We start from the raw sequence: 60,948 nt of genomic DNA on the forward strand, positions 1-60,948 counted from the left end.
TTTTAGTCCATCTTTTAATGATATATTTGTCAGGGATACTAGAAACACAATGTACATGAAGAATGCGTAAATAATGACAACATAGAATTCCCAACTCAGAAATCAACTTGCAACTCCAAGAAATGGCCAAGTTGGTTGGGTTAAAACTAACCTCATGCCTTATAATGTCTATATCTGGCCGCCACACGTGATACTTCTGTTGACGGCCATCATTCAACACCATTTCTTGATGACAAGCACTGCCTTTCATAAATTGTTCCTCAAACAAAAAATATATCTCAATAGTGTATACCTCTCTAGCATGTGAAAGAAGTTTCACATGCTCCATCATCATAGCGGGTACCCCTTGAGCACAACGAAAATCTTCACCATTCTCTTTACTTCTCCATTCAGAAATTACGCTTACAAACGATGAATAGAAATCACAAAGACCATCTGTCTTAGACAACCTTCTAGAAATCGATTGATTTGTAGTTTCACTCCTTTGTGACGATAAAATGCCCCCAGAAAAATAATCCTTGTTAAATGCTGGACACCACTTCTCCCTGCAGTCATATAGCTTTTCTAACCAAGTATTCTTGTGACATTTATAGTCAGTCACCAACCTGAAAATGGTAAGACAAAATCACTAATGTTTATGAAGCAGAATAACAAACAACACCACCACATCTCTAACACATGCTCATAACTTTCTACTGCTATATATACATAATTGGAATACTATATATCCATAATTGCTAGACTATATATCCATAATCCATATACTACATTTCCAGGCACCACCAGTCAGTTCAACTTCTATATATGCATAATTGAAATACTATATATCCATAATTGATAGACTATACATCCATAATCCATAAACTACATTTCCAGGGACCACCAGTTAGTTCAACTGCTATACATCCATAATTACTATACTATACATCCATAATTGTTAAACTATACATCCATAATTCATATACATCCGTAATAAATATACTAAATGATCAGAAAACCTAATACTATATACATATGAAATATAATCCAATAATACTATACATATGCAATATATTTCAATAAAAACGATTAATTACTAACATACCTTGTCCAATAAAATTGAAATTCAGCTTCGGTCTCTGTGTATTTCAACACGTAGTTAAACATATCCAAGAAATCCTTATTATTCCTTAACGTCTTGATATGCTTCTTTGAATTCTCACCAATATGCCATATGCAAAGACGGTGACGTTATGTTGGAAACACTTTAGATATAGCAGCAGCCATAGCAGCACATTGATCTATCATGATAGACTGTCGACACTTGCCACCCATAGATCTTAAAAACGCTTTAAACAACCACACAAACAATTCTATCCTCTCGTTCATCAAAAACCCGCATCCAAATATTACATTCATGCAAAGATGATTCATCCCTACGAAAGAGCCACAAATCATATCATATTTGTTGGTACGATATGTCGTATCATGCACTAACAAATCCCCAAACACCTCATAATCTCGTCTCATTTGACCATCCCTCCAAAAAAAACTTCACAATCTTGCATCCAAATCAAGTTCAAAATCAAAGAAAAAATCAGACTCGGTAGACTGCCTCCTCCGAAAAAATTCAATTAAAGAGTTAGAATCAGTTCCATCCAATCGCTTGACTGTATCAGCAGGCATTGAATTATAAGCATCTCTATTGGTGAAACCAACTAATGGAGACCCCCCTGATTGGTGTTTTAGGAACCTAATACCATCCGCCAGTGCAACTCCACTGTCCTTCAAACCTTGTAAATATAAGAGTTGATTATCTCTGACACTTCTATGTGAACGAAGTAGATGACTCTTGTTGAACACATATAACTCATTGTGCACTTTCTCATGTTTTGTAATTGTCCACAACCCATCATCACCCACGTCAAACTGAACAAATGCTTCACACCCTGTCCTTGTGTCAATTTTGGAATAAGCCTTAACCCCACAGTTTGCCTTATAACCAGCCTTAGAACAACAAAAGTTCTTCATTTGAATTGTGTTAGTAGATCCCTTGTAGCATTGGTGACCCTTCCTCACACTAAAACCAAGTCTATATGCATAATTGTTATACAAATCAAAAGCCTCATCAACATTACTTACTACCAAACCAACCAAATCTTGATCAACTGCAAATATAACACAATAATAACCAATACCATTAAAATATAATTCCTAACCAGAATTTGCTAATTAAAAGGTAAACCACTATGAATAAACCTGGAATTGATGAAGATCCATCAATGTCTACATCTTCTTGATCTGAACTCACTGCACCATCCATAATGCTTTCACTAACTACATTATATAGACAGGGTGAACATTATTTCAAATAGTTCATCAAACAGCAAAAACAGAGTACCTACAAATTCTGGATATATAGGTATGTTATTATGGATATATAGTTATACTATTCTGTATGCACAAACGCAACAAACTGCCAAAACAGAGTACCCGCGAATTCTGAATATATAGATATGCAATTCTAGAAATATAGTTATGAAATTATGGAATTATTGTTTTGAAATTCTGGAATTGTTGTTATACAATTATGGATATATACTTATGTGATTTTGTATAACTATTTACAAAACGAAATGGTAGATTCTAGACACAAACATCACTGCTAAAAACAATTGTATCGCAATGAATCACAAAATCATACAAAAACGCAAAAGGAACAAATGCAAAAACAATAGCAAAATGCAAAGCACCTTGAATCGAATGCCCAGCACCAACTGCAGAATTTGTTTGCTCTGTTCCATCCTCCATCTAACAATCAATACGTATTCCGATACCGATTGCGATTGTGATTGCGATTGCGATTACGAATGTGACGATCTCGATTGCCAATTCCACAGTGAATAGCTGCCAACGATCGAATTGAAAACTTGGAAACGAAACCAAAAGGAAACAAACGCCATTAACGGATTTTTTTTTAAATAAGATACCGCGTCCTTACTCTAAAACGACGTCGTGTGCATCCGTATGCACCATGCATGGTGCATACGGATCCACAACATAATTTTCCCTGGTCAAATATTGTACATGAAAACTAAAGGATATGATCATGGTCCCTGTATTTTTAACAAATAACATTATAGTCAATGTTCCTATTATATTAAAAGAAGAAAAATGAAGTTAAAAAAAATTATAATTCACTTTTTAATCAATCAGAACATAATGGTTGCATGGGTTTTGTGTGGGTTGTTCGGGGCTAATGATTATATTGCATGGGTTTTAGTTGAGTTTTTCGATCAGTTTTTCTAGAAAGTTATTTTGCATGTAATCAGTTATCAGCTAACCGCTAATTTATTAAATATTTTTCTACAATCAATTAATGCTATTAACTACTCAAACATACTAACTCAATCAGCTAACATCTAATAGCTATTTACCAAACACCTCGTTCTGATTATAAAATTAGTCAAATCTAAAAAAAGGTTTAGTGAGTTTCGTTGATGTTTCTTAAACGGAGAGAGTCTACACTCAACACCTACTCATTCTTCAAGCAAATATTACTATAGTGTACGGAGGAGTTATATGTCCTTTTCCCATTTATTATATAGGACTTTTTTGTACTTAACAATGAAAGAGTCTCTTTTCTCATAAATATACTCATACTTTTTTTCCCTTTTCTTACCCCAATAGGCTGAATCTTCAACCCTAGGGACCCTCCACACTCCGACCTGTCAGAACATGTGGGAGGATGTAAATCGCGATGACTCAATGAGTTAGTAGACACTTTTTTCCCTTTTCTTAAATTTAAGATTGAGATGTGGTAAGAAGATTTCTTAAATTTTAGGATTTTTAAAAAATATTTTATATTTTCTCAGATAAAAAATCAATGCCTCCACTCAGTGGCGGAGCCACAGTAGGGACAGTGGGGATGCTGGCCCCACTCACCCACCCCCTAAATATACTTATATATATTAAATATACCAAACATTTACCAAAGGTAGCTTTGGCTTAGATGGTAAACCAACTATTTAAATATAATGTGTAGTGGTCCATTGTTTGATCCCTATAACATTTAATTTATTTTTGAATTTTAAAATATCAAAAGTGGGAATTCTAATTAGATTTTTATTTGTAACATTGTGGCTTTTTTTTCTTTCATTCTTTAATATTAATAGTGAGATGAGTGAACTTTTGTTTTTGGCATTTTTTTAATATTAATAGTGAGAATTCTATTTGGATTTTTTATTTGTAACATTGTGACTTCTTTTTTTGTTTTTTTAAATATTAATAGTTAGATTTAATAAAAAAAAATATTAATAGTTAGATGAGTGATTTATAATGTGTTTTCCATTCAAACTATTTTATCTAATTAATTATGTTTTAAGTTTTAAATATTTTTTTATCTTGATGTATTTTGATTTTTCATCTCTAGTCAACAATATTTATGACCTTGTCTCTAAGTGTTTCATTTTTTTTAAATATATATATATATATATATATATATATATATATATATATATATATATATCTCGTTAGTTTTAATATTTTGCCTCCATTGGAGAAGATTTCTAGATTTGTTACTGCCTCCACTACCAATGTTTGATCGTGTGACCACCGATTTGGAATGGTAATAGAGGTATCATCGAGGGACGGAGTCAGGATTTGTTGGTGCGGGGGGTCATTCACACTACGAGAGAGAATAATTAAATACATTAATATTCATTTAACATAGTCCAAAATACATCATTACATTCACAATTTGAGAGAGCATAATTAAATACATTAATATTCATTTAACATAGTCCAAAATACATCATTATATTACAAAGTCTCGAGGGTAAAACTTCTCTACCAACTTGCAAACGTCATCAATTCTAAATGATCAAGAGCCGTGAGCCGTCAGTCCACAAGGAATCACCATTCACCAAAGAACAAACATTTCTTAAATATGGATAGTTCACATATAAACATTGTCAAAACCCTTTAAACAAATTCAAATCAAAAGTGTGGATCAATAAGAAAAAAATTCATTAATTTTAAAAAAATGAATCTGAAAAAAAAATAAAATATGGAGCCTGTTAGACAATATGTGATTGTGTATGTTCAAGAAGAAGAAATCATATTTTAGACAAGGCCAGTTGCGAATCAAATGGCAAATTATGTTGTGGGACCGTGTCGTTCTAAAACTATTCATAATTATGAATATATAGTTCAAAAATTATGAACATATAATATATAGTTCTATAATGAACATAAAGTTGTGAACATAATTATGAATATATAATTCTGTAATTATGAATATAGAGATTCAATAATTGTGAATATAAAGTTCAAAATTTATGAAATTATAGCTTTATATTTATGAACATATAGTTTTGTAATTATGAACATTGAATTCTGTAATTGTGAATATAAAATTTAATAATTATAAATATGAAGTTAAAAAATTATAAATATATAGCTTTATAATTATGAATATATACTTCAGTAATTATGAACATAGAACCGTGTCTATAGCATAATGATTGAAATCAAATAAGATTTTGAAATCTTAATCTGAAAGTTTTTGTTTGGAGAGTAAAAATACTTTAGTGAGAGGCTACAAAAAATAATAATGTATTACTAATAATTTTTGTTTGAAGGGGGGAGGGGGGCCAAGGGCCCAAAGTCCCAATTACCATGTTCCTCTAAATCCTCTCCACTCCTAGTGTTAATTAAAAAAAAAAATTCTTTGGGGGGGGGGGGGGGGGGGGGCAAGGCCCCCTGTATTTCCCACGTCCCTCCGTCCCTGGTATCATCACACGACAAAGTAGTTGGTAATTTTTTTTTTAAATCAAATTTATATATGTATGAAGTTTGCTAGTTGCACAAAATTTTTATAGTGCAGTTTATCTCTCTTGCCTAGTTTGTGGGTTATTACATAAAGAGTGGAGTTTAGTCACTGCACAAATTTAAGTAGTGCTGCAAACTTCTTTCGTCAATTGCCACCCCAAAAAAAATGAATATACTTATTAATCAAATATGAAAAAACAATCATATATAATCACATAAAGAATGAGATAAATATTAAAAAGTGGAATTACAAGGAGAATTTTGTAGCTAGCATCATTCTTAAACTTGATGTTTAGATTTTTTTTATTAAAAAAAAAAAATCAAATTGACGTATGTAAGAAAATTGCATTGTTGACTTGTAAATTAAGTTTGATTAATTGTCAAATTATTGGGAGCCAAATTATAATCACATCAGAAAAGTGATATCACACATACATCAGTGATGGTTGGGTTTTAGATTAAAAAATATTAGAGATTAGCACATCAAAAATATTGAGGAAAATAACTTGTTAGAGAGTGCTCATCCAATGAACTCGTGGAGTAGTGACACGAAGTGAATCTCTTAAATAGGAGGTAATGGGTTTGATCTCAGCAATTATATTGTGGATCGCGGTGTACAATGTATTGTGCACTACAGTCCAAAAACGACATCATTTCTTTAAGTAAAGAAACGGCGCACCGTTACAGATAACGGAGTGCGCATGTTTGGTGTATTACTTACCAATTGAACCTACAATATATCTAAACTGACACTGCCTCACGTATTATTTTTATATTAGCAAGTGAAATTGCAATTGAAATGAAATGAAACTGTAATTGTGTTGAAATGAAACTGCAGTATATACAAAATGAAACTGCTGTGTATACAAAATGAAACTGAATAACCATTTCACACATTTGAGCGTATATTACCAAATGAAATTGTAGTTATATCAAAATGATACTGTAGTTGTGTTGAAATGAAACTGCAGTGTATATAAAATGAAAATGAATAACATTTCACACATTTGAGTGTATATTGTGCAATGAAGCTGTAGTTATATCGAAATGATCATGTAGTTGTGTTTTAATGAAACTATAGTGTATATAAAATAAAATTAAATAACATTTTCACATATTTGAGTGTATAAATATCGAATGAAACTGTAGTTATATCGAAATGAAACTGTAGTTGTATTGAACTGATACAAAATAAAACTGAATAACAGAGTTACTTTTTGCGGAACGACGCGAAACGGGCGCCATTTCTTTTCATTAAACAAAACGACGTCGTTTAGAAGCTCGGCGCATAATCCAGTATACACCGCGGTGCATGATATAATTTGCCGATTTGATCCTCAGTGGGGACGGTATTGATTCTTTGTGTTTCAATAGGTTGAGATACTAAAAAAAAAAAAAAAAGTTGGGGCTCACAATTTATACAGTTCAAAGTGCTTGTTGTCTAATCTAATTGAAATAAAGCTTGTGGCTTGTTCCTCAAAAAAAAAAAAAAAAAAAAAAAAAAAAAACTTGTGGCTTGATCGCGCGTCGCCTTCTTTGATTTGAACCAATATTCTCGTTGTGCTGGCTATTTGGTTGTAGGACATGCACACCCCAAGCAATCTTATCTTGTCTTATAGTTATATATAGGTTAGACTGATATGTATTTGCGATATGCATCATCATCATCATTATTATTATTACTAGTTTTTTACGCGTTGAGATAATGCCTAATTTTATTTTATTTTTAAATAAGTATTTTAAAGTATATCAAGGCAAAATTATATTGGAATTGTTCATGCATAAATAATTGAATGTTAAATTTGTGTATTCAAATATGCAATTCTAAGTTTACAAATGCAAGATAATATAGTCAAGATTAATTATAATTGTCAATAAAATAATTGTATAGGTATGATTGAAATCAAATACGGGACATAAGAGAGAGCAAATAAAAATTAGGGCATAAAATATTAAATATATACAAATATTGAAAAGCTAACTGCTGATTGCCAAACAAGGACATTGTGAGATAGTTTTTCACTTCAATTTGTGGTGTGATTTGAATACTCTTTTTTGTCAATAAATTCACCAAGTAGTTAATATGATTGACTTAATTATATTTTTTATTTTTTAACTTTTAAAACAATTATTATTATTATTATTATTATTATTATTATTATTATTATTATTATTATTATTATTAAATATATGTATACCCTTAGGTCATTTTACATGTTAATCTAAACAGCTAATTTTTTTCAAATATCTTTTACCAACCATTGATACAATTCGCTAGTCAAATTCGCTAATATAATCCGCTAACTGCTGATTGTCAAACAAGGACATTGCGAGGTAGTTCTCACTTCAATTTGTTGTGTGATTTGAATACGCTCTTTGTCAACAAATCTCTCAAGTAGTTAATATGATGGGCTTCGCTGGGCCAAGACTTACATGGATTAAAAATAGCACGGATCTGACCTTTAAAGGAGCCGGCTGGATCGGGCCTTATGTAATGTGGATTGGCGCACCGGGTTCCAAGGTGCGTGCGTTACCCACTTAGCACGTTTAGCATCTGATCATGCACCTTTGTTAATTCGGGAAGAGGGCGCGCAGCAATCAACGCAAGCAACACCCTTTTATTTTCCAGGTAGCCTGGACCACTAATCCGGAGATGCATGAAGTGTTAAAGAGGCACTGGAGAACCGATCAAGATATCATTGAAAATACTCGGAACATGGCAAAGGAACTGTCGATTTGGAACAGAAATTCCTTTGGGAACGTGTTCAATCGTAAGAAGGCCATTCTGGCTCGGCTACAAGGCATCCAGGCAAAACTAGCTACTAACTATCATAGAGGGCTCGCTAAACTGGATCTGAAGCTCCGGAAGAAACTGGAAGAGATCATGCACCAGGAGGAACTTTTCTGGTTCCAGAAATCTAAAGAGGATTGGATATGTTCAGGGGATAGAAACACCACTTTTTACCATGCAGCTGCAACGGTGCTCAAATTTATCTTGCCTAGGCTAGTAGGACCTTATCAAAGTTCTTTTGTACCTGGGCGCCAGATATTTGACAACGTCATAATCTTCCAGGAAGTAATGCATTCAATGCGAGAAAAGAAAGGAAAAAAAGGTTACATGGCTATCAAATTGGATTTGGAAAAAGCTTATGACGGCTGTCCTGGGAATTCATCCAGGATACGCTGGAACAAGCAGGCTTCACTGATACGTTGAGAAGTCTCATTATGACATGCATCAGGACCCCCAGGTTATCCGTGATTTGGAATGGGGAGCGACATGAACCCTTCACCCCATCTTGGGGGATCAGGCAGGGCGATGCCATGTCGCCGGCAATCTTTGTGCTCTGTTTGGAAAGGCTTAGCCAGCTCATAACCTCGGAGACCGACAAAAATGTTTGGAAAGGTATCAAATTAGCTAGTAATGGGCCTATACTAACTCACCTTTGTTTTGCAGATGATATGGTCCTCTTCACGGAAGCGTCGGTGGACCAAGCCATGGTGGTGCAACGTTGCCTGGACCGGTTTTGCGGTATGGCGGGGCAGAAAATCAGCTTAAGCAAATCACAAGTATATTTTTCGAAAAACACCAACCCGGGACTTGCAGAGGCAATAACGAACCACTTACATATAGAAAGCACCAAAGACCTGTAGGTAGTAAACAACAAGCTCTACTCGCTGATTCTCTAGGCATCCTACCACGTCGAACAACTTGTCGAACATGCGGATCCAACTCTCAAAAACTTCCGGATCCTCTTGACCCAAGAAACACGGTGGATTACGTCCCGTGATCTTTCAGGATACATCCCCGCCTCCGTTGTTCCTATTGAGTACGGTAGCTCCTATGGTCTGGGTCAACTGAGTGAGTTGGCGTAGACTCTCCGTCAAATCTGTGGATGACGACATTCCAGATCCTGAGGAGCGAGGAGATTCTTCTCTAACTCTTCGCGGCGACATCGTGAAACTCTTTGAACATGATCAGGATAGATCATTCTCGTTAGCACGACTATAAGTTAGCTGATTCTAACTTCTCAAGTTTAAGATAAACTTGCAACAAGCAAATTATACTAAGCAACAAAGTCATCTCTTCTACTTTAACAACTTAGCAAGAGCAACTTCTCTTCTAAGCTTAAACTTTCAAACTCTTGGTTTTTCTCGTTCAACTACTCTCTTTACTTCTCTACTTTACTCAAAGCAGTTATCAAAGCATAATAAAGCACATTGATAAATCATATAGACTATGCACAAGTATAAACTCGTATACTTTCACATTAGCACTTTACAAAACTTCTACTTTCAAACTTTAACTTTCACAAATCTCAACTTTTAACTTTCACTTTAGCTTCTCACTAAAAAACTTCTTTGTTTCACTTTCAAAAGATAGAAACAATTACTTTAAACACATTGATAAAACACAAACATATAAGCAAACATAAAGGAAATCACGATCTCTCTGTGTTCCTAACTGATACTTAGAGTTTCTCTTAACTCCGATTCTCATACTTGGTCACTGGACTTAGAGTCCTTCTCATCTCAGTTTTCATAACTTAGGGCTCTTTCCCTAATCTTATCCTTCTTAGGATTTCACTTAGAGTTCTCATCTTAACTTGTCTTTCTTAAGACTTCAACTTAAAGGTCTTTCCTTAACTTGTCATTCCTAGGACTTTTACTTAGAGTTTCTATACTCAATCTTAAGGGTCAAACTTCCTAAGTTTCCTGCGGTTTGTACCGCTCTGATACCAATTTGTAACACCCCACTTTTCCAACTCTTAATTATCTCTCTAAACAGTCATTAACATAATCTAAGCAGCGGAAAACTAGATAAAAGTAGTGAGGGTGTCACCGCCACAACCACCACTCTTGGTGATTGTACAGGCTAAAGGGGTAAAACTATAACATACGATTAAGTCTGGGTACTATAGTAAATACTGAAAAGTAAAGGGGGAAATACGTCACCCCCAAAACAGTCTACAAACATCATCATAAAGTATAAGGCCATAAGTCTAAATCCATAAAGACATCATAAATGGAACTAGAGTTTAGACAGCTCAGACTAAGAGACTAATCTAACTCGATCTCTTCTCACTGATGGGCCCACCTGAAAGGGGTTTTGCAAGCAACACATAGACAAATAGGAAAACACCCGTTAGCACGAAGCTAAGTATAACCACACTCAACCCTGTAAGACATTCTAGCATACGCTTTGAAAAAAATTTTGTTATCTTTATAGCAATAAGCTAATCTAAAAACATCTTTAGTTTATCATATTCTTTCTAAATGCTTGCACCTTATAATATCAGTTGGCGTGCTTATATATGAATACGACTGATCATGTATATTCATAATCATATATACTTCTCAAATAGCTTATAAAGCAATTCATGTTTACAGATAGGATCATGATTAAAGATCATATAACAAGTGTTCACATGCTATCACGCTCTTATCACATAACTTATTGGGTAGAACTTCTACTACATCACAATAATCAAGCTCAAGGAACATCTCAAGTTAAACTTCTCATTAAGCAATCTTTTACGATGTTCTATTCGCAAACAATCATGTATAACATTATGATCATACTTCTCATGCAAACTAGTGCCACAATATAATCATACTCTTATGCAATCTAGCGCAACATTATACTCATGTTCATATGCAATCTCGTGCAATAATATAATCATACTCTTATGCAGTCTAGTGCAACAATACACTAATACTCTTATGCAGTCTCGTGCAACAATATAATAATACTTTTATGCAATCTAGTGTAATAATACACTCATACTCTTATGCAATCTAGTGCAACAATATACTCATATTCATATGCAATCTCGTGCAATAATATAATCATACTTTTATGCAATCTAGTGTAATAATATAATCATACTCTTATGCAATCTAGTGCAACAATATACTCATATTCATATGCAATCTAGTGTAATAATACACTCGTACTCTTATGCAATCTAGTGCAACAATATACTCATATTCATATGCAATCTCGTGCAATAATATAATCATACTCATATGCAATCTAGTGCAAAAATATAATCATACACTCATATATAAAATAGAGTACTTTCTGTGGAGGTTTCTTTGTTACATTCTCGAGTCTCTCTTGACTCTCTTTCTTTCTATCGAGTCTATATTGACTCTCATAATCGAGTCTCTGTTGACTCTCTTTCTTGAGTCTCTGTTGACTCGATCTATTTCTTTCTCTTATACTCGTAGACGACTTAGGGTTTCACAGAAGTGTGACCTACCCCATCGGGAACGGCAAGATTCCGACCCATTATCTCCTACCGTCTACGGAACCAATCTCGTGGTTCAAACTCTTTGGAATCAGGTATCGAACTATTAGTGTGCAGACCCCCTAACAAGGATTCCAAGCCCGATGGGAAGTTTCCAACCTCGTAACGTGAGAATACGCCGCGTTACATACTCTGGGACCGCAATGTCCATAAATATCTCCCGAGAGGAACATAGTCCAAACGGTATCCTCCAAAACCTCACCGATATTGATAATACATAATTATATCTCTCATGCATCAATCTCAAGCATGCAAAGAATGATATACCACATGCTTATGGTTTTTTAAAGTATTCTTGGACTCACGTTGGTCCTTTATGCATTTTTTAAATATGACTCATGTGAAATGTCAAAATGCTCTATAACATGCTTCTAAATCATGTATACATTAACATGAAGTATTCAAGGATATATCATCATGCTCGGTTTGCAAAATAGCAATTTCTATACATTTCACTCAACAAGTATGCTTCTATTCTCATGGAACAAATAATACAATTTAATCATGCTTTCATAATAAATCATATTCTCAAAGAATCATGCTTCTTTACTTAATATGCACTGTGTAACATTTCTCCACAAAATCCTTCTTAACATACTTGTTTTTAATCCAAATTCAACGAAATCAAAGTCAAAACGTGCGTCAAGACTATCCCGAAGAGCCGAGCCACATGGCCCATAACACTCGGTCCGAAATGACACGTAGCTGAGCCACAAGGGCCCGCCCACTGCACAAAAATAATCTCATCAGATCAATACTCAGGGACCTGGGGCGGGACTCTTCATGATCCGCCGCTAGAGTCCCGTTACTACACCGGGACTAGGCTACGGCCCTCTTCTAGGGACGTGCCCTAGTCCCGTGGTGGCACGGCTCTAGCCGGCGGCCCTTCTGATGGGCCGCGGCTAAAGCCGCCACTCTGGTCTGGTGCACACTGTGTTGTGCACTAGATAGCTTTTCACCTGCAAAAACTTGTCCAAACATGTCCAAAGCAATCTCAACAACTCATAAACATATACCAAAGTATTTCTAAGCATAAACACATAAAAAGCTCATAGTTTCTACTCATTTCTACTCAAAACTAGGCTTCATAGAGCCAAATCTAAAGAGGAATCCATGGGGTTATACCTCTTGTAGTCTAGACTTCTTGCTTAGATCTCTTCTTCCTCTTGGTCTAGCTTGAGCCTCCTTCACCACTAGGTTGATGTTTCTCTCCTTTGGTGTTGGTAGACAAATGTGAGGAAGAGGCAATGAAAATGAGATCCGGAAAATGTGATGGAAGGAAGGGTTTATATAGGGTTCAAAACCCTAGGATGATTCACAATGATTGGTTGAGGGAAAAGGGGTAATTTCCCCAAGCTAAAAGATGACTTTATAAGGGATTTTTGGATGTCTTGTGGTCCACCATGTATTATGAACCGTAGGCTAGAAATGATATTTCTTTATTACTTTGGGGTGGAAAGTGAATTTTCCCAAACTCTATATGGATGATCACTTGTTCAAAATTCCCTTTTTAAAAAAATAAATAAATAAATACTATACGACGTCGGTTTTACCATAAAAGCCGACGTCATATGTTAATTATTTAAAATAAATAAATAAATAAATAAATATTATACGACGTCGGCTTTAACCTAAAAGCTGACGTCATATGTTAATTATTTTAAAAAATAAATAAATAAATACTATACGACGTCGGCTTTACCCTAAAAGCCGACGTCGTATGTTAACTAATTTAATTTAAAAAAAATATACGACGTCGGTTGTTTAACCGACGTCGTATCATTTACTTACTACGTCTCTAAAGTCGATGTCGAAAGATAACCGACGTTAAATGGGGTATTTTAAGACGAGGGGTGCCACTCGTATGCAAAAACTCATTCTGCAGCGTTCTACTTTGGGGAAACACCACATTGAGCTTGATGGATTGGAGCCTATCTACGGGCCAGAAGGCAGTGCATTTAAAAGTTATGTTGCATTAGTGGGACGAATACATACTCCTATCACAATAGATGAATGGTCGAATGTCCCAGCAACTATTAAGAGCAGTAGAGCACTATTTGGAAACAAATCATGGTAACTTTTAATTTTTTAAGATTTTGATTTATTCATAAAGTTTCTATAATTACATTTCTAACTAATAAATAATTTTGTTTTGCAGAATACTTATGATATTCCCGACACAATTGATATGAGGAAAGAATGAATAAAATATGTGGGTGATCGGTGGAAAGATTTTAAAGCGAAATTGGTGAACAAGTTTATATACGGTCGTTTTGCAGGTATGAACCCTTGTAAACAATACGACTTCATTGAACAAGAGACATGGGATAAGTCTGTAAAGTCGCATACAAGTCCAGAATATGAGGTATCAATATTATTCTATCAATATTTCGAACATAAACTCTATCAATATGAAAAGAGTTTGATTAATATTTTGTATTTATATAAGCAAAAATAAAAAAATATCAAGACGTACAAGTTAAGAATATTCATCCACATCTTTTAGCTCGATGAGGTTATAAAAGGTTGGAGAAGATGATGATGGACGAGAAGTTGAAAGAAAAACAATCATGTGCTGATGCAGATCCGTTGTATACAATAAGTCCTCCAAGTCCTCCACGTAGAGCCGAAAAGTTGAAGAAAGCAAGAATTGACAAGTCAGAAAATTATCGCACTGAACCAACAAGATTGGTGGCGGAAAAAATTGTAAGTAAATATGTTGTCATTTACTAAAGTAATAGTAATTATTATTGAATAATTTTTATATATGTTAGGATGCTCTTGAGTTCCAAATTTCTCAAGGAGAATTTGTTGAGGATGGAAAACAAGATTCATTGACTATTGCATTGGGTACAGATGAGCATTATGGACGTGTTAGAGCCATGGGAAGAGGACATGGCATCAAAAGTGTATTTGGTCATGCAAAACGTCGCCAAAAGACTCCTGAAGATGTTCAACGATTGGTTGATGTTGTTGTTGATGCACGTCTTGATGATGCTGTTGCACTAGCGCTAGAAAAACAAAATCAGAAAAATATTGCTCAGCAGGAGGAATTGAGTCAACGATTAACTGGTCAATTTGAGGCACGCATGGCTCAGATGATGCTACAATTTAGTTGTCTGCAGACTCTTGTTCACCAATCTCTACAATCAAAGCAGGGGAATGACGTGGATGCCGAGCTACCATCTCGAAGTGACAAAGCTAGTTCCCCGAACCCTTTTAGTAATTTACCGGCTATAAGTATTCGTTTATAGTTAATCTTATTATTAGTTTTCAATAAAATTTTATATGAATCTTAATTAAAAATTAATGCAGTTAGGGGCACGATGTCAATTGTTCTTAGAAGATCCAATTAGACGGACAGTGGCATATGGGATAGCTTACAGTGGTGGACAGGTTCATGTGGTTGTACTGGATATAAATCATGTGAAGGTGAGCGTAAATGAAGTTAGTGATCCAAGTGTACATGTACCAAATCCCCACCAGTGAGGTTCAGCTTGTAGGTGATGCAATTCAACACTTTATTGCTTAGCCAAAGAAGCTGCTAGAGTTATGTACTGAAGCTGATGCGGTATGTACACTGAAAATATTTCTATTTTAAAATAGTAAGTAATTTACTTTTTAAAATAATAATTCTTACTTGAATTATAATTCACAGTCAAAAGAAAAGACCAAATTGACTTTTCAATCGGGTGTGCAATCCGTACATCAACAATTCACTATAGCTGATCCAGATTCTTTGACTGATGGATGCAAAAAGGCCTTTTCAATAGCTCGCCGTTTTGAACACCATCTTGTGGTCCATGTGGCTCGTGGTATTATGGGCAACATTGACTATGACTTGTACCTTGCAAGTGATGAGATAATGTCTTTCTTAAAAATGGAGACCATCGATGTTTCTCTAGTTCAGTTCTTTGAGGTAATAAGTTCTTTAGTATTATTTATTCATAATGGTTTTATATTTATAGAGTTGGTAATCTATATATAATTGGTTGTGTTTGTGAATAGGGGTATTTACATTAGTTTTGAGTTGGCATCAAAAGACATGTATGACTTCCTAGATCCATATTAAATTCAACCACAAATGAATAATATGGAGGACAGGAAATCATATATAAATGCCACGATGCAGTCTGGGAAGAAATTTGTATACATAGCCCCATATGTTCTCAAGTTAGTATTAATTACGTAGTAAATAAAAATACTTATATATAATATATTTTTATTAAATATTATATTCACTTAAAACTAATAAATATTTATTTGTAGTGAGCATTGGATGTTGATGGCGATTTGTCCTCGACTAAATGAATTTTTTTGGTTTGATTCACTTGGTCATGGGTCACGTGAATACATTAAACATATATTGGAAACGTATGTAAATTTATATAATTAATTAATAGTTATCATTAAACTAGTGATGCAAAGTATTTATATATATTTTTTGTCTTATATTAATAGGTGTATGACTGCAACAAACATGATGAGTGGAAAGAAACAAAATCGTTCACCAAAATGGACTATATGTTCGGTAAGTACTTCATTCACTTTGTAAAACATGCAAACTTATTGCTGTTTATTAATTTATTTTAATTTTATTGTAATTCAAATGTAGTGTGCTATACAAAAATGAACCACCGAATGTGGTTATTATGTGATGAAGTTCATGTTGGAAATTGTTTCCAACAACCTAAGCAAAGGGATGGATAAGGCAAGTAATTTAATAATATATCTTTTTTCTTCAAATGTTTAAAAATACTTGCTTATTTATTATTTTTATTTCTTTTGAACTTTGTAGGCTTTGGAAAGACAATGAAGATTGCCCTACAACAAACAACAGATTGATGAAGTTAGAGACAAATGGTCTAAGTTTCTTATTGATGAATGAGTTAATAAAACGCTTCTTAGTTGATACTTTACGTTTAAAATTAGTTTATGTTTATTGGCTTGATGTTTAGTAGTTTTGTTGAATTGTGTTACTTATATTAGTTTTATGTTTAGTAGCTTGAATTCGTTTAACGAATTGTGTTCTTTATATTAGTTTCATGTTTAATAGTTTGAATTAGGTTAATAAATTAGTTGATGTTGAATGTTAAATTGCTAGCTGCGCAGGATCTGAAAATTGATACAGGTTGGGGTAGAAATCATAAAACAATTATAATATTAAAAAAATAATGTATATATACGGCGTCGAATATTTACTAAATATCTGACGTCGTATTATTTAAAAAAATAATAATAACATACGACGTCAGCTTTTAGGGTAAAACCGACATCGTATAGTTTTTAAAAATTAAATTAATTAACATACGACGGTCGGCTTTTCCGACGTCGTATGTTAATTATTTTAAATAAATAAATAAATAAATACTATACGACGTCGGCTTTAACCTAAAGCCGACGTCGCATGTTAATTATTTTAAAAAAAAAATAAATAAATACTATACGACGTCGGCTTTACCCTAAAAGTCGACATCGTATGTTAACTAATTTAATTTAAAAAAAAAAATTACGACGTCAGTTGTTTAACCGACGTCGTATCATTTACTTACTACGTCTCTAAAGTCGACGTCGAAAGATAACCGACGTTAAATGGGGTATTTTAATCGACGTTAAAGCCGTTTTCTGTAGTAATGCGTCATCCCACCATTTTGCCAAAATTTTTTTTTATCTCCAATGTGCAACCTCAAAATGCCATCTCGCCATTTTTTTTGGCGATAATGAACAGTGTCATGCCATATATGGCGCAACACTGTTCATCTGCGGCAAATATAAAAGGGAGGGGAAAGTTACAATTTTGCCCTTGCTTTTTTTGATAATTCCAAATATATCATTTATTTGTTTTATATGTAATTTTTTGTTTTGTTAAATGCTTATATTTAAAGTTTGTATTATTAAATATAAATTATACCATTTGAAAGATCTCATTGAGACGATCAAAAGAAGACTAATATTGAATATATATTAATTAAAATTTCAAATACATTAAACATAACTAAAACATAATAATAAAAATTAAATTTTATGCTATATTATTATTGTGGAATAAATTAAATTTTCAAAAATATTATTAAATTCGATTTTTTAAAATAATTAATGTTATAAAAAAAAATTAATGTGAATACAAATTATTATTTACATCACAAGTTATATTTTATATTAAACATTTAAACTAATTAAGTTCGAACTAAATTATATTGAACTAATTAAATTTGTACTAATAATTGAGAAATGAAATTATTTTAGTGTAGAAATTTGGTGTTTTGGTATAAATGAGTTGGAGATTTAATAAAATTTGGTGTGAGAATATTCATTCTGATGTGACATTTGGTGGAGAAATTTGATATTTTGGAGTCAATTGGGTTGGAGATGCTCTTAGTACATTACACATAACATTAGTATTATTAATTAATTATATTAATATTTATTTTCAAAAAAAAATTATAAATCAATAATGTACAATTGAAACAAAATCAAATATTGTACCATCAAAATTTTACAAACACTTATGATTGCAGTTTAGAATCAAAACTCAAACTTCTTTTTCTAAACGAAAAATAAATAAATAAATTTTTTTTTCCAGGACTATGTGGTCTAAATGTCTAATGGTACCTGGGTTGGATTTCCATTTGGAAGATTATGAGTTCGAGCCTCAGTGGAGGTTTATTGGTTCATTGTGTTTCAGTAAGTTGAGAAAGTATATGAACAGATACTACAATGTAATAGAGCCATTTTTAATTTTAAACTAATCACCTGCAGGATTCTGGTCAAAATGGCCAACTCGGCTTGGACTCGCGACTGGCCAAAAAATAATGGAAAATGGTCGTTAGCTATTAACTAGGCTACTTGCCGAAAAAAAAAATGAATTAAGTAAAGATTTTAAAGTTGTTTTAGAATTTTAATGAACTCCATTAATTTTTAAAGTCTTGCAAACCCTTAGAAATTACCACGCGCGTGTAACTAGTATTTATGATCTTCCGTTTTTTAGCCTCCAAATGTATAAATCAAAGATATCATACCCGACTTTATATCAAAGATTTTAGCTCCCACTCCCCGGTAGTAAATACTATCCTAGCTCATCATCAATCTTTCCCGCAACATAATCAAGTAATCTCCTCTTTTGTTGAATTGGGGACCCCCTCAGTTGTGGCATTGGAGCTTGGGGCACTTGAGGTTGTGGTGGTGGTCCCGGTGGATATAATAGTATCCATAATGGATAAGGAGGAGGAGGTGGATATGGATAATGATATGGCAGGGGAGCATGAAGTGGAATCCCTTGGGGTGCATCTCCGTGAGGAGGAAGTCCTTGAGGTTGATAGCCTCGTTATGGCATCCTTTGATGTCGAGAAATAGGCACTTGAGGGCGAATAAGCACATGCATTTTCTTCCGTTGACAATTGTTGATAATCATTTTTGACCGGAACCATCCTCATATGACATTGAGGATTAGGAGTACAGTGAAATGTCTTGCATCATGCTCCACGGTATCATGATGAGGATTTTGAACATGATGCTCTCCTTCTTGTTCCGGCATATCACAGGTATGTAACACCTTGGCTTGTGTTCTACATGGCTACCTTTTGTTGTTAGAGAATGGCGCAATTCTCCCTTGTCCTTTGCTTGACACCTTTCTCAATTTCAAGTCAAGTGGTTGCCAGCCTCATAAGTTCAAGAATGCCCATTCAAGCAAAGCAAATGAGAGAAAATGGTAAGAAAAAGAAAACAAAGACAAAAACAAAAACAACAAATGATCTAGTCTCCTAGAATAATCATTCACTAATGTTAACTACCACAATTCAAAATCAAGCCATCCCAAGCAACAACACTGTACCAAATGTGATAGGAGAAGATTTCTACATCTATCAAGTATCAAATTATAGTATAGTGTTAAGATATCGTTTTACTTGAGATCACTTTGATAAGTGTTAAATTGTGTCACTTTTATGAGAGTCATATTTTGCTTAATTACATGTAATCTGTAAATTGTATTCATCTATTCAATACACAACTCTATTAGCTCTCATCTGGTATCAGCTAAGTTACGGTTTTAATTTCTTTCCAATTGTCGACGGATCTGTTAATTCCTTTGAACGGACCGTCTCTAATGCCACTTTCTCTTCCGCTACGTCGGTGGTTAATTCTTTATCCACCGCTCACCAGTTCATAACCATTAAGTTGACCGACAAGCTAAGAACTACCTCTTTGGAGAGCCCAGGTTGTTCCGTTTTTTTATGGTCACGATCTTCTTGGATTTGTTGAAATTTTCAAAAAAAAAAAAAAAAAAAAAAAAATACAAAACGACATCGTTTTGCACCAGGATGCACAATGCAATGTGCGCCCTGGTGCATGATATAGCGGCACCGTCACGTTTAGTGTTAAACTTTCAATTTATCTACCCTTAGTTCTTCAACTTTCAAATTTATATATTGAATGTTCACAATTTACATATTGAATGTTCACAATTTTATATACTAAATGTTTACAATTTACATACTGAACGTTCACAATTTTATATACTAAATGTTTACAATTTACATACTGAATGTTCACAATTTTATGTACTAAATGTTCACAATTTACATATTGAATAATGTTCACAATTTTAAGAAATTATTCAAAGTGGAGTTAAGCACAAGCTAAAACTACCCTTTTAAAAGCTAGGCTAATCATTTATAGGTTAGGTTAATATGATGCAATTAAGCAAATAGCAAATTAGAGAATTGAAGTAAAACAAAGGATCGGGACTTAACTAGTATCGAGTGCATGCCAACAAAGAACCGACTACATTGGATATAACTCACACTCTACAACTTGTTAGGACTCAATCATGTGTCATTGCCTACAATCCACGCCATCCATGCCTTTAATTATTTTCGCTATGCATATTGCTGCTATATACCTCAAAGAAACACTTCCTTGAATTTTAAATGGGAATATACTTATATTATTACTAATTTTTTACGCGCTTTGCACGAATAGGATAATGCCTAATGATTATTTTTAAATAAGTATTTCAAAGTATATCAATGCAATATTATATAGAAGATGTCCGTGCATAGGTAAATAAATGTTGTATTTGTTTATTTAAATCGGTAATTTAAAGCATATACATGCAAGATAATATATCTCATATTGATTATATATAACTATCACAAAAACAAATATTTGAAACTTTATAATAACGCTAGTCTAAGTATTTAGTCTAAAACGATAGTCTAAATAAATACTAATTTTGGTTTAAATTTCTCTAATTCTCTTTTGGGTATCATTGTTATTGTCTTCATCTTCAGTACATCCCTGATGCATTGTTATTCTTTCAATCATTCAAATGTTCTATATTATTTATTTAGGAAATAGGAATATATAATATTAAAAATAAGACTATGGGTAAAGTGTCATCCCGCACCATGAACTATACCGCATTATTCATGCCGCACTATGACCTTTCATAACGTATATTGCGATTCACAAACTATTTTTTTTTTCCGCTTAGAAATTTTACAAGTTCCCCCGTTTCCTTGATGACATGGTGCTGATATTAATCTGACGCGGACATTACTTGTTATATTATAAAAGGCATATGCTAGTCCAAACGAAACCTAAATTCCTAATCCTCTAAATCGACAATCACGAATGAAGAAAAACGAAGAAGAAAGCTTTGAAGACAAAGATTGCGAATACAATAAAGTATATTATAAACTTGTATACTACATTAATTAAATGATCGACTTATAAAAACTAGACTAAAGAGCATTTAATTTGTTAATTAAATGATTCATAAAAAATAGACTAAAAATATTTAATTTATCTTGTGAAGAAATAAAAGAGAGAAGATAATTAAAAGTGGTGCTAATGAGATTTGAACACATGACATAAGCATTTTATAACATAAAATTTAGAGTTCAACCAACTAAGCTACTCAAACTATTAACATTTTCAACATAAATATTGATTTTATATAATATTTCATGCTATATATGTGTACATATACATACATATATATAAAGGGGTGTGGTGGGGTGGGGTGGGGGAGTGGGGGCAGCTGCCCCCACACTGGGTCCGCCACTATCGGGGAGGTAGAAGTTAGTGCGTTTTTTTTTTTTTTTTTGGTTTAAAAAAAAAAAAAAAAAAAACATTTTTACCCCTCAACTGCACAAGTTTGTAATTCACTTTGAGTTAATTACAACTCTGTCACCACCTCTAGCAGATGAGATTGACAACTAAGACCAGATCTTGACCATAGGTAGGATGGATGAATGAAATTACTGCGCATTTTTCACCTTGAAACACCTATGTGAGAATTTGGTCCTAGCTAGTGGAGGCAAATAATATGATGTGCCAATCTAGGTCATGTCTTTGATTTTTGTCCATTTTTTATGAGCTAATAAATGTATACATTTTATTTGACAAAATTATCCATACTGCATTTTTGTTAAATAAAACTATCCTAATACTGTTATTATTATTTTATGGAAGAATGGTCATTTCAATCTAAGTGAATTTGAAGTACTAAACTTGGTTCATTCTAGCTTGTTAGCACTTTTGTTTTAATAACGGTGAAGTATTCGATACACAATCAAAGTATTTCCCCTTTTAGAATTGTATAGAATTTTTTTGATTCGTCATTCATGAATCATTCATTAGAATCCCCAATAGAAGAATTCACTTTTTGCTCCGCTCGTGCGGGCACTCCTTGCTCGCAGAGCGGCATACCGAAATAGAAAAAAGAAACTCTTGTACTGTATCAATTGGTCATCCGTTTAGCTTAGCACATCCCACTTATCTCTCATCTTAGTTTATAGAAAACGTTCTTCATGGCGTTGAATCTCTCTCGGCCTGTTTAGGTTCAAGGGAGGGTGATCGATGGGACCCAACCCGGGTAATTTGGTATTGAGAGTCTCTAGGTACCAAAGGCCTATGAGCCCCACCCCCTTTAATGAAAGACCCTCGTCTCGCTTCCTATTCATTTGTGGGTCTGACCATCGGTTGAATGAAGACACCCGATCGGCCCGACTATTTGCTAAATCACGAGTTGACGGGATAAGTCCCTTCAAATGCAAAAGATAGTATAGTACGCAAGGAAGGACCTATATGAAAGAGGAAGATAAAGGCTGGCACATAGGGATATCATCCTCCTTTTATTTTATGTAGTCGCACTAGGCCTATCTATCCGCCAACTCAACCACTTCTTCAGATTGTGCTGATGAAAATTGACTCAATTTTGGGATGTGAAGTGAAATCAGCTGCTCACAGAGTGCGTTTTTGCTTTGGTTATACATTCCATTCCAACCTAAAAATGTGTGTCTCAGCCTAGCCTAGCCTAGCCTGGGTTGGTTGGTTTACTAAGTACTTACAACATTGATTAATATAATAAAAGCATATATACATATACACCCAGGGCAGGGCGGGGGGAGATGATATCATCAATAGCATTATCGCTCAAATTGTATCTGAAGTCAGAAACACTCACATGCTATTCTTTCCATTTTGAAGGGCTCATTGGGTCCTACCAGAAGTTCACCTTTGGTGTTCCATGATGGTCTGCATAAAAAAGTAACAGGAATAGATGAAGATTTTGTTTCTTCACTTTAGCCACAGATTTCAGCAGAAAAGATCACAAATGAGAGCCCTAAATTCTACGGAACTTAATAATCGCACGATTAAAACACTAAGAACAATCGATTGCATAATCCTCTTCACTGCACCAAAGTTTCATGTTTCATGATGTCTTTCAACTGTTAGTCTTTGCTCTTTAAAGAGCCACATGAACTAGGATCAGAATAAACAGCAAAATGTCAATGAATAGCTCAAGGAGAAACAACACAGGCATCATATTAGAAGACAAACATAATTGGTTAAAATCATCACAAAAACCTAAAAGCATTCCAATTTAAGGAGTGAAGTTATTGTCATGCTTCACACCAATTTTCCCCAGTTTAGTAATCAATAATCATAGAGAAGTATTGAATAGCTAACATTGATTTCACTGAAACTTTAGTAGAATAGACACAACTACACTACTCTCATTCGGTTCTTCTACCCAACTCTCATCATGTGAACCTCTATCAGATGTCCTTGTTCTAACCTCACTCCTTTCAGACTCTTACAAGCCACTATTTGTGATGGATAATTCAGTGAATGGAAAGACATTGCCATGATCATATATATAATTCACAACTAAATCTAATTAGAGTGTCTGAGTGTGATTTCGAAGGTATGTAGTGACTCATTTTAAAATAACACAAGAAAGTTTGTGTGTGTGAGTGTGAGCGAGAGAGCGAGAAGGACCATTACTACACACTCCATAAAAATCAAATATTAGTCTGTATTCATTTCCAGGTGTCTCTTTCCCTTTCTTATTTCATTATCAAATTAAACAGAATGCCATCATATCCAAATCCTCACTAGAAGCTAATTATGGATGCAAACAGATTGGAACATTAAAACACCACTGACAAGATGAATTTATCAGAGTCCAACATATCAATTGCAACACTATCTCTTCAAACTTGTGCCCAAAGAAAAGGACATAAAACAGAACAGACAAGTATTGGCTCAACGGGGTAACAAGCCATAAAACAACCATGTTTTCTGCTAATTCTGGTTGTACTAAGTACATACTAACCTGTTTCAGGCAGTCAATTCGAAGTTCTGAAAATGTTGTTGCTCTTTGCAAGACAACATTCAAGATTAGCAGAGACACATCGCAGATGATCAATGACCGTAACGACAACCCTGCATATGTACTCTCTTGTGTGCTCCACCACACTGCACATAAATAAATAAATATACACAACTTCATACTATTAAATAGGAAGACTTGCAAACTTGTAACCACAAGGTCACGAGTTTGAATCCCAGCCCTCTTGGTTTGAGCCGGTCACTCAGCTATGGGCAACCGAGGCTGGTTTACCTACTTGTGATCCTTAGCCGGCTAGGGTCACAAGGCGGGGTTTATCCGGTGCACACCCTCAGGTAGTGGCCCCGAAGAATTGGAAGACTTGCCTTCTCTTCTGTTCAGAATTCTGGAATGTGTTCTCACAGTAGTCTGCAGCATGATGAAGTTGAGAGCACAAATCCCTGAGTTCCTGCAATCAAGATAATTAAACAAGTTTCAAGAAACAAAACAGAGAAATTTCTTTTTTTTTTAAAAAAAAAAAAAGACTTACTCTTAGAGACTTCTGAAATTTGGTATATCATCATCATCTGTTTCTTCAACTTCTGGTATCATCTTCATCATCTGTTCATTGGCAGGTAACACAGTATCCACCTGCATTGTTTCTTTGAGCAAGAAAGCTTGAAAAGCATATTCCTTTTGCTGTCCCATTGTTATTGGTTTATCTCTGAATGCAATTCATGAAATCACTCTATTAGAGCAAGCAGAACAGTGATAACAGTGATAACAATGCAATTCTTTGGCAGCATTACTATTTACTACCCATGATGATTCATTCAAAGTTCACACCCAACAAAATAACAGCGATAAGCATTCCCAAACTTAAAATGGTTGAAGAATTTACAGTGTAGTGTTTTTTTGTGAATGATCTACAATCGGAAGTGAAAAAAAAAAAAAACTTGCTAAGGAAGAAATGTTCAAAGGGGAAAGCATGTCCATCCTCAAAGCTTACATCAACTTGCACAACCAATCCCTCTGTGAAGCAAAACTGCAAAAAGGCCAGCAGCAGAGGGGCTAGCAGTGACTAACATTGACAAGTGGCTACATTTTAAGCTAAATTGTCAAAACTAGTCAGTCAAGAGAAAACAATAAAATACATAATCCTTAAATAGATTAATCTTCAATAGAGGGGTGAGCTGATTTTTATCTGGTTGAATTCTAATTGTGAGCATTTGAATTGAAGCAAGCAAATTGACTTAGAAACTTATGTGATAAGATAGCTAGCAAATAATTGATGACATATTAAAAACATTCCATTTTTGAGGTTTTCCTACTAATTATTTTGACAGACTTCAAAATTTTCATTGAAATGAATTAAACAAAGCAATAATGCGCTCTAACTCAGATCCCAATGGAACAAAAGCTAACATATTGAACAGAACATGCAGTAGAGAGCCATGGAAAATAATAGATGTAAAAATCCTGTAGTGTCAATTACTTTTCAACCTCATTTCAAAGTCATACACAATGTTTCTGCCAAAAGAAAAACAAAAAGAAGAAAAACAAACTTCATTTCTTCATTTTCTTGGACTTTGTGGTTCTGCTTATCACGAATTCAAAACCCTTGCCAGGACTCTCTCTAACTTCTCCTTGATGCTAGTTGTCAGTGATGGATTGACAGGCATGGTTTTCTCTATAACACGATTGTTCAACATCATAACACCTATCACATCTCGCATAATGGTCTCAGCTTTTATGTCTTCTAGAATCCCATCACCTCCCACGCCATAGAGTCCGGCATCACCTTTAACCATCCTCACCTTGGCATCTTTATACACACTATATAGGTCAACATCAACCTTCACAGCTTCAACAAGAACAGTACCTAATGCAGTATCTACAAAAACACTACCTGCAACATAACCCAGTGTAATATTACCCTTGACATTTCTGATCATAACATCGCCATTGACGCATTTGATAGTGATATCCCCAACCACACCATCAATTTCGACATCCCCCTTCACAGCTTCAATCGATATGTCCCCTTTTACAGTGAACACATCGACTGAGCCCTTCACGGCAATCACACAAACCTTACCTAACAAATATGTCACAGTGACATCCCCGGTAATCCCCTCCAAATCAACGTCGGCACAATATAATCCCCGAATAACATCATCAGCGTGTAACACTCCCACAGCAACACCATCTGCCACACCTTGACGTACAATTTTCTTCTTCACTGCAATTAAGCATTAATTCAGAAATAAAGCAATGAATTACTGTCAAAATATCATTCGAAGGCATACCATCTCTAAATAAAGCAATGAATTACTGTCAAAATATCATTCGAAGACATACCATCTCTGCTGGAGCCAGCTGCTGTCTTTTCGATCCTTCATTTAGGCGAAAAACAAATTAGGCAATTTGATACAAATCAGGCAGGAAAGGAAAGTTATCAAACCATAAAGAATGCAAAGAAATGGTACCATTCCAGTTCTGGAATATCATGCAAGTCTACGTCTTCCATGTTCTTCTCTGTAAATTATCAAATGCAACAATTAGTAAGAGTTACTGCCAAACCAATAACATGTTATATCCCTAAGGACAGTGATATTATAAAATAAAAAAATTAGGCTGAGAAAGGACTACACGTGGCTTTGTGCAGTTTTGTGTCATGGCCTTTGATACAAATCAGGCAAGAAAGGAAAGTTATCAAATCATTCTAGTGGCAGAATTCAAGGAAGCATAGAATAAGGGATTGACTGATTTTATGGAGAGTATAATTAGGGATTGAATAATTATGTAATCAGTAATTGATGCTCCTACCTTATTTTACATATGGTAATAGATTATAAATAGGGACCATCTCTTAGAAGAGGGGGCATCAAGTAGAATTGGAACAATTAGCTCTAAGTAGCTGTGGGCAAGAATTTATTCTTGTTGGAGGGATATTCTTTGAATTCCCTTGTTTTTCTTTCCTTTGGTTTTACTTTCGATATCATAATCTCCTAGATTTCTTGATCCTGTCTCTTTACTCTTATCAATTGGTCCGACCTGCCAACCAACATGACACAATTGGACTCAAGAGTTGACGCATTAGAGAAGAGTCAGGGAACAGGACACACTGAATTGTGTCAAGGACTCACCAAGTTGGAGGAATCTGTCGCTAAACTAACCAAGATGGTTACCTTGTGGCTGCAAAGTAATGGGCATGACGTATCCAGTCTTGTCACCAAGCCTGGCTCCAAGATTGAATCCCCGATAGAAAAATCCCACACCACCAAACCATCTCTCTACCCAGCCACCACAACTGGCCCCCAACTCACTACCATGAGGATTCAAGTTCCTAACTCACTATCCAGTCTTGTCACCAAGCCTGGCTCCAAGATTGAATCCCCGATAGAAAAATCCCACACCACCAAACCATCTCTCTACCCAGCCACCACAACTGGCCCCCAACTCACTACCATGAGGATTCAAGTTCCTAACTTCTATGGGATTGATCTGAGTGACTACCTTGCTCAAGAAGAACATCCCTTTGCTATACAACAGATTCGTGAAGAATTGAAGGGCACAACAGCCTTTGTTAGTAAGGAAGGATCAACATTCCATGTGTCACAACAACAAACCCCAACACTGAACTTTAAAGTGGATCTCATGGACAAAATCAATAGTGATCTCTCCACCCCTCTCGTTGAACAACCAATTGTTCTTCATCAAGTCAGCACTATGGATGAATTTGCTAATGAATACCAAGCACATGTCTATGTCAACCATTCACCACCAAGGTTCTTGCCAATCTTTTTTGCCAAGCAACACCTGTTCAATCTAGATCACGCTCAACATCGTAGGGACAAGATGGCCCAAGCCAAAAGGTGTGACTTAGTGTTTGCTAAGGGTAATAATGTGCTGCTTAAGCTCCAGCCTCATTGCCACTCTACGGTCCAACGTCGTATTAACGCAATGCTAGCTCCATGGTATTATGGGCCTTTTAGAATTTTGCAAAAATTAAGTGCACTCGCTAACAAACGTATGCTGCCACCCACATTTAGAGCACACCATGTTTTTCATGGGTCACAACTCGGGCATGTTAAACAACACCATGCTTTGCACTCCAGCCTTGAGGACAAGGCTGTTTCATTAGCGGTCGGTAATGATACAAATCAGGCAAGAAAGGAAAGTTATCAAATCATTCTAGTGGCAGAATTCAAGGAAGCACAGAATAAGGGATTGACTGATTTTATGGAGAGTATAATTAGGGATTGAATAATTATGTAATCAGTAATTGATGCTCCTACCTTATTTTACATATGGTAATAGATTATAAATAGGGACCATCTCTTAGAAGAGGGGGCATCAAGTAGAATTGGAACAATTAGCTCTAAGTAGCTGTGGGCAAGAATTTATTCTTGTTGGAGGGATATTCTTTGAATTCCCTTGTTTTTCTTTCCTTTGGTTTTACTTTCGATATCATAATCTCCTAGATTTCTTGATCCTGTCTCTTTACTCTTATCAGCCTTGACCCTTAAAGAGGTAGACTAGACTACTGGTTTGGATTGCAAGAAGGGAGAAGAGATTGGTGCAGAATCTAAGTGATGAAAGTCGGAGGACCAAAACGGTGCCGTTTGAGTTAGTTCTAATAATTCTGTTCCACTTAACCAAACGACATCGTTGGAAGACTAGCCGTTGGAGGGAGTTTGAGTGAAGCTGAGAACGACGTCCTATGAAGCTAACGGTTGGCCGTTGATGAGCTGGGCAGAATGAGCTTCCAGAAGCGAAGAATGCGGAGTTTGTTGGGCTTTTTTGGATGTATTAGCTAGGATAGCTTTAAATTATTGTTTTTCCTTTTTGTTATGTATTCTGGATGTTTTGGATATTGAAGAATCAACCCTAATTCCTTTTCTTCCCCAAATTCTCTCTTAAACCTAACTCCATTTCTCTTCTTCTTCACCTCTGCTTTCTGTTTTTTCTTTACTGTGAGCCTAAGTGTGTGACATTTTGTTTATTCAAAAAGGTTGCAGAAGCATAACATAACAATGAATAAGAAGATATACCTTTATCTTTGGAGCTTCCACCTGAAGTGTTTTCTGGGCTGTTCTTGTCCCTTCATTTAGGGTTAGGCAAAGGAAGAAATTAGGCAAAAAAAACGGCAAAAAAAAAAAACATAAAACAAAATACAAGCAAATACAGCATAAATATCCAACCTTAAGTTCGAGCTTTCGTCGTCAATGGAAGACATATCTGAGTTGTGGCTTCGACGCAGGGACGAATGGACGATGGTCTGCCGGTGACGAGTGAACTAGTAGGACTGTAGGAGACAGTTAGGAAAGCGGTACCCGCAGTTGAAATTAAAGCCGAGGAGTTGACTTTTGTTTTTAATAAATTAAAGAGTCTCAAAATTAATAACAATCATTTTGGTGCAACTGTGTGCACCATGCATGATGCACACGGTTGTGAACGACGTCGTTTCACTATGGAGCAACGCTATCATTAGTGGCACTGTTTAACTCCATCGATCAATTTTTTTTTATTTATTAAAACTCCAGGATTTTTACCATTTTCGCGTTTACGTCTCCTAGATATATAGTTCATTAATTCTGAACATATAATTCATTAATTTTGGATAGAGTTAATTCCTAAAAGAGGAAATTTCAATTTTGGTCATATGACGATAGGAGTCTTTGTTAATTTCAGTCACTAACTTTTAAAAGTGTCAATTTAGTATCTTAACTATGCAATTTTTGTCAATTTTAGTCACTCCGGCCAAATTTCGCCGGAAAATTTTAATAGTTAAAATAATGGTGGTATTTTGGTCGTTTCACACCTCTTTTATTCTTCTCCGGCGAGTCCATCTCTTTCTCTCCCGTTTCCGGCGTTCTTTCTCCCTCTAAACCCTATCTTTAATATCATCAAGCCTCCTTTCGCCATCATCTTAGTTCATTGCAATCACCGGAAACGGGAGAGGAAGGGATGGACTCGCCTAGGAAGAAGAAAAGAGAAGTGAAATGATCAAAATATCCTCATTATTTTAACAATTAAAATTTTCCGACGCAATTTGGCTGGAGTGACCAAAATTGACAAAAAATGTATAGTTAAGGTACTAAATTGACACTTTTAAAAGTCAAGGACTGAAATTAACATGACCCCTTTAGTCATATGACCAAAATTGAAATTTCCTCATTCTTAAAATGTTCCTCCAATTATGACATTTTCTCAAATTGGTTCCTTGACTTTTAATTGCACCCAAAGTAGTCCTCCAACTATTGAATGTTAAGCCAAAATGGTTCTTTGTTAGTTTTGGTGTTATGTGGATGTTTAAATGAGGGGTAAAACTGGCAATTCAGTGTTTTACTATAGTCAGGGGACTAGTTTGGGTGCAATTAAAAGTGAAATGACCAATTTGAATTATTTAGTTAATATTTTATAAGAAAACTTCATTTTTATGAACTATCTAGTTAATATAATCTAAAAGTTTCAATTGTGTATTATTGTATTTAAATTAATATAAAATACTTAGAGTTGATATAATTAAATTAAAAAGTATTTATGAATATAATATTAATAGGGATAATATACAATTTGTTCCAACGATTTCATATTTTATTATAAATATTCTTTTATCACGTTTTGAAGTTTTTTTTTTTTTTTCGCCTCCACTGACCAATATTTTTTGTTCTGCCCCTATAAACCAATATTGTATTTTTGTAATCAGGGACAGAGCCAAAGGCCTCACCCCACCTCCACCCCATATATAGTCTTTGTATGTATATATGTTATATAGTACGAGTTTCAGTATTAGTATAACAAAACTACTAAATGTCAACAAGAAATGAGTTTAATTAGTTGGTAGAGCACATATTTAGTAATGTTAAAGGTCTAAGGTCAAGTGTTCAAATTATTGTATTAACATAGTTCTAATATTTTTTACTCTTTTCCCTATGACTTCAACACTGTCACGTTTTTAATAACTTTTTTTATATTTAACACACACACACACACACACACATATATATATATATATAACATTCTTTTATTTATATTAATAATGAGATGTGTAATTTATAATGTGTTTTTTGTTCAAATTATTTTATCAAATTAATTATGTTTCATATTGAAAGTTAGTAACATTTGTTATGTTGTATTAAAAATCATGCAAAAAAGTAAATGAGACAATCAATTAAGGACGGATGAAGTATTACATAAGGACATTTTAGTCATTGTATCACTTATTCCTTTTCAATTTCCTATAATCCTATTTATGCATATCAAACATTGTAATTTGAATTCCTACTTTATTCTCACCTTATTCTTTTTCCACCGAATTACAATTCATTTCCCCCTTAATTCATTCCTTCCAACCAAACGTCATGTTTTAATGTTTATTTTCAAATATAACAATTCATATATTTTTGGAATATTTTATTTTTATTTGTCATAGACATATGCCTTTATTTTTTTTTTTGAAAGTTACTGACTCTATTACATTGTAGTATCTGTTCATATACTTTCTCAACCTACTGAAACACAAAGAACCAATAACGCCTACTGAGAAATTATAGTTAGTGGAGACATATGCCTTTATAGTTATAGTGGATTTAATTATATTGAGAAATTATTTGATACCAGTTATAATTGATCAACTAAAATGTTATGTATTGGTTTTTTATGTATTTATTTATTTTTGTTTCTCTCTCACATATGCCAGAGAAAGCCATTCTTGAATTGCTTGGATGTGAGACGATGACTTATAACACGAATTGTGAAATTGATCAAAGTGGATCAGATAGCGTTATTTGCGACTGCAGTCTCGATAACGATGTTTGCCGGGTGATACAAATGTAGTATATTAATTTTATTTTAATAGTTCAAATAATTCTTACGATTTTCTTGTTTACGTGCATTTGGCCGCAACCTCGAATTTTATCATAAGATTACAAGTTTGACTTCTAACGAGAACTACTTATTGGCCGCACCCTTGGGTATGAAAAATATAAAATGAATAAAACATAATAACATTTTCATAATTATCTTCAACTTTGAAGGGCATTTCACAATATTTTTTTTCCCTCTCCTTATTATTAGGAATAGTTTAAATTAGAAGCAACCCTAACTAAATTGGTTAGGTTATTGACTTACAAGTTCAACTCCTAGTAAGAGTTCGTGATTTATTAACTTTTTAGGTTGCTTTATAACCAATACACATTTGAGTTTCCAACTTTTAACTTCAGCTACTAATTTTTTTAAATTTCAACTAGCTATTCAGCTATATTTTCCAAACAGAATCATAATCTCTAACGTTATTATAATTATTTAATTAAAAATAAATTATATTTATTTTTTTTAAATATGAACCATAACTATTCATCGGGAGATCTAGCAAGATTGAGGGTGGTATCAATGCAAAATATTTTCTTCGTGATGAGAAGGTGATTTTAGTGATGCTAGTCAAGGACAAATGTGAATAAATATAGGGAAATGATAGTTTTCCTCTTAAATTATATGTTTATAGTTTCTTTTATTTGATTTATACATGTATTCACAATATTAGTTCCCTCAATTATTTTTAAAGTGGCCAATTTTTCCCTATATGTTAAATGAGTTTTTGGACCGTTAAAAATAAAGACAAAATAGGTATTTCAAGTTACTTTTCTTTTTCCAACAAACTATTGCTTATATATGGGAATCAAAATAAATGCAAAAAAATAACAGACATCATTTACAAATATTATAATTATAATTTTAAGCTAATGATAGTAATATAATTAGGACTTAAATCCCAAAATTAGCATTAAAATAATGCATTATTTGTATTTTAAGTCTTAATCTTGTTACTAACATTAGTTTAGAATTATAATTATAATATTTGTAAATGATATATTTTCTCTTACGCATTTATTTTGATTCACACATATAAGTAATAATTTGTTGAAGAAAAAAATAAATGAAATACCTATTTTACCCTTATTTTTAAGGGTACAAATATACATTTATCAAAAATGAAGAAAATCGTCACTTCTAAAATAATTGAAAGGCTACTGTGAATACATGAATAATTTATGGAAAAAATGCTATAAGCATATAATTTTGGAGAAAAAAATGTCATTTTCTCATTAAAAATAATATATATATATATATATATATATATATATATATATATATATATATATAATTAGAGAAATATTATTAAATAATTAATCCATCTGTCACATTACATATTGTATTTACTATTCATTAGTTATGACACATTTTCTTTCTTTGGTTATTTTCCTTAACAATTTTGTATGCAGTATTAAATATTATAAAAAATTATTCTGTAAATAACTTCAGTGAAATAGTCACATCTTGTTAACTGAACCAGACACATTAAATAAGCCTGAAAAATATATAGTTCTAAGGAATTATTACTTTTTTTTTTGAAGAGAGAATATATAGTTTAGGATTATTACTATTTGTATCTCGTTAATATTTTCTTTAAAAAATAAAAAAACCTCTTTTTCTTATCATAATCTTCAATTTGATTGTACTGTTTTTCCTAACTTTGTATTGAACTATGAACTAATGATCCAATTAGCTATTTAATCCAATTAATAGCTAATTGTGTAAATCTTTGATTATTATTGATTTTCCTGCAAATCTGTTGTAGTGATTTTTCAGATCGGAATTTGGATGGTCAATTACCAGAAATAATCGGAAGCCTTACAAATTTAACATTGATGTAAGTATCATGCATGAAATAATATATGTTGTTATTACGTTTGATTCTTAATAAGTATTACAGAGTAGTTAAGATAAATATGCATATGTTGAGTTGTCTCTATTATATTTGTTATAGAATGTTGCTTTCGAACAAATTTTCTGGCGAGATTCTAACATCATATGCAAATTTAAAAAATCTCGAACATTTGTAAGTACTGTAAAATGTTTTTTTTTTCATGCTTTGACTTGTGACGTGTAGTCACAAAGGCATGTGTTGCCGTTTGTCGTGTCTTTATCCTTGAGTTGTTGTTGTCCGTTGTGGTCTTGGGATGTGTTCTCGTGTTGTTTGTTGATGAGTGATGAGTCTTGAGTTGGTGTTTACTCTTGGTTTTACACTTATATATATATGTATTCTGTTTCGAAATGATTTTTGTATATATCCTACCTATGTATGATACTTAACAGGTATTGGTGGGTTACCAGCATTATCGTTGACTGGGCGTCGTCCCAATGTTTATCTTTGTGTCTTTCAGGTGATGTCTAGACGAGCGCGTTGCTTAGTGGCCGGTAGTCTAGTATCTTTACCTTTGTTTTGTGGCCTGTGTGCCGTTGTAATTTTAGACTGATGTCTTTTGGGATAGATGTATACACTTTGCAGATTGACCGCTGTAATGTTTACCGTGTTTGGTAGACGTGGCATAACACCCCGTTTGGATTCCTTTTATCCAGTTTTCGTTTTATCTTCCGCTGTGCTAGTTTTTGTTGTATGATCTGCAGGTGTTAAGGCCTTTTATATAGGTCGTGTTTGGGGGGTGTTACAGTTGGTATCAAAGACTAGGTTTTGAGCCTAGGAAGAGTTAAGTCTAGACTTTCTAAGTGGTTAAGTGTGTTTTGAGACCTCTAAGAGACCTTAAGAAGCTAAGTATTAGGCTTAGGACTCTAGGTTGCGCGGTGAGCTGTGTGTTGCTTTCTGTTCTTGTTTGTTGCTTTTCTTTTCGTAATCGTGTTGTTGTTGTAGAAGTTGCGGTGCCTCCTCGTCCTCGCGCCCGCACACCGGAGACCCCGACCAACGAGCAGCTCGCTCAGAACCTTCATCAGCTTCAAGCCGAAGTTTCGCCGGAAGTCGTGAACCCGTTCACCTCGTGCAACTGATCTTCTTCTCTTACCCTTGTCTAACCCCTAACTCTCTTTAAGCCGTTTTCGTCTCTTTACCTTGATGGACCCAAAGGCCTTTCTATTGGAAAATTCTTCCTATCTCTTCGAGCTTCGTTCTTGTTTCCTTCTTAATCTGATTCTGTACAAGATGACAACCTCGTTTCCTAAGTTGTAACCTTGACAATCTTGATTTCCTTTCTAATCTATGCTATCCTGGAGCCTAAATCTAGTACCCTTCGTTAGGAAATCCTTTCAATTCTTTCAAACCTCGTTCTCGATCCTTCATTTCAAACGATTCTGTGCAAAGTGGCAACCTTATTTCCTAAGTTGCGACTTTGATTACTTTGACCCTATTCCTAATTGACGTTGTCTCAAGTTTCGAACCCAAACTCTCATCCTCCTTTCCTTTCCAACCGTCGTGTCCTTGAGTTTAATACCTAAACCCTTCACTCTAACCTTTTCCGTTGAACCGAATCTCTTCTTGTGAGCCTCTTTTCCCTGAGTAACCCTTTCTTCGAGTCTATCCTTGTTTTCCCACGAGTGTTGTGTTTTTTGTTGCCTTGAGTGTTACCTTGTGTTTCGTAGTTGTCTGTTGCTTGGTAATCCTTGGCATGTTTTTCCTTGGTAGTATTCTTTTCGAGCTTAGTGTAAACTCTTTTCTTGCTAAGTGACTTCTTTAGTTGACATCTATGTCTTGTGTTTGGACCAATTCTACAATCCCTACACTTGGTTGTTCTTACAACAATTCCTTGTGAATTTCCTAAATATTTCCAAGTATTCTTTAAATTTGGAAATAGCAAAATTCTTGCCAAAATTCTTTCTTGTGCATTCTAAAATCAAGCCTAAAGTCTAATTGTAACCTTTGAGTTTCGAACCCAAAACTATTCTTTTTCAACCTAACTTTTAAACCACTTAAGCTAATTGCCTTTCTTGGAACTTATCCAATTTTAATTCCATCTAAACCATAAATTTCCACTTTACCCAAAATCCCCCAAATTTAATCATCTTTTTCCCCAATTTCTCCCAAATCCCTAAAATCCCAAAATTTTCTCTCCTTTTTTTTTTCTTCTTCTCTACCCGTGAACACCCTAAGCCTCATCCCCAACCCGTAGCTCCACCACCACCAACCCGTCGCCCCACCATCGTCGGACCACCGCCACACCGCCGTCGCTACAGTCGGAGCTGCCGTCGCCGTCGTAGGTCTGCTGTTCGCAGTCGTCAAGAGCGCGAGAGAGAGAGAGAGAGAGAGAGAGAAAGAGCTTGAGAGAGAGAGGGAGAGGTAGCATGAGTGAGAGGAAGAAGTTGTGGGCTTTGTTTGTTGAGCTTTGGATCATCTCCTACCATGCCTAGAAGGTCAATGTTGGCTAGAAAAGCGGAATGGGTGGATACCCACTACCTTGTTCTTGAAGGTAAATCTTTTGAGCCGGAATCTTTTTCTAGTTCCTTGTTGGATATGCTTAGGTATCAAGGTTTGTTGGATGAGTTTCTTGCCATAAGGGTCGAGACATACCCGAGTTTGGTGAAAGAGTTTTACCGTCACATGGTTGTGACGAAGGAGGGTGAAAGGCTTGAAATCACCTCTAAGGTGAGAGGTGTAAAGGTTGTGCTTTCTGAGAAGAGGTTGGCTCAGTTGTTGAGTTTGTCTACTACCGGAGTGGCTCAGTACAGTGGTCATTCTTGGATTAGTACGGATACCATGGGGTACCGTGACTACTTGAGCTACTTGTTAGGCCGTACGAGTGGTTTCACTCAAGCCTCTAGGCCAGAGAAGAAGTGGTTGTCTGCGGAGCAAAGTATCTTGGTGATGTTGGTGTCGGACTGTCTGTTGCCGAACAATAACAAGAGCAAGTTGTTGGGTAAGCTGGAGTGCACTTTTGCTTTCTGTCTGAAGAATATGGTTAAGTTCAACTTGCCTGCTTTGATGTTGCAACACATGGTGTTTTGTCGGGATCACAATCGGAAGAGTTTGCCTTACGGAATGGTGTTGAGCTGGATCTTGGTTAGGAAGGGCGTCAGTGTGGATGGTTGTTCTCCTAAAGCTGTGGGAAAGCTAGTCTTGGATGCCACCAACCTTCGGAGTTGTAACCTGTTTTAGTTGGATGATGGTGAGTACATCACGCTTGAGGAAGTGGCAAGGAAAGCACCTAATGAATGGGCGGAGTTAGCAGCTGAGCTTGGAATCCATGCCGGGAAGTTGAGCCTCGCTGTTCAGAGCTTGGGAGGTGACGAAGAAGCCGAGGATGAAGCCAATCATGAAGAAGAGGTGGGAGCGGCAGAAGCCGTTGAAGCTGAAGAAAGCGACTCTGAGAGTGAAGAGAATCGACGAAGAAGGGAAGCTCGCACCAAGAGGGAGCACGACCTCACGTTGCACGAAGAGCGTGTTGTTGCTTTGCTTCGTCAGCAGAACCGCATGATTGAGGAGGGCTTTGCCTTCATGAGGACGCAGTTCGTTGCTGTGCACCATCGGCTAGATCAGATCGAAGCTGGCTTGAGCCGTAGAGGAGAAGACGAGGAAGAGTCCGAGGAGTCGGAGAGCGAGTCCTTCTAGTAGTTGTGGTTACCTTGTGCGCCTCTTTCCTTGTAGTTGCTTTTCTTTGGCCGTTGTCGCCGTTGTTCAGTTGCTTGTTGTTGCGTTTGTGCTTGCTTTGCTTGTAGCCTTGTGGCTTAGTTAGCTTTGTAGTGGTAGTGGTGTTTTGTGTTGGTTGTCTTGTCCTTAGTGTCTGGGTAGTAGTTGAGGTTGGTGTTAAGAATAGAGTTTGTGATGCTCAATCTACTCCTTGTTAAATTCTTGACAACTCTTGAATTGTTATGCCTTTCTTTTTGTTTGAAATCCTTGTAGAACCTTTGAATTTTGACCAAAGGATTCATTCTTGAACTTCTTGTCACAATGTTGTTTCCTATCAGCGTTTATTTCTAATTCATCGTACCCAAGCTTCGGGGACGAAGCTTCTTTGAAGGGGGAGAGGATGTGACACCCCGAAAATCCACATTCAACCCATTGATTAATTGAGTAATTAATCCTATTTCATTTGAGGAATTAACTCCTAAAATCCTGATTTTTAATACTCAAGGACTAGAATTTGACTAGTCAACCTTAAAGTTGTGTTGTACCTTGAGCTTTGAGGGGAGTTCCCTTGTTCCTTACACTTTTTAAAGGTTAGTAAGGGTATTCTTGACTTTTCACCAAGAGTTAGTATTGTAACCTAACCTAGAAGACTTCTTCATTTCATTCCTTACAATTCCTAGAAATTAGCTCTACCTTCTCTCTAGAAAAGAAGTGTAGCTTATTCTCCAAGCCAAGTTGAGACCCTTGTCAAGATTCCAAGATTTGCTTCCAAGATTCAACCTTTCACCTATTTGGGCATCTAGGAGGGTAAGATCTAAGTCTATCTTGAGTTTTTGGTTCCATCTTAGATGTCTTTTTCTTAAAAGTAGGATCTTTACGATCTTTTGGTTTGATCTTGAAGTGGGTTTGGAAAGTAAGCCTTGTAAGGAGCTTGTTGAGGTGTAAAGTGAAGTCTTTTGGTCTACAAGAGGTAACCCATGCTCTACTAAAACCTATTTTGCTTACCTATATGTAATTTCTTGGATTCTACTTGTGTTTTGCTATGAAATGTGAGGGCTTATGCATTTGCCTTGTGAAAATGCATATCTAGAGCTTGTGTTTAGGGTTCCTTTGTGCCATTGCTTGGAATTTTCCATGATTCAAGTCATTTTGTTGTGTTGGGTGAGATTTGGCATGTTTTGGACTTGAATTTTTGTTTGGAGAAGAAAATCCCCGAAGGGATTAGTTGTGGTACAAGTGTGTACCCGCGGGCGGAACGGCGGGTGGGGCACCACCCGCCGGCCTACCCGCGGGTACATGGCCTTGTGGGAAGGTTTTCCCGCGGGCGGAACCACGGGTGGGGCACTACCCGCGGGTACATGAGTGGTGATGTGATGGGATTTGTTCCCCGTGATTTGTTTGACTCGGTATTTGGTCTTTTGACTTCCCGATGTTCTTTTGTGGAACTATTTGAGTGTCTTCTTGATGTTTCGTATGTCTAGAACTATATGGTAGGTATCCATGTAGGACTTTGGTGTCTTGAATCGTGCTAAGTGTTCAACATTGTGTTTCGTTGGACCGTGAAGTGTCTTGTGTGTTCTTCGGAACTATCTTGAGTTTCCCCGTTGGTAAGCATGCTAGTTTGTCGTCTTAATGCTAGCGTGTGTGTTGTTTGTACCTTCCGTTTGGTTTATGATAACTTGTGTTATTCATCGTTGATGTTGTTGGGCTGTGACCCATTCCTTGATTGATTATGTTTCATACCTTCGTTGTGATCTGTCCGGAAACAGAATTCTCCAGTCCAGATTGCAAGCAGCGCGGTCCAGGCGGGCAGCTTTGAACGATGACAGAGACAAGCCTCTAAACCAAGAGAACTTGGGGCCGGAATACCCAAGATCAATCAATCCTTCCTTGAAGAGCCAATCCTTAAAGCATGCGCACCTATAAGAAGCAAGGTTAGATCAATTAGATACTTCATCCTTGCAAGTAACCGCGTTGAAGTCACTTGCTGAAAGCCATGCGCCCTGCAGATTTAGCGCATCATGTGAGAGGCAAGAAAATAAATCGTTTCTAAGGGAATGGTCAGGGATGCCATAAACCACTGAGAATTTCCACAAAAGTGAGTCTGAATCAACAATATCTAGCAAAATAAACTGAGGGTGGGTGTGCAAGATTGTAACCGAAATGGTACTTTTCCATAACACCCATATACCCCCATAGAAGCCAACGACCTCAACTCTACACCATTCATCAAAGCCTAAATCAAAACAAATGTCGTTAGCACGACTCCCAGAAACTCTGGGTTCTATGAGGCAAGTAATGACTGGCTTGTGTTCACGGAGGTACTGTTTGAGAGTGCGACGAAACGAACGTGACGTTGCTCCCTAGCAGTTCCACACTAGAACATTCATCCTAAACCAATAGGAGATAGAGAGGCCCCAGTGAGCCTAGAGTGATCCAAATTCGTGCTAAGATGACTATCTTTGCCACCCTTCTCGATCATGGCCTCTTTAGGAGTGACACAATCAAAGAAGTCCATCCTTTCATTCATCGGGGTATTCAACAAAGGTGAGTTAAGGGCAGTGGGTGAGAGAATTCCAGGGTTCTTTGGCCGGTGATTCACTGTGGTAGATGTTACCACCCTCTCTCTGGTCGACCCTCTCACCACCGTGTGATCCTCTTCCGCAGCCGCTCTTCGTAGGGTAGCCAATCTACCCCCTCTCCCTCTTGTATTCCTAACGTGGCGAGTCTAGATTTGCTGTGGCCGCTTCAAAGGTGACATGGGGAGTCTGACGTTCTCTAGTGATTTATAGCCAGGAGTTGGCATGGCTAAGGATTCCCCTTGCAGCCTCTCGCAAAAGTTGAAAACCGCAGCTTGGTCCTCAGCCAAACCTTCATCCTCAAGATCCTTCAGGGGACTAAACCGAGAATTAAGCTGGGGGCTATTGAGAAGAGGATGATCATTGTCACCCATGGGAATACTCTGAGTGTCATTCCGAGCAGCCTTCTGGTCGTCCTTCTTTGGTGGCCTTCGATCCCTGCACTTCACGATCATCCAGGGTCCAAACTTCTCTTGCATGTGAGCTCTAGTTGCGGCTGGTTTCTTGGTCTGGATTGGTTCTTGCGGAGGTCCCATAGGCTGGTCTTTATCCTTGTCAAGATCCATCGTGGATGAGACCTCCAAGCTGGTTTTGCACCCTTCTTGCCCGCAGAGACCAGCTCTGTGACCATACAACCCACATTTAAAACAGCTCAAATGGATGCCCTGGTATTCCACAGGGTAGCATTCCTCCTCCGCTTCAAATTTGGCCAGTAATGGCTTGGATAAATCGACTTCCACACAAATCCTAGCGAATTTTCCCGTAGTAGCCAAGCCTGTGGTGATATCAACTTTGATGGCCCGACCAATATTGTTTCCAATTCGCATCAAAATTAGTTCATCAAAGTACTCGATCGGGATCATGGGCAGTCTTACCCATACCAGGATCTTCTCAACAGAGTCGGTGAGCGGGTTGAACTTAGGTCTCCATTCCTGAACAAGAAGATAATGGTCCAGTATCATCCAAGGACCCCAAACCTTACCGCATCATAGTCGTTCTGAGATTCAAACCTTGCTAGGTAGTAGTCTTGGTCAAGATCAATAAGTTCCAAATGCGCATCTGGTTTCCATAAGGTTAGAAGGCGCCAGGATAGGTAGTCGTAGCCCACCGTCCTTCCGAGTAGCTTGATGATAAGCATCCGACGCCATGGCCGCCTAATCCTTTCTTTATCCTCTTTGGTAATCTTGATTCTAGGGCAGTCTAGATTTGCAGGTTCATCCGACTCCTCATCTTCTGATGCGATTTCCTCAGGTAAGTCTAAATTCTTGAAGTGCGTGTTGTTAATCAAGCTAGCCTTGTAATTAACGGTGGCCGGAGTCGCTGATGAAGTGGGTTGGGGCGTTTCCGGCACAACTTCAGGCAAGGAGTCTCTAGCCAGAAGTTGCTCCGGGAGCTCAGCACGTGTTGCCCTTGGGGGCTCGTGAATGTCCGGCGGCCTATCGCTGGTTTCCGGTGTTTCAGCCGTAGAAAGCATTTCGCTCTTCAGAATCTTGGAGCGTCAAGAAGACTAGTTTTTACTTAAATATCCTCTCATTTATGATAAATATTAAAATTTCAAAATTTTGACGCGCAGGTTTTTAATGCAAAGGCATTTGGAGGTTTATAGGTGGCGGTGGATGTACCTGTGTTGTTTCATTATTTTGCATGGCATCAACTCCTCAAAGTATATATAAATGGTGCATTTTATTAGACACAATTTAATTGATCAACTAGTTTTGTTTAAAAAAATTAAAACTTTATTAATAACAGTTCTAAGGTGTAGAGTTCAATTTTTTTTTTTTTTAAATGAAGTATAAAAATTAAGAGCATTTCTATCAGTGGAGTTTTTGCTCAGTTTTTTAGAATAGCAATGGTGATATGAAGGAGAGAGGGAGAAGAGAGGGAAGGAAATGGGTCTTTAGAGGATGTGTGATTTTTGGACTAAACATGTGGAGCCCGCATGGAGAAAACGTTTGCGCCTTGTTCGCGATTTCAGTGCAACTTGTTGGCCCTTTTAAGCTTATGTTTTTGTTTTTATTTTTTCCACTGACCATTGATTTTTTATTTTTTTTTTTGATGACAGAATGTTAGAATTAATCTTCCAAATCTCCACCCCAATAATAACATTCACTATGTAATATATTACTATTATATTAATTATTTTTTTGCATTTGATTATTATATAATTTTTATTTTGAAAATTACGTATCACAACTCATCACAAGCATGGAAGACAAGAAACTGCTAAATACTTGAATTTAATCCAATTTGTATTGTGAAAAAATTAATTAATTAATTAATTATAAGCAGACATAATCAGGTTAGTTGGCAACTTTTCTTAATTCGAATGTTGTCGTCATACAATTTTCAGGGTGAAAAGGTTGCTGATATATATGTAGATGGAATCCAATACACCGTTCACACAACAGTATAACTCATAATATATATTATTCTAACTCATAATATATATTATTCTAACTCATAAAATTTAACGACGTTATTTTGGACCGTGGTTCACAGAGCTGTGTGGACTGTAATTTTGCCGAAAGAATCATGCAGTATAATAATCCGGAATTAATTAGTAAATATTTTATTTGGTTCATTAAGCTCGATGTAAGTAAGTTCAATCCATAGGCCAATAATCTTGCTTAGCGTTATCATGTCTTCATGTGAATGAACAAGAATGCTAATCAAATTTGTTTTTTACTAATTAACCATTTTCACATGCCAACAAATATTTACAGTCCACATATATAACGACTACCGATAGAGACATTTAACGTTGAAAATTCAACAAAATAATCCTCTAGATGAATTTGGATTTTGCAATTTGTAATAATTCTTGGTGGATTAATCTGTACTCCTTATCTATCAAGTTTCGTTGATTTTTAACTTTAAATTCAGTAATGTTTGGTTCATAAAATTAATTAGAAATACAAATATATATATATATATATATATATATATATATATATATATATATATATATAATAGTGTGTCTTTCGCAAAAAATAACCGTACTTCAAAATTAAGTTCATTTTGTATTGCACAACTATTATGGAGAATAAAACTTTTTATGGGAAAATGTTATTTTACCTTCCTGATTTTTATTATATTTCCAAAATTTCCTCTCATTAGATGGCTTTCATTCATTCGGTGTAAATAAATTGATTGATTTCACCATTAATTTAAAAAGAGCAAATACCAATTTTGATCCTACAAGTATTAGCCAAATGATAGTTTGGATTCACATGTTTAATTTCTACCAATTTTCATCCACAACTATTGTTTTAGTGCCAAAATTCATCATGTCGATCACACATCCGTTTAAGACATGTCAAAATATGAAATTATTAAGGATATTTTTGTCTTTTTCAAATTAAGATTTCAATTTAAACATGAATAAATGGATTTAAGTCGTAATATCGATCCCAATTTGCAATTCTCCTCCTCAAATTAAGGTAGGATGAGAAGGAGAACTGCGAATTGGGACCGATCTTAGGGCTTAAATTCCTTTATTCATGCTCGAATTGAAATCTTAAGTTGAAAAAGACGAAAATATTCTTCAAAGTTTTTAATTTCGACATGTCTTAAACGGAGCAGCTACCAACGAGATGAATTTTGGCACTAAAATAATAGTTGTGGATGAAATTTTGTATTAAAACAATAGTCGTGGATAAAAGTTGGTAGAAATTAAACATGTGGATCAAAACTATCATTTTGTTAATACTCGTGGGACTAAAATTCGTATTTGCTCAATTTAAAAATAAATGTAGCTACTAATCAGATGATGACATCTTAGGATGGAAATTGGAAAGTTTTTTGAAAAATACATAACGGATTTTTGTAACATTGCTCTTCTTTATATATTTGTTATTTCAAACTTTAACCGTTAACTGAAGTTTTGAAATTCATTTAACCATTAAACGAACTGAAAAAGTTCGATTAAAAAATGGTTAATCAAACTTTGTCGGTTTGGTTGGTTAACCAAAAATTCTCCTGGTCGATTAACAAAAAATTCTCCGAAGTTTGCACACCCCTAAGATGGGAAGGCAATAGCTAGAGTGTGGAACTCAAAACGTTAATTAAGATATTACCAGTAATTTTATTTTCGTAGGAGGTGGTCCGTCGTCCCCTCCTCTCACGTGTGAAGAGGTGGTCTGTTCCCTCTATTGCAATAAATTACGTAAAATTCCCGTTCCTGACTAATTTTTACTCGTTTATAAAGGGGAGAGGGCTTACCCGGCCCCTCAATCGTACCCTAAGGGGGCACGAGATCCGACCTCGCGTACCAACCCCGACGAAAGAGCCCAAGCGCCTAGTCTCAAACGACTCAGGTGGAGCGACTATTGCACACTAAAGGGGCACGAGGTCCGACCTCGCATACCAACCCCGACGGAAGAGCCTAGTCTCAAACAACTCAGGTGGAGCAACTATCACACCCTAAGGGGCACGAGGTCTGACCTCGCGTACCAATCCCGACGGAGAGTTTTGGCTTGAGGACGCACTTGGCCAAACGCAAAAAAAAAAAAAAAAAAAAAAAAAAAAAAAAAAAAAAAGGCGCCCGGCTTTGAGCCGAGGCCAAGGTCGGCAAGGCCTCGACAGAGAGAGGTGAGCTGGGGCAGCGGTGGACCTCAGCTCAAGAGGTCAGTCAGGGGTCAGCAGAGGACCCTGACTTACGATGCCATTACCGACCTCCACCGCCGCACCAGTATCTTGATGGGGCATCAGCGAAAGGACTGCAGGGTCTATTACTCAAATCACAAAACATGTGAAGGAAAAGTCCATTATTAACATCATAGCAAAACGCGACGCAAAAGTTGTCATCCAACTATGACATAAGCGACGAAAAAAGGGCAGGAATAAATATCCCAAGTCTATGCTCGAAAACATAAAAACATAGAAACAAGCAAAGATAAATAAGACCAAGTCTACTCGTTCAGGTCCGGCGCAGCGACAGGTTACAGCTGTAACACCCCATATTTTCAAGACATTTAAAACTTATATAATAAAGGTAATATCTCATTACATTCCAGAGTATGTCACAAGCGTACGGGGTGCTATGCCACACCTGGGCTAGAGAACCCAGATGCACAGGCTGTCTAACTAATATCCACTGAAATACAATGCATAATATGACACGCAGGCCGAAAGGGAAGCTAATCTACTTCTACATTCCAGTTCTAGCGCGCTCCAGTGCTCTAGTCCTCTGTGCCTGAAAGCCAAATATATCTGTTCAGCGAGAGATGCTGGTAACCCACTCCAACGCGTTGAAATACAATACATATAGCAATATATATAGATATACGAAAACCATTTTGAGCATGAAGATATATTCTACGAACTCTAGCTTTAAAACCGGGAATGACTCGATAGATAATGTCAGGCACAAGCAACAGTTATAACAGTCATAAGCAGTTCATAATAGATAAGGCAATTAAGGCAAAGCATAAGCAGTAATCATAACCCATCATAAACAATCCCCAATATGAAACCCATGGTCACATCCCAAGGCACTCATAGTCATAACTCGTCCATATCGCAACACATAATGCACATTGTTGGCGCCACAGGACCAATCGCATGCCCATACATGAGGGTCAGCGCATATAGCTCTGACACGACCCCGCAGCACCATGCCCCGTATCGCAACACGGGGAGGTCGATCGCAACCGACCGATGAACCGCAGCTCATCATAATGTTTGATCGCAACCAAACAGTGGACCGCAGCCCAAGAGAGTGTCATCTGACCGCAGCCAGGATAAAGGACGAACCGCAGCTCGTATAGAAACGTTTGATCGCAACCAAACGGTGGACCGCAGCCCAAGAGAATGTCATCTGACCGCAGCCCAAGAGAATGTCATCTGACCACAGCCAGGAATACCAATCTGACCGCAGCCAGCTTCTGAACCGTAGCTCAGGATAACCAATCCGATCGCAACCGAATTGGGGTAGCACACACACATAACACATAGCAAGAACATGCAACCCACGTTACACATTGGGAAGGGGGATAAAGCGTATAACAAACCTATGCGTGATCCATCACATACTAAGAATAGTCCTAAGGGGTCCATACTTCCTTCACCTAGGTCAACGGGATACCAATTCAACTAGCATGCGATATAACAGACTCACAAACCTACGAACGGTACCCGAAACATCAAACTAGACATAGGCACGACAAACGGGGTCCGTTGGGACACCACGGGGATCGGGGAAACATCAAACGGGGAAGCCGGGGTCCCGGGTGGGGTGAGATTCCAGCGGGTAGCCGGTGGGTGGGGGCCACCCGCCGGCTGCCCGCCGGAGTTACTGTTCCGGGCAGCGGGTCGCCGGCGGGCAGCTGTCCGCCCGCCGGCTGCCCGCTGCCGGGAACACTGTTACGGCAGTGGGTAGGTGGCGGGTCCCCTACCCCCCACTGACTCCTTTTATCATGTTTACGTCTCGGGAACCATCGTGGAACCCGAAACCATGCTTAGACACTTTGCAACGTAATTAACGACAACACGTAGGCGATTAACGGATCAAATACGAGAAACGAACGACACATAACCTATCATGCTTTTCTCAACATAATCAACACCCAAACATGCGATTTCTCCACCCGATAATTCAAGAATAATATCATTCGATACAACCTAGGGTTCTAATCACTTTTATATCAACAAGAATACGATTCGTCTTCTAATTGCAAGATTCTGTAAGAATAATACATAAACATCAAGAATACCAACTAATCATCAAGAGCACCATAATTATCAAGAACAACACATAATCATCAAGAATCCCAATTAATTATCAAGAACCTCATATTTATCAAGAACTCCCAATATCAAGATTATCAAGATTCCTCATGGAATCATTATATCAACATCAGCAATAATCATCATAAATCGTCATTTACAACAATATGGGGGAAACCCTAAGGGGAAACCATAACTATGAAAATAAGTTTTGTTGAGACATGAGTTACCTCTTAGCCTTAATTAATTCCTTGGCTATGAAGGATCTTTCTTTAAGCTTTCTTGATTTCTTGATTTCTCCTAGGGGAATTCTTGGAGCTCTTTGGGTGGTGAGAGATTATTGTGGTGGGGATTCTAAATGCCTTCCAAGTTCTCTATTTATATGCTATGGGGTTTAATCCTCCTAGGATTAGGTATTGGGCTTTAGGGATGGGGTCCACGGACTATGGTGGGCCTTTTTCCCAACTTAATCATAATAAATTATTCTTTCTCATGGGTTATAGATTAATTAATTAATTGGTCTTAGGGGCCGTAACACGGGGTGTTACAACAGCTCTGCCGACGGCGCAACGGCAGTGGTCGCCCCCCAACGGCAGCAAGGTGGGTGAAACAGCTCTCGAAGGGGAAACCATAGCCACCAGTTCGTCAGCATGATCAAAGGGGTGACAAAGAGAAGGACACGACAGCGGCAGTGTCCGCCCTATCCGCAGGCGTCTCCGGCTCGGGGTTCTCCATCTTGGCCAGCAGCTCCAGGATCTCCGGATCGAATGTATCGCCCTTCTGGCGTAGGGTGGTGTAGATGCCTTGCTGCATCTCATACCTTCCCAACTGGTAGGACACGACAATCTCATTCGCCATCATCTCCTTCCCAGCGTCACTAGCAAACCAGGAGGCGACTATCTCATTAATGTGCTCACAAACATACGCCTCGGCATATCCTGAACGAACAAGATAGATCTCTTATAGGCGGGGATGACGCGTGCAAGCTCTTCAGCATGTCTCTTCCTCTCCACCTCCAAAGTCTTCTGAAGCTTGTTAGCTCGTCTAGTCTCAGCCTCTAAGACCTTGCTCACCACGCGGGCACGCCTCTGCTCGTCTTCAACACGGGCCACGGAGGAGGCAGCCTAATCCTGCGGGAAATGCCAAGACACCGTCAAAACGGGGTGAATGGGGAAGTTAAAGAGAAACAAAGATCAAAAGGAAAAGAATATACCTCGAGGGAAGCCTGAAAAGTTCAAAGCGCATCACCAACATCGACGGGCAGGTAACGCGTGGACGAAACAGGCGGAGGCGAGGGAGGCACGGACGGCGGCGGAAGAGGTCGGTAGGACTGTGATCTAGTCTCCGCAGGCGACGGACGGCTGGGCTCAGCCAGGGGAACCTGGGGATGCGAGACGACCCTCTGTCTCTTCACCGCATGAGCGCGCTCCACAGCACGTTCAAGGCGCTCACGGAACGAGGCCATACCAGGAGATCTCACTGCAATAAAAACAAACTTGGGTTAACATGTGGGTGATATAAATAGTTGGTGGTCCAGCAGAGAAGAAAGAAGAGACCTCTAGAGGAGGCGCGAGAAGGACAAACAATGGACCGGGAAGAGGGCTAGGCAAAGACCTCGGTCGATGACCCCGAGGAATCGCTCAAATCAATCAAGGGGTGTGCGTCGGACCTGGATACACGTAAGAAGCGGGGGCGAATATGCGGCGGCAGCTGAGCGCCCGATGTGAATCCCAAACTTTGCATGTTCTCCTCGGTAATCATATCTCCGATGACGATCTCACCCAGCTCACCCCGAAAGGCGTGGATGTCCCGAGCCAAGGGGGCTGTCTGGACGGGGATCCTGCGCCGCACGAAGCGATTGTTCCAAGAGAGGAACGGGCGAGGAGAGCCAACAGAGATAAAGACGAAGTGGGGCTTCCAGTCCCTGTTGGTCTGATTGATGTCATGGAACACATTCATGTGTGCCTGAGCCGCAATAGCCACGAAACCCTTGCTCGCGAAGCCCGAGGACGAAGTAACTTGAAAAAGACTTTGGAAGAGGTCTATATAGGGTCTCACATTAATGGTGTGGCATCGGAGAAGAAAAGCAAGGGGCATGTAATGGGCATTGGGGACTAATTGCCCCGGACCTACACCGTAATGGTTTAGAAAAGGCACAACCAAGGGGTGAATGGGGAAGCGAAAACCAAGGTATAGGGATTGCACGTGGACCCCAAAGAAATGAGGCTCAGGGGCGCTGTAACGTTCCCTGCCGGGGAAGGTAGGCGAACCTCGACAACCGAGCCCGCATAGCCCTTGGCATCCTCGAACTCTTGTGAGGAGGTCAATGCCAAAGTTGAATAGGGAACCGGTGTTTCTAAAGGGGTGTACATGGCAGGGTCCTCAAACAGGGCAGAGTTGGGGTCGTCCATAAGAAGGGGATGGGCATCTAAAAAAACCTCCGCAGAAGGGGGGTGCATAGCAAAGGGAGAAGGGGTGTCGTTAGTATCGTGCAAGGGGAGAACTCCGGTGTCTACGGAGTCCAAAAAATCGTCCAAAGAACCAGAGGAAAAGTACACGCACAATATAAACCAACAAAATAAAAAAGGAGTAAAGGGGGGTGTGTTCGGCCTATGGAACGAAAAAGCAAAAAGAAGGGGTGGGGGGTGAATGGGGTGTGTTCGGCCTAGGCAGAAAAAAAATAAAATAAAAATTTTCGGGCATCATGCAAAAAGGGGAAAAGATGGACGAAAGAATTACTATGCTCGAGCTAGGGGCTCGGAAATGGGTCGACTCGAGGTCATCGTAGCAGCTCAACAGTGCGCGGGTGGCAACTTGCGTGAGCTCCCCGACTTGCGTGGGCTCGGAAAGGGGTCGACTCGAGGTCGTCGTAGCAGCTCAACAATGCGCAGGTGGCAACTTGCGTGGGCTCCCCGACTTGCATGGGTGTAGGGGTGGGTGAGGAAAAGAGAAGAAGAATGGTATGTGGTGGTGAAAATGAAGGGAGAATGAGTGTTTATATAGATGGTGGAAGGATAGGATGGGGAGAGAGAAGGGGGGAATTCAAAATTCAAAAGGGAAAAAAAGGGGAAAAAAGAGAGAAGGGGTGATGGGGGGTGGGGGATCGTGGAAAGTTGATAGATGTGATGGATTTAAGTTTAGAAGTATTTATGGAGAAGATAAATGAGACTATTGGGATTTTAATATTCTGCATTTGAGCCCTATCAAATGAAGGAGTCGTGTTCACGATAGAATTCCAACCTTATCGCGATGGGAGTGTTTTCGTACGCGCACCAACGAGCCTCGAACGCGGACGCTAAGGGGTCGGCATTTTCACAGGTTGACCGGATCATCTACTCCCCTTCGTTGACGATCACTCGCAACTCTTCTGGGTTGGGGACTGATGATGCTGTGACGAGAGGCCTCAGCACGAGGCCTCGGCAGGGGACCTCGGCCGCGTTGCTCGATCTCCAAACCAAGCGCGGTCAAAGCGGGAGATAAACATTCCCCGAATTTAGATGGGCAATTGGGAGGTCCATGACTTGTATAAAAAGCCCCTCCTTTGTCCAATTAAGACATCTTCACTACTATTGTCCTAATCAAACGCTGTAATAGCCTATTAGCAACCTTTAATACAACACACAATCCCCACGACCTTACGATATCGTTTTGTCCATTTTATCTATCGTCATCATATATACGTTCGTTATCGGGTTTACTAGTTCGGGCTATCCCGAGTTAATTAAATCCATCCATTATTATTATAATAATAATAATAATAACACTAGCACTGCCACAACATCAACATCAACAATTCATTAACTTAATCACATGCATCATCTCGCCATTAACAGAACATTATCTCATCTAATTACCATCAACAAAATCATCTCATCATTATCCACTAACCATCTCCTCAATTTTAAAGTACTATAAAGTGAAATTTCTTGATAAAGCCATTAAGAACACAGACGAAGGCAAAACTCACCTAAGCTCAAATAATGAATATGAATCTGCGAGCAGTCCAAGAAGTCTGTGATGATGGAACGGAAAGTTGTGGACAATAGCGATTTGGGGATAGATGATGGATGGATCTATATATTGTTTGATCTAGAGGGAGAGTTACGAAAGAGGATGAATTTGGGTGGGATTGAGAAAAGAGGGAGTGATTAGAGCTTTTCTACAGAGCGCAGAGGCGGTGTTGATAGAGAAGGGAGAATGAGCGAGAGTATGAGATGGACGGAGATAGGGCTGTAAAAAGAGTTAATTCTAGCAAAGGTCCTCCGACTATTGTGATTTTCCACTTTTAATTCTCGTCTTTTAATTTGGACGAATTAAACTCTTAACTATTAGAATCGTTACATCATTAGTCCTTCTGTGAAATCAAAGTTAGTTAGACGTTCAAATCAGGGATAAAAGAGTCATCTCACGTTCTTGAATCTTTTCTTTTACAGTGGCGGTGGTTTTGCGCGATCATAACCAGGCATCAACCTTCAGTTTCCTTTTTCCGGTCTCCCACGTCGGTAATGTCGTAATGAGCTGGAAATCAAGGTTGAAGAAGCTTGAAGTTGCACACAAGCTTCCCTCTCGGCCCTTCAACCTCAATTTCTTTTGCCTTCACCTTGATCTTCACCCGTCCAGGATGCTCATCGTCTCTGAGGAAAGTATCGTCTTCATGCTTTCTCTTTGTCTTCTCTCCTCTCCCACACTCTCTCTCTCTCTCTCTCTCAGACTCAGAGTCAGCACATATCGTCTTCATGTTCTTGAATCTTGAACACAAGTTGTTTGATTGAATGACGCAATTGAAAGTGTCTAAGAAATGTGGTTTAATTGTTATGCGAACGTATCAACTGGGAGAGTTTGGATATGATATGCATGAACCAGATAGATCAAGCATTGAACAATGGAGAACTCACGGCCATCAGAGAAAAATCATGGAATCAACTATATATCGTCGTCATCTGACCAGAGAATTTAGTTCCAGATACAGGTCACATGCATTTTCCGACTGCATCTTCGGCTAATAGGCATAGCCCTTCCCAGAACGTCAGGCAACCAGAAACTACTTCATTAGAGAAGAATGCTTTGTCATCAGTACAGTTGATAGAACTCAACCATACCAGCTACACACCAGAAGATGTATGGCTGCAAACACACCAGCTACACATGAGATTCAAATGCCATTTATGTGTTGTAGTTCGTCGATCTCTGAATACAAGAACAGTGAAACATAACAAAAAGCAAAGATAAAATCACTTCTCCTATTTAACAATGCCATGAACACTTGTACTCTACTCCTACTGCCACCTACACCTGCGTAGAAAGATTTTGGCAAATAGCATTTTCCTAATTTGGTCAGCAACGACTTCTTCCTCCATCATATCATCAGTTGGTTCATGGATGGGGGGAGGGGGGAGGGGGGTCATTGGGGTGCTCTAAGGCTTCCAGTACTGCTGCGAGCGTACGGGAAGAAAGCAATGGCGGTTCCTCTTCATGGACGGTGTAGCGGACAATCTCAGCTCCCCCTTTCGAACCTCTCACAATTGTGTGTTCCTGCTCTGCCGCTGCTTATCTGCTCTGAGTTCTCGGCCTAATTGTATTGGGTTTCTCCGATGAATTCTCTCCTTTAATGCGGCTTGTCTCTCATTTTTGCATGCCTTTGTCGGTGGCTCTCTTCCAGAATGGGGGCATTATCTCTAGCTTTAGAAGAAGAAATATGTGCACTGGCGTTTGAACCCATTGTTTTTTTCCGGCGTTTGGACTCAGATTTTAGGACCTAATTGGGCATTTACTCACACTTCTGGTGATAGTGGTCTTCAATCTTGCAGTCGGAATCCTGCCACACGTTGACAATTTTGCCCACATCGTTGGATTCTTGACAGGTTTCCTTATTGGCTTTGTCTTGCTGCCCCGGTCTCAGCCAGAATCTTCCAGCCGAGATTTGTGTTTACTTCCCTCTGAGAATTTATGATCAGTGCGATCCTCTGTCTGGGTGATTTTACTGTGTTTTTCAAGCACAACAGCAAAAAAAAAAATGACCTAATTGGTCAAAGAGAACATGAACCACACCATGGCTACAAAATCAGACTTTGCCCAGCCAAAGGACACCTAGCATATAAAATGACTCTTTTATCCCTGATTTAAGCGTCTAACTAACGTTGATTTAACAGAAGGACTAATGATGGAACGATTCTAATAGTCAAGGGTTTAATTCGTCCAAATTAAAAGACGAGGACTAAATGTGGAAAATCACAATAGTCGGAGGACCTTTACTGGAATTAACTCGCTGTAAAAATGGGGGAGAGATTAATAGTAGCCTTTATATATCTAGGGTTTTGGGTCTCAAAAATTTATATTATATAATTTGGGCTAAGGTTTGGGTTAAGAAATTGAACTAGCATTATTTTGGATAGGGATGGCAACAGGGCGAGGGCGGGAAATGGGGTCCCCATCCCTGTCCCCGAAATATTCCCCATTCCTTGGCCCGCCTCGTTTCTCAGCAAGGATGGAGAATTATTCCTCATTCTCGACTTGCGGAAATTTTTTGAGGATGGAGAATTTCCGTCTCGTTTTTTATTTATGCATATTGAAAAAAAATATTTAAAAAAAAAAGATTAATATTATCAAAAATTATATTGTTAAGCCTTTGAATCTTTATTCCTTAATCAAAACTTCATATTGTTGAGACTAATACAAACATTATGCATTACAAACATTATGACTATGAACATGGCAAACAGTATGGCTATGAACCATTACAAACATGGCAAACAGTATGCTTACAAACATTATACTAAAGTCTAAACAGAATTACAAACTTAACCAATAGTATGCATTACAAAGAACCATTAAACAATAAACACTATACAATAAGTCCTATTTTAATATGTAAATTTACCTTCAGAGACTCGAAGTTCATTTAATAATTGAAATCCAGCCATGGCAGCATTACAGCATAACTGAACCATTACAGTAAATTTGGCAGCATAATTGAAATTCTTAATATTATTAATTATATATAATATTATTATTAGCCTGGGATTCGGGGATCGGGGATCGGGGTCGGGGTTGGGGCGGGGAATGCCCTCCCCGTCCCCGGCGGGGGTTGGGAAATTCCCCCATCCCCGCCCCTGTTCCCTGATATAAATTCCCGAACTCGTACCCGTCGAGACGGGGGTCGGTTTTCCCTGCTAGGGGCGGGTTCAATTGTCATCCCTAATTTTGGGTTTAAACAAAATTATTTGGACTCAAGACATTTTAGATTTGTAAAATGATATTGACGGGCTAACTCAGATAGATTTTGGATAACAAAATCAGAGGCTATAAAATAATTTATTTGAACATTGAAGCAAAATAATTTAATTTAAAAATATTTGGGTTTAAATATTTAAAATTGAAAAATAGATTTTGTTATTGAGAATAGTTTATTAAAATAAGTTATTTTAAAATATCGGGGGTGTCACAGGGAGTCTGGTCCATGTAAAGACACCCCTTAACACAACAATCGTTATACCGTGTACCAGGGCGCACATAGTACTGTGCGCCTCGCGCCTCCCAAAACGACGTTGTTTTGTTAAGTTAAAAAAAAAAAATCATTGTTTCAAATGCACATAAACTCATAACAGAATACATATAAACTCATAACAGAGTACACATAATCTAACATAATACATAATACACATAAACTCATAACACAATACACATAAACTTTTAACTGAATACACATAATGGGTTTGGTTAGCATAATACACATAAACTCTTAACTGAATACACATAAATTCATAACACAATACACATAAATTTTTAACTGAATACACATAATGAGGTTTGGTCTGTTCGGATGGACGGAGTGACATCAGAATGAAACGCACGCATTTTGTGCCTGGACGCATATTGCTATGTGCGCTGTGGTGCACGATATAAATTGCCTTAAGACAAGATCTCCTCTCTGGTTAGGTGGCTTGATTTTCTCTTTCCTGCTGGTGTGCCTAGGGGTGTTCATTCGGTTAACCGTTCGGTTAATCGAACCGTTTTAACCGAATCGAATTAACCGATTTTTTTTTTGTCTTAACCGTTAACCGAACCGAAATTTGATCTACCGAATTAACCGAACCGAACTTTTTTTCGGTTAATCGGTCGGTTAACCGATTAACCGAAATTTTTAACCCTAAAATTGAAAATCCTAAAAATAACTCCTAAAATAATAAATTCAATTAAAATAAAATAGATATCATAATAAATTCATATCAAAACATACAAAAATAATACCATAAGTCCATAATCCATTCGACTATTTGGGATTTTAGTACATATTATATATTTATATTTAATATTTAATATATATATATATATATATATATATATTCCAAAATTCGGTTAATCGACACTTTCGAACCGAATTAACCGTTAACCGAATTTTGGGAAAACCTTTAACCATTCTCCGAACCGAAATATTTCGGTTAAAAAACGGTTAACCGAATTACGTCGGTTCGGTCGGTTAACCGAAATTTCTCCGAAATTTGCACACCCCTAGGTGTGCCTGGGTTCGAGCTCTGTGTGGTAACACATTTAAAGTTATTTTATTCTATTTATTTATTAGTTCTTTAATTCTTTATTATTTTGGCTGCCATTTTGGACTAATATTTTAAACGATGTACATATTCTTGGAGCGTTATGTTGTGCAACAGTGTGCACCACTGTTGCACAATGCATGGTGGACACTGTTGCAAAAACGACGTTCGACTTAAAAAAAAAATCAGAATTGCATAACTACACATCCATAACTTCATAACTATAAGTCCAGAATTGCATAACTACACATCCATAACTTCATAACTATACATTCAGAATTGCATAACTACACATTCATAACTTTATAACTATAAATCTAGAATTGCATAACTACACATCCATAACTTCATAACTATACATTCAGAATTGCATAACTACACATCCACAAATTCATAACTATAAATCCAGAGTTGCATAACGACACATCCATAACTTCATAACTATAAATTCAGAATTGCATAACAACACATCCATAACTTCACAACTATAAATCCAGAATTGCATAACTACACATCCATAATTTCATAACTATAAATTCAGAATGTGAAATTATAAAATTATGAACATATGTTTACATAACTAACGACAATCGAAAATGATTTTTTTATTTAAGTAAAATGACGTCGTTTTTGTATCCGTGTGCACCATGCAGCATAATTTGTCCCTATTCTTCTGGGTCTCACACCTTGAGTAATAAAATTACTATTTTTATACCCTTTTTATATTTTTGTACCCAATTTATAATAGACCCAATCATCAAATATAATATACACTTTTTACTTATCATAGAAAATTTAAATCAAAAGAAATACGGAGTATTTAAATTTCCTTCCAAATATATCGTCCGCATTGGCAAAGGGAAATGCAGTGCAGTGAGGACTGATGAGGATGAAACAGACGATGGAGTGGGCGCTGATTAGGAGAGGAATTCTCAGCAATACACTGCACAAACCTCCTCCTCAGGTACCTCTTCATCCAAACGCTTCTCTTGAATTTCACCCGCTTCAAATTTCAACCCATTTATACGATTCCTCATCTGGGTCATCTTCAAGTTGCTATTTTAAGCCCGACCCAGACCACAAACAGCACTCTTTGAGCAATTCTACAATTGGGTCGTGTTTTACATTTGCATCGTCTTTGAATTGCTCTTCAGTATACCCTTTTTTAACCAAGAAAGATAGGAATTATTCTACTGTTGGAGCTCTAACTTGTAATGGTAACCTTGGGAAAGGGGAAATAGACTGCCGCAAAGAACTAGATTCGGAAATTAAAGGTTCGTATCATCCAAACTTTCTTACAAAAATCATTGATATAATTGTAAGAAATGAGGATGATATGGAGTGCAAGTTGAATTTGATTGCTTCAGGTCTTCTAGTGAAATCCCAAGTTGCTCTTAAATGGGCTACTGAGATTTTTCGTGTTTTGAATGTAAAAGGGGTATCTGGACTGCGGTTTTTTAGATGGTTGAGAAGTATGTCTCCTGAGATTAAGAGAAGTAGTATCTTTTGTAGTATGATTATTGATAATTGTGGGTGGTTAGATGATTATGAAACCATGGCTGCTTTGTTGATTGAGTTTCGGACCGAAAATGTTTGCCTCGCTAGAAGGGCGTTTCAGTTCATACCTGTATTTGGTTCGAATGACGCCCTGTTAACTGAATCTGTACAGAGAGTGATTGGTGTACTAAGTGAGGCCGGGGGATCATGTTATGCTTCGGGTATCCATGAATTGGTTGAGATGTTTTGTTCGTTCGACAAGTTTGAAATGGCGAAGTTCGTTATAGAAATATCGGAGGGAAAGGCGTCGTGCTATGACGTTTTGGTTAATGAAATGTGTAGGAGAGGTCGTCTTCGAGAAGCACTTGGCATTATCCGTGGGATGGTAGAATTGGGGGTTAGATGTGATGCCAAATCGTACAACTACCTGCTTAGCAGCTTGTGTAAGATCGATAAGATGGATGAAGCGTTTAGGGTGCTCGAAGAAATGAAAGGAAATGGAGTTCTTCCGAACCTCCAAACCTATGAACTCTTCATCCACTCGTTTTGTAGCCACGAGAAGTTGAGGCGTGTATACCAATTGTTCGATCAGATGGTGGCCGAGGGTCTTAAGCCACAGACCAAAACTCACGCCGCGTTTGTGAAGGCTTGTTTCAGCTCAGAAAGATACGACGAGGCCTACAAGTATGTCGTGGATTCAAGTGAAAAGTATTACAACTCGAGCAACACAGTTTACAGCTTGATTGCAAGCCTTCATATGAAAAAAGGGGACTTTGGCACTGCTCTAAAGATCATAATCGAAATGATGGAGAAAGACCTTAAACCGAACTATGCAGTTTATAAGAGGATACTGAGGTGGTTATTGGATCACGGCAGGACAGATATAGCTAGTGATCTAAAGAGCAGATATGCTGTGTTCAAACTGGAATGCCCCCTAAATGTGAACAGAAATGACTATGGATAATAAATACTCTTCTGTTTTCTTTTTCACTTTTTTCAGGTCATGTCCAAGCTTTGTATGTAGAATTTAGCAATTAACTGCTCAAAATATTAGGCACAGAGATCCCGAATGAGTGAGACTTTTCAACGAGAACCTGCAGCTGTTATAGCAAGTAGCAGTAAGCTTCTTAGGCAAATTTTACTGTGGTCCACATAGCTGTATAAAAGTCTTTTTCTTCCTTTTTCTCTTTCCTTTCTCATTGAATTGCAATTCATATGGATGAGGGTATGAATTGCAATTTAACAAAATGAGGGAATTACAATTCGGCACTGTTATTTGGGTGGCGTGGCCAAAGAATTATACTGTAACTGAATTGCAACTACATCCAACCAAATAGTCCAGTAATCAGGCCCGGTCCTATCATCGCCATGGAACCGTGTTCACCATTCATGGTGAACACGGTTCCAACGGTGTTAGTACACCGTTATCTTTTTTTTTTTTTTTTTTTCTTAATTAATTGCGTGACTTTTCTTCTTTATTTTCACATTTTGCGGTTTCACTTTAATTTGAGGTGAACAAAGATTTCGGACATTCATAAATTATGAATTCATGCCTGCACATTCACTTTGGAACCATACCTACACATTCCCGTCCGAAATCACGGACATTCATAAATTATGAATCCATGCCTGCACATTCACTTTGGAACCATGCCTGCACATTCACTTTGGAACCATGCCTACACATTCACTTTGGAACCATGAGATTATGAATTTTCTGTTATAAGATTATGAATTTTCTGTTATGAGATTATGAATTTTCAGTTGTGAGATTATGAATTTTCAGTTGTGAGATTATGAATTTTCTGTTATGCGATTATGAATTTTTTGTTATGAGATTATGAATTTTCATTACATTCATAATTTCGGACATTCATAAATTATGAATTCATGCCTGCACATTCACTTTGGAACCATGCCTACATATTCCCGTCCAAAATCACGGACATTCATAAATTATGAATCCATGCCTGCACATTCACTTTGGAACCATGCATACACATTCACTTTGGAACCATGCATACACATTCACTTTGGAACCATGAGATTATGAATTTTCTGTTATAAGATTATGAATTTTCTGTTATGAGATTATGAATTTTCAGTTGTGAGATTATAAATTTTCTGTTATGCGATTATGAATTTTCTGTTATGAGATTATGAATTTTCATAAAATTCATAATCTCATAACAGAAAATTCATAATTTGATCAAACGCGCGCCGTTAACTCCACATCTGCGAATTTTATTTTATTTTTGCCTAAAAACGACGTCGTTTTGCCTTGTGTTCACCATTCTCGGTGAACACGATTCCATGACATAATTTGCGTATCATTCTTTAGGCCCGGGGCATAAGAACAAAAATGGGCCCTATATGAAATTAATATATATTTTTTATAACTAAAATTTAAATTAAACAAGAAAGCAATACTAATGTCAAATAACTTAAATAAGATTCACAAGTTTTTAACAATTTTACATACACATACATGAAAATAATTATAGATGCATTCCTAAACCTAAAATAATCAATCACCGCATCAGTGTTTTCATAAATAAAGAATTATAGTTTATAGAAATGAATAAATAATTTAAAACCAAATGTACTTATAGACAATCACATTATTATTATAATAAATAATAAAATAATTATTAATAAAATTTATAATAAAAAAAACTTACAAATAAGAGCATAGCAAAAAATCATAATTATTGAGAACAATAAATCAAAACATTCAAATGTGACAAAATATATTTATAATAAAATATGAAATATAATTAATTGGATAAAATAGTTCGAATAAAAAACATGTAATAAATCACACATCGTATATATTGGCAGTAATAGCAATGCAAATCTTGTTATTTTGCTTTCCTGACCTCTTCTTAGTATCTTTTCTTAACAACTTACGATAAAAGAAGATCAAATCTGAGATGTATGACCTAAATATTTAATTCACAATTTCAAATAAAAAAATAGTACATCTCAATCCAAGGCAGGCAGGGTGCCCTGGCGCCCTGGCTCGCTGGCTGGTGGACGGAGGCATGGAGGCAAGCAGGGAGGCTGGGAGACGTGTGACATGTGGTTGGCGGAGGCTGATTGTCATGGATGGAGTACATATGGATGGTACAGGTGAGGCCGAAGACAGTATAAAAGGGGGAGAGATGGCCTGGTCTGCTTAGGACACACGCAGGAGAACGAAGAGATACTAATAAGAGCTCAAGAGGGATCATTAACTCATCGGGGAAATTTTTGGGCGTGAGATTCGAAATAGGGAAATTCCCGAACTGGGATACCAATCAGGGAAAGTGTCTTTCCCTTAGGCGAGTTTGATGTTTTGTAATTTCGCCTAAGTATTTGGCAACATACACATTCACGTATTTACAAAGTTATATACCGTATTAATTTAGTAATTGTGTATAATAATGCCGTATTA

General features: G+C 37.1%; 5 protein-coding genes and 1 long non-coding RNA gene across 6 annotated transcripts in view; 2 read left to right on the top strand and 4 right to left on the bottom strand.

The window, feature by feature from the left end:
- The window catches only part of LOC109173397, a 687-nt gene extending 464 nt beyond the window's left edge, over nt 1–223 (bottom strand). The window contains exon 1 of the mRNA XM_019322625.1: nt 1–223. This exon is cut by the window's left edge and continues 464 nt beyond it. Coding sequence (XP_019178170.1) covers nt 1–223 — 223 coding nt within the window.
- Nucleotides 224–1,533: 1,310 nt separating this feature from the next.
- On the bottom strand, nt 1,534–2,790 carry LOC109173398 (protein FAR1-RELATED SEQUENCE 12-like). Its single transcript, XM_019322626.1, has 3 exons — nt 2,634–2,790; nt 2,239–2,316; nt 1,534–2,147 (listed from the first exon to the last, which is right to left on the bottom strand). Exons 1-3 carry the CDS (start codon nt 2,788–2,790, stop codon nt 1,534–1,536), a joined length of 849 nt encoding a protein of 282 aa, XP_019178171.1.
- Nucleotides 2,791–26,198: 23,408 nt separating this feature from the next.
- Nucleotides 26,199–30,070, bottom strand: LOC109173438. The gene is made up of 5 exons (XM_019322668.1): nt 29,949–30,070; nt 29,799–29,848; nt 27,231–27,279; nt 27,103–27,137; nt 26,199–26,983 (listed from the first exon to the last, which is right to left on the bottom strand). The coding sequence occupies exons 1-5, from the start codon at nt 29,981–29,983 to the stop codon at nt 26,346–26,348; spliced, it is 807 nt and encodes a 268-aa protein (XP_019178213.1). The 5' UTR covers nt 29,984–30,070; the 3' UTR covers nt 26,199–26,345.
- LOC109173437 lies at nt 27,499–29,254 on the top strand. Its single transcript, XM_019322667.1, has 2 exons — nt 27,499–27,993; nt 28,132–29,254. The coding sequence occupies exons 1-2, from the start codon at nt 27,811–27,813 to the stop codon at nt 29,008–29,010; spliced, it is 1,062 nt and encodes a 353-aa protein (XP_019178212.1). The 5' UTR covers nt 27,499–27,810; the 3' UTR covers nt 29,011–29,254.
- Nucleotides 30,071–48,152: 18,082 nt separating the features above from the next.
- Nucleotides 48,153–49,224, bottom strand: LOC109173439. Its single transcript, XR_002052912.1, has 3 exons — nt 49,023–49,224; nt 48,680–48,945; nt 48,153–48,596 (listed from the first exon to the last, which is right to left on the bottom strand). It is a non-coding gene; the product is annotated as an uncharacterized LOC109173439 (long non-coding RNA).
- A 7,610-nt stretch (nt 49,225–56,834) lies between these two features.
- LOC109173341 (pentatricopeptide repeat-containing protein At5g55840-like) lies at nt 56,835–58,630 on the top strand. Its single transcript, XM_019322580.1, has one exon. The coding sequence runs from the start codon at nt 56,899–56,901 to the stop codon at nt 58,474–58,476; it is 1,578 nt and encodes a 525-aa protein (XP_019178125.1). The 5' UTR covers nt 56,835–56,898; the 3' UTR covers nt 58,477–58,630.
- The last annotated feature ends 2,318 nt before the right edge of the window (nt 58,631–60,948 follow it).

The sequence above is a fragment of the Ipomoea nil genome, unplaced genomic scaffold (genome assembly GCF_001879475.1).
Source record: "Ipomoea nil cultivar Tokyo-kokei standard unplaced genomic scaffold, Asagao_1.1 scaffold0480, whole genome shotgun sequence".
Taxonomy (NCBI): Eukaryota; Viridiplantae; Streptophyta; class Magnoliopsida; order Solanales; family Convolvulaceae; genus Ipomoea; species Ipomoea nil.

Excerpts from the sequence above, each read along its gene's own strand:
- LOC109173398 (XM_019322626.1), bottom strand. The coding sequence starts at position 2,790 with ATGGAGGATGGAACAGAGCAAACAAATTCTGCAGTTGGTGCTGGGCAT. Across the intron at positions 2,317-2,633 it reads TGTTTTTAGCAGTGATGTTT|TTAGTGAAAGCATTATGGAT; the intron begins GTGTCTAGAATC and ends TATATAATGTAG. Across the intron at positions 2,148-2,238 it reads TGGATCTTCATCAATTCCAG|TTGATCAAGATTTGGTTGGT; the intron begins GTTTATTCATAG and ends TTATATTTGCAG.
- LOC109173437 (XM_019322667.1), top strand. The coding sequence starts at position 27,811 with ATGACACAATTGGACTCAAGAGTTGACGCATTAGAGAAGAGTCAGGGA. Across the intron at positions 27,994-28,131 it reads TCACCAAGCCTGGCTCCAAG|ATTGAATCCCCGATAGAAAA; the intron begins ATTGAATCCCCG and ends CCTGGCTCCAAG.
- LOC109173438 (XM_019322668.1), bottom strand. The coding sequence starts at position 29,983 with ATGTCTTCCATTGACGACGAAAGCTCGAACTTAAG. Across the intron at positions 29,849-29,948 it reads GACGAAAGCTCGAACTTAAG|GGACAAGAACAGCCCAGAAA; the intron begins GTTGGATATTTA and ends CCCTAAATGAAG. Across the intron at positions 26,984-27,102 it reads AGCTGGCTCCAGCAGAGATG|TGAAGAAGAAAATTGTACGT; the intron begins GTATGTCTTCGA and ends GCTTAATTGCAG.
- LOC109173341 (XM_019322580.1), top strand. The coding sequence starts at position 56,899 with ATGAGGATGAAACAGACGATGGAGTGGGCGCTGATTAGGAGAGGAATT.